This window comes from Amia ocellicauda, chromosome 14 (assembly GCF_036373705.1).
Source record: "Amia ocellicauda isolate fAmiCal2 chromosome 14, fAmiCal2.hap1, whole genome shotgun sequence".
In the NCBI taxonomy this organism is placed as follows: Eukaryota; Metazoa; Chordata; class Actinopteri; order Amiiformes; family Amiidae; genus Amia; species Amia ocellicauda.
The window spans coordinates 22,953,487-23,025,575 of NC_089863.1; the positions used below are offsets into that span (position 1 = coordinate 22,953,487).

The following is a 72,089-nucleotide window of genomic DNA, read 5'->3' on the forward strand; positions in this document are numbered from 1 at the left end:
GAGGGAGACTGACAGTTATTTTGTGTTTCTTCCATTTGCGAATAATCACACCAACTGTTGTCACCTTCTCACCAAGCTGCTTGGCGATGGTCTTGTAGCCCATTCCAGCCTTGTGTAGGTCTACAATCTTGTCCCTGACATCCTTGGACAGCTCTTTGGTCTTGGCCATGGTGGAGAGTTTGGAATCTGATTGATTGAGTGCTTCTGTGGACAGGTGTCTTTTATACAGGTAACGAGCTGAGATTAGGAGCACTGCCTTTAAGAGAGTGCTCCTAATCTCAGCTCGTTACCTGTATAAAAGACACCTGGGAGCCAGAAATCTTGCTGATTGATAGGGGATCAAATACTTATTACCCTCATTAACATGCAAATCAATGTATAACTTTTTTGAAATGCGTTTTTCTGGATTTTTTTGCTGTTATTCTGTCTCTCACTGTTAAAATACACCTACCATTAAAATTATAGACGGATCATTTCTTTGTCAGTGGGCAAACGTACAAAATCAGCAGGGGATCAAGTACTTTTTTCCTTCCCTGTAGATACGGTTTAACATTGTCTCATTTATAATCTTTTTAATTTGATAAATATCAGACACAGGTTTAAAAAGTCATGGCACAAGAAATCACACCTGAATAAATACACATAAGATACATGCAATCTCATATCAAACAAAAACCTGTTACACATAAGCAAGGGTTATTTTCTTGTACTTTTAAAGATTAATCATATTCCTAATAAAAATGATTATATACACACGTTTACAAATACTTTCCCTCACTAAAAAGGTTTTAAATCAAATTCTTCATTAGGTCCTTTGAGAGATATCATATTTAAATGTTCCTGTTATTTTTCTCTTGATTTATTTGTGTGTAGCTCCTTGATAGTTTACCTTACATCAAATCAAAGGCCAGAACATTTTCTTTCATATTATAAAGGGTTCATCAGCTCACCGAACCCCGTCTGTGCTTCTTTCTGGAAGTACCCAGAGGGTTGCACACTTCAAAGTCATCAATATACAGAGTCACACTTATTCTCAATTCCCCTGCAGATAGGAACTGATTTTGTTTGAAAAACTCTCCATCCTGAAATGACTTGTATTCTTGTTGTGCAGTTTAATTTGAGTGAGCACTATAGTTTTCAACTACATCGTCAGTTATACCATCTTTGCTAAGGAGCTGCTGCAATGACTGCAATAATGGTACATATGGTTGCACTCCTTATCCAAAACATATTCAACGGGTTCAACTACTTGGAACTTGTCTTTGAAGTACTTTCTCTGCTTAAAAGCAGTGCCAAGTGGGCCCTCATCTCCAATTGTTTTTGTCAAGGGGTTAGAGAGGCAGACTACAGAGGCCAATTCCTCAATTTGTCGCATTAAGACCAAGATGATGCTTTGTACAAAAATCTGAAACATAGGCATTTAATGTAGTCAGGGACGCAGAAGTCATCAGGAAGTGCAAGTCCTGTAAAAGCTGCACTGCTGGGAACATGGAGTATGTTTTCCAGCTTAAGCAACACTGCTGCAAATTTCTCTTCTATCAGCTTCTCAACATTTTCCGAGATGTCTGTCTGAAAACTAGACTGCACTTCTTGCTGGGCTTCTTCTAATACTCCACTGTCTCCATGTTCACCTGAAAGACTTGGGCTTTCAAACTATTCCAGGTTTAAAGTCACTGAAAGAATAAACAAGGTGCTTTCTATTTTTATGCAATTTAAATGTCCCCTGACTTAAATGTACATGGACAACTAATATATGGGCAAGGATATGGCTGCCTGCACCCATAATGTGGATGTTTTCACCTATAATGTTTAAGTAACTGGTTGAGGTCGGGGCTCTGTGCAGGTCACTCAAGTTCTTCCACACCAATCTCGACAAACTATTTCTGTCAGGACCTCACTTTGTGCACGGGTTGTCATGCTGAAACAGGAAAGGGCTTCCCCAAACTGTTGCCACAAATTTGGAGGTGCAAATTCACCCAGAATGTCACTGTAGGCTGTAGCGTTACGATTTCCCTTCAGTGGGACAAAGGGGCCGAGCCCTGAGACCATTATTCCTCCTCCAAACTTTACAGTTGGTCTATGCATTCGTGCAGGCAGCGTTCTCCTGGCATCCGCCAAACCCAGATTCCTCCGTCGGACTGCCAGACGGTGAAGCGTGATTCATCACTCCAGAGATCGCACTTCCACTGCTCCCGGGTCAAATGGTGGCGAGCTTAACACCACTCCAGCCGGCGCTTGGCATTGCGCATGGAGATCTTAGGCTTGTGCGGCTGCTCGGCCATGGAAACCAATTTCATGAAGCTCCTGACAAACAGTTCTGCTGATGTTGCTTCCAGAGGCAGTTTGGCACTCAGAAGTGATTGTTGCAACCAACGAAAGACTATTTTTATGCACTACGACAGTCCCGTTCTGTGAGCTTGTGTAGCCAAGCAATCGCGGCTGAGCTGTTGTTGCTCCTAGACGTTTCCTCTTAACAATAACAGCACTTGCAGCTCACCAGGGCAGCTCAGCAGGGCAGAAACTTGACAAACTGACTTGTTGGAAAGGTGGCATCCTATGACGGTGCCGTGTTGAAAGTCATCGAGCTCTCAGTAAAGTTCATTCTACTGCCAATGCTTGTCTAAGGAGATGCTGCGTGGCTTGATTTTACAGTGGCTCTCAAAAGTATTCACCCCTCTTGGTCTTTTCCACTTGTCATTGTGTTACAACATGAAATCAGAATGGATTGAATCAGGAGTTTTTGCCACTGAACACTAGTTAGAAGGGGTGCCCACATACTAGTGGCCATGTAGTGTACAGATACCGGACAGTCCGCTAAAATACTGGCCGGCTGGCAACCCTAATTGCCACAGACATCTTTACAATTTTGAATGGTTAAACAGATGTTTGTTATTAATATTTTGTTTTTGTTAAACAGTTATTTACATAAAATAAGTAAAAATGAATCATTATTTATAATGATGGCATCCTAGTTTGCACTGTTTTTTGTGGCTCCGGAGCTGGAGCTGGTTAAAAGTAGCCGGATCCGGAGTGTAGAGCTGCACCAGAGCCGCTCCGGAGCTGGAGCTGGAGCTGAACCTCTGGAGCCAGCAAACCCGGAGCACTGCCCAGCCTACCGTGGTGTACTCTGGTTTTCAGTCCAGCTGCAGCTCTTTCTCAATTTCCTATCATTTTTAAATCAGTGTTTTTATTCAAGATGGTTTAGTTATATTCTGTTTATTATCCAATTTATCTCCGTTGCTCCCCTGCATCCTCCTGACATTTCATTAAACAAAGACTGATGTAGTTCCCACTTTGCCTGCTCTCCCAGTGCCAATTAAGGAACCGAATGTGAAGCTGGTGCCATCAGTGGTGTAGTACGGCTACAAGAATAAATAACATAAAGCCAATGACTTGAGTCTGATGGAGACTTTTGTGTTTTAACTCGAGTCACGTATTTTGAACGTTGACTCGAGTCATTACAACTCTGCCCCAGAGCACAGTAACGCTAGGTTTTGCATCTGTTGTGCTGTGGCCCTGGGTCTGTGTGTATCAATCAGGACACTAAAGCTGTCTGATGAAGGCGTTTTAGACTGACCGAAAACCAAAGTAACAAAAGAAAGCAAATGAGAAAATTCAGTGAACAGATTTTATTGACACTGGTCTCTGTGGACTAAGATCTAATCAGGACAGACGTTGCAACACAATCAGGGAGGGGGTGGGGGATTGTTGATAGATTGATTGTTAGATTTAATTCATTAATTATCTTAAAGCTGTGCAAAACGCAGGGTAATCTGAAGTCAGAAGTTTCACAGCTGTGGTCACAGGGGCCCAGACACACAGGTCCCATTACCGCTCACTGGGAAAGTGTGAGGGAGACGATGAAGTCATGACTGTATAATCGGTGACAGGAAAGACGTGCGTCGGACTCACCGTAGGGTCTCTGGTCACCTGCAACACGCCAGGAACACACCAGAGAACACTGGGGGGAGAGGATCGGACTGTTTGAAAGAGTGAACAGGCGAGCGTTTGAGGGAGCGAGCGTGTCAGTGCGTCAGTGCGCAGTGTCTCAGTGTGCTGCAGTCAGCGCGTTGAGGAGTCAGTGCGTTGTATTCCAGTGCAATATGGCATTGATAACTATGGGAACACAGCCACAATGGAGACCAGTAACAATGTAATTGTGCCCAACAATGACTTTATGTTAGCTGAACTGAAATGGCACAACTATGAAGCAAACTGATCCCACAAGGATCCCACAGGTGGGGGCCGTTTGCAGAAGGGCAGTAGCTGGGCGCAGCTCTCGTTCAGACGGGTTTTGCCAGTGAAGCTCGCCTGTCTGCGCCAATAACAGAAGAACCCGGAAACACAAGCTGTGGGGCCACCTGCTCCGATAGGAATGGACAAGGTCAAAGGTCAAATGCATTAGTAGTGCGTTAATGTAGTGCATTTTGTAAACGCATCAGACAAATCAAACTACCAAACAATCAAAACAATAACACATCAAGTGCATTTAAAATCATCTTTTTATTTCAAAATACAACAGCTGAAAGAATAAATGCACTTGGCCCAAAGCATCACAAGATTAGTCGCGTCTTCTCTCGAGAACACACACCCGGCGCTGCTGTCTGCCATCGTACTGACTGAGCCGCGTTCAGCCCCCCAGACTCCAGCGCGCGCTCTTGCCCTTTCAGCAACGGCTGCTTTACCCCCAGACTGTGTGCCGGGCGTCAATAAAGGCTGTCACAGCCCCTCTATTGAAACAAGACAGTCAGCCCCACCTATTAACATCGGGACTTCCGTCTTACCCGAAGCAGTGCATTATGGGAGTCGCACAGAGTTCCTGTGGCGCTTTTCTCCCCATCTCTGTCATGGCAAACCTGCCTCATTTCATATTCAAAGCTTTCTTTTTAAAAAACAATTGCATTTTTAACAGGATGCACCTGGATTGTATTAGACACTTCTTAACACATACGAGTTATTATTTAACCAGCAGTGTTTTCACCCGGCCTGACGAGCGCTGTATCAGCGAAGTGCTCTCTCTAGTAGCCGGTCATGAATATCCATGAGCACATCAAGCCTGAGGCCTGGTTTGGTTGTTATAGACGGGTGACAGATCGGCGGCAATTCAAAACATACGAGAGCCTGTGGGTAATTATTATTATTCATATAAGAAAATCAGTAACACTAATGTCTCGGAAATGTTCGGTATTTTTTGTATTATATATGAAGTAAAATGTACAGAATATCATCCAGCGGAAAACGGAAAAGAGATTCTTATTGGTTGTGTTGCCACAATTAAATACCGAACACCTTCATGGCATCAGAATTACGACTTCTACTACTACTGACAGTAATAATAATGATCCACACGCTGACTATTCGTTTTGAATCGCCGCCAATCCGTCACTTGTCTCCGATAACAAACCCCGCCTCCTAGATCGAGGATCTGCCTCAGCAGTCTTGTGCTCATGAATATTCATGACCGGCGAATAGAGACAGCACTTCGGCCATAAAGCGCTCGTCAGGACAGGTGAACACACTGCTGGTTAGATAATAACTTGCATGTCTTCAGAAGGGGCGTCTCTAATACAAGCCAGGTGCATCATGTATAAAAATGCAAGTGTTTTATGAAAAGAAAGCTTTGAATATTAAAGAGGCTGGTTTTCCATTGCATAGAAGAAAAGCCTCACCGGAACTCTGTGTGACTCCCATAATGCATTGCAGCTCAAAGACAGAAGAAAAGGGGGAGCTGACCATCTCGTTTAAATAGAGGACCTTCAGCTGTGTTGTTGCCCACTCTGAGCCAGACCCCCCTGTTTGAATCCAGGTCTCCGTTTCCTGGTCTGTCTCTGTTTCTCTCCATGTCTGTCCGCGTGTGCCCGTGTGTCCACAGGTGTCTGGGCGTCTCCGGGACCTGATGCGGCTCTTCCACACAGCGGCCCGGCAGTTGAACCGAGCAACAGAGCAGCGGTCTGGACACCTGTGGACACACGAGCACACGCGGACAGACATGGAGAGAAACAGAGACAGACCAGGAACAGAGACACAGAGACCTATACTTGTCATTATATAGTGGATCTATATTGTGCGCCTCAGTATATGGTGCGTCTTAGTATATAGTCTGTATGTCTAAGTATATAGTGCATCTCAGTATATAGTGCGTCTCAGTATATACTGTGTCAATATAGTGCGTCTCACTATATACTGTGTCTATATAGGGCATCTCAGTATATACTGTGTCTATATAGTGCGTCTCACAGTATATACTGTGTCTATATAGTGCGTCTCAGCATATACTGTGTCTATATAGTGTGTCTATATAGCGTGTCTCAGAATATAGTGTGTCTATATAGTGCGTCTCAGTATATACTGCGTCGATATAGTGCGTCTCAGTATATACTGTCTATATAGTGCGTCTCGGTATATACTGTGTCTATATAGTACGTCTCAGTATATACTGTGTCTATATAGGGCATCTCAGTATATACTGTGTCTATATAGTGCGTCTCACAGTATATACTGTGTCTATATAGTGTGTCTATATAGCGTGTCTCAGAATATAGTGTGTCTATATAGTGCGTCTCAGTATATACTGCGTCGATATAGTGCGTCTCAGTATATACTGTCTATATAGTGCGTCTCGGTATATACTGTGTCTATATAGTACGTCTCAGTATATACTGTGTCTATATAGGGCATCTCAGTATATACTGTGTCTATATAGTGCGTCTCACAGTATATACTGTGTCTATATAGTGTGTCTATATAGCGTGTCTCAGAATATACTGTGTCTATATAGTGCGTCTCAGTATATACTGTGTCTATATAGTGCGTCTCAGTATATACTGCGTCGATATAGTGCGTCTCAGTATATACTGTGTCTATATAGTGCGTCTCAGTATTGTGTCCCTCATGGCACCTCATTAGCGAGCGGGGGCTCAGGCACACAGTCATTCAGCTCAGACGGCAGAGTGCGACCTCATCTCCTCCCGTCTCCTCGTGGGCCGAAGAACCTCTTCCACACGGGCTGCGTCGCTGCGCTCTGGCGCTGGGAGGCGGAGCAGTTCTCCAGGGCCCGGGCGGCGCAGCTCTTAGCCAGGGCGTCGCTCTCCACCTGCTCGGCCCGCATCAGAGCACGGACCACCTCCTGCCACCGTCGGCGTCCCAGATGGGCCTGCGGGGTGTTATTAATAAGGGACCCTGTGGACAAGAGAGAGCGACACCGAGTCACAACTCAACACAGAAACAGTGCCGTGCCAGATCCACAGAAACATTTCAGCTCCATGGGTTCTTCAGTGGCGTTATAGAATCGATACCAATCGCCTGTGCGCTCCATCATGGGCCACATCCTGCCCAGGCGTCTCATCTCCTCACCTGTGAATACGGCGGCGTTGGCTCTGACTGCAGGAGAGCGGCTGTTCAAACAGTCCAGGACGCAGCTGAAGGCCCCGTCCAGCGCCTCGGGGAAATCAGATGCCTGGAAAAGACAAGGAGTCAGATTCGGGGACTCTCAGCAGACCTGTAACTCAAGAGCCACAAACATCTCTGTGCATCTCTGTCCTTCATACACAACGTCACACGTGTGTGCCTCGGCACTGCGTGTTGCAGGAGCCAAACTCATGTGAGACAGTGGGATTGGCTGAACTGGTCCTCACCAAGACCGCGGCCAGGTCCTCCAGAAAGCCGTCTACGAACAGCGCCCCTCTGTCCTGGTTCCTGGAGATCAGCGTCCTGACGGTGTCCAGATCCAGCACCGAGCCACTGTTGTTCAGGGTCAGGAGGCAGGCCTGCACAGACACACGAGCTGAGACTCAACACTGGGCACTGATGCCAGGACTCACTCTACGTCTAACTCTTCTGATATTCTTAAAAGCCCCTGCAGCCCCTCCTGGGTTTGCCGCCCCGGTGGCGTCTGATCTGCTCTTACCTGGGTCACCTCAGGGCTGGGGTCTTGCAGGTGAAGCGCCAGCTGCACCAGGGCCACCTGCAGTTCATGTCTGATGTGGGCCGTCACGGCCGGGCACCTGCACAGGTTCCCCAGCACGGTGGCGCCGGCACAACGCAGCTCCGCTTCCTCCTGGAAACAAGCAGAGAGGGTCAGGCACAGAGTGGCGACCAGGGTTGGGGAGTAACGGAATACAATAGCGGCGGTACGTAATCAGATTACAGAATTACAGAAGTAACACGCAGCTCTACTGCGGCCGCTGTGACAGCACTGTGTGTCGCAGGGATTTCACTCGTGGAAGTACAGGCAATTGTTCGCTTCCAAAGAAAGAAAACTGAGCAAATATGCAAGTGCAATACAATATGTGACGACCACGGGTCAATGTCTGCTTCCAAGGACTAAACTTAAAATAATAATAATAAAAAAAAACATATAGAGTAAGATTTTAATTTTTAAATGTGTGCAACTGTAATACAATTGTGCTTGACATGCGAGTAGAAAATACGAATTTTAAATCACAATTATAATAAATATGATTTAATAATAACATTTTTATGAAAGCATAATAAGCAAAACGGCAGCACAGAAATAGTATAACCAAAAACGTCATTGATAGGATAACATAATTTGTATTTGCAGTAATATCTTAATTTAATATACATGCACATACATTACAAATAGTTCCTGTGCATCCTAGCTGGTTCTGTGACCTTAACAATGAAAGACTTAATATAATACCAAAACAACATCATACAACGTGTTTATAGTCTAAAACAAATCACACAGACTGAATAAACTAGTCCTGACCCGTGGCGTGCCGTGCTCTTGACAGAGTGTGCCGTCAGGATCCTCACATATCAAACCTTTAAACTTTTACAAACCGATAGATTTCACTTAAAAGAAGGTAAGACATCAATAATGTGTTAATTGCAGAAACAAGATGCATAACATTCCTCACTTGTTGATACTTAAAAATAACGCCCTAATTGCATTGATCTCAATCTGTTTTCGGTGCTGGTGAATTGAAACCGGTGATACAATAACGTAACATATCTTCACAGACAGAACAAAATAAACTGTAGTCTTTATAAGCATTAAGCGTACTTAAAATTTACAGACAAGGTACCTATTTAAGTTTGAAAGAAAATAGGTTTCACTATATTATTATTATTATTATTATTATTATTTCTTATCAGTGATTAGCAGAAAACTGAAACCAACTCCTGCATTAAAATGACTGAACGTGATGCAGCTTCTTTGACATTAACACATTATTGATATGTCTGATTTATGTCGGTTTGTAAAAAATGTAACGGTATGAAGATCAGGCCTGATGCCACGGGGGGCAAAAGGGGGAATATTGTGCCCCCTCACATTATATTTTGATCCGATTATTAATTGTCCAAATAGAAATGTCTTATGGTAATGTGTATTCTTGTTACAAAACTGACGTGCGTTGCCACAGATTGTCTGTAATTTCAGTTTCACTGGCTTAAAAAATCATACACTACTACAAAATGCAAGATAATTAAACTGACGCAAATCTTAATTCATTTTAATTGTTTGAGCTGTTGATACAAATAAACTATTTCAATCCGTCATCCATATTAGAATGTGTAGTGCATTTTGTTTCACGTCTAGAACTCGGCTGCTTTTGTTTTTTAATAAAGAAAAGTATTCCAAAAGTAATCTAAAAGTTTTCTGATTACGTTACTGAAATGGAGTAATGTATCGGATTAGCTTACAGATTATTTTCAAAACAAGGTAATCAGTATTCTGTAACGGAATACTTTTTAAAAGTAACCCTCCCAACCCTGGTGGCGACAGCACAGCCTGTGACACACTGAGCACGACAGCCTGCACGGACACCACAGCCTTAAACAGCGACTCACTCTTTCCCAGAGCGCAGTGATCCTCTCAAGGACGCCTGCAGCGACATCCCGGCTGACGCTGTCCCGTCTCAGGTGCGGCAGGACCTGTGAGAGGGCGGACAGAGCTCCCAGGACCGCCTGCCTGTCCGCCACGTCCGCGTCCTGTAGTCCCGAGCAGAGGATGGCGAGCAGCTCCCGGCCGTGTTCTGTCACCTGCACACAGAGTGGTGGCTTTGGAATTGAAACATGCATCTCTCTCTTCACTGTTTAACACACAGACAGAGCGGCTTCATCCCCACGTCCCCGTCCGCACTGGGCATCCAGCACAAGTCCTTACCTGGGCAGCTGTGGATCTCTCTATGCCTTGGAAAAGCAGCAGCCTGACGCGCACACAGGGGTCCTGGGCTCGGCGCTTCAAACTCTTCAGTAGTGGCTTCTCCGAGCCGCCCAGCAGCTGCAAGACAGCAGAGCGAGGCGCAGTGAGAGCAGCCCTCAGCCACATACTCACCTCGGAGAAGAAGGCAGTGGCCGTCACTCTGTGCTGCTCCCGGTCAGAGCTCAGGGAAGGGACGAGGACCTCCATGATGCCAGGGAGCTGCGGGCCGGCGTGCTCAACCATGGCCCTGGAGGATAAAGGGACAGCCGTAATGAGACAATAGATAACCGATCTCGGGAACGGAGTAGACAAAGGGAAGCCCCGAATGACAGGCTAGTTTGGAGACCCGTACCTGGCCAGGAGACGGACGCCCTCGGGGTGGCTGTCAGGGCTCCGCAGTTTCGCCCAGGCCGCCTCCTGCTTTAGCTGATCGGTCGCCTTCCTCAGCTTGGCCCGGGCCAGAAGGGCCTTCAGTGCCAGTACGATCTCTCTGTGGAGAGAGGAGAGGACAGTTCTCAGCCCTGTAGAACACCAACACTCAGCAGAATCAAGTGCGTCTCATACTGTGGCCCTCCTGGCCACTCAGGTCACTCACACACAGACCAGCGAGGTACTGACGGCTCCATCAGTGACCACACTGTGAACAGACACCCTGTGGGTCTGCCCAGCGAGACGGCACTCAGTACGACCTGCTCACCTGGATATACTTGGTTCTCTTGGCGTGTCCTGGCTGGGGGTGCCGGCCTCCTGTGGGATCTCCTCTCTGCAGTCCGTGTGGAGAAGCAGGGCCCCAAACAGCCGGGGAAAGACCCTCTGAAAGGGCCCCGTCCCCCCTGGGACGGCCAGCAGTTCTTGCATGGCAGTGGTCACCTGACACCGGGAGAGACACACAGGGTCACAGTCAGAGAAAAGGCACCCCATTCAGAGCCCCTCTGTACTGCTTTCTGGAGAGTCAGTAGATCACGGACAGGTCAGTGGAAACATCAGTGAATGAAAAGTCCTGCGATGTTCCCGGCCTGGTTTACACAGTGAGTAAGTGTCTGGGGACTCACAGCGAGGGTCCGGCGCGCAGCGGACACACAGTCCTCAGCCGGGTCCCTGGGCAGCTTCCTCATGAGGAAAGCCAGCAGCCTGCGGGACATCTTGCTTTCAGATCCCAAGGCCCTCCACAGCACACGGCTGGAGCTGTGGGAGACAGAGACACAGTGAGTCAGAGACACACGGGAGCTCCTTGACGTGACACACGAGCCAATCAGCACTGCAGACAGTCACTGTGAGAGAGGCGCTTCTGTGGGGCTCACCGGTCCAGCGGCAGGGCTTCGTTCAGCAGCGCCTTGGTGAGCTCCTCCGGGCACTGGGACACGATGTGGGCGACCACTCTCAGCTGCCGGTCAGTCAGGTGGGGCAGGCAGGGCTGCACAGCGTGCAGGATCTCAGGGACCTGGAGGACAGAGGAGACATGCACTCAGTCTGCCGCCCAGCGCAGCGAGAGGAAACACAGCGGGCGTGAGAGACTCCAAACTGGCCCTGACCTGCTCTTTCAGCTGGGCTCGTCTGCCCTCCAGGATCTTGCAGAAGATGGTGCTGGAGGGGCCGTAGAAGGAGGGCTCACCGGGCCCCCGTGGAGCTAAGGAATCGGCCTTCCCTGTAACGGATTCGGCAGGATCAGGTTTGGTAATCGGAAAAAACACCACATGGCAGGTTCTCTCGGTATCCGTGGCTGATGAAATCGGATTGCGCCGGTTCGGTAGACGTCACTTTGGGTTTTGTTTATATTTTACTTAAGCGGTTATGAAGGCCAATTCAATTTTAGAAGAATTAGATTGAAGTGCCGGAGCGTCAGAAATGTCCAAAGCACTTAGTCTGGGTGCCTTAGAACAAGACACAACGGGCTGCTCTGGTGACGGTGAAAGCAACGAGACAGTGACTCCCAATTCAGTGCAGGTTCATAAAGCTCCCAGTTAAGGTAGTATAATTATGAATTACTGCATTAGAAAACAAAATATTCATTATTATTATAACAACGGCAGGCAAAAGAGGCTCACTGATGAAAATAAATGCTTTGGAAAAGTTGTTTTGAATTTCTAACTGTTCTAAAATAAGTAAACGGAATTTATACTAAAATATTTATAGATTGAACAAATTGAACAAATTGAACAAGCCGTCTATAGTGTATTTGAAGTCTTCTGCTCATAATTATGGAAGTGTTTATTCTGTCTTCCCGATATTTCTAAAACTCTATTGCAACTATCAGATATTATTTATGTCTGACCAGAAGACCTTAGGGCAACTTACAACTGTAAACACAATATACACAAAGAATTACAAGACAATAAGAAGGTATGAAACAATACATCACAGTATACAATAAGTTTAGTGCTAGTCAGAGCAAGTATCAGAGACAATTACAACAACTACAGTACAAGCAACAGCAACACGACACCGTGGCATTCGATTTCCTCACAATAACACGCTATATTACAACGCATGCGTCGTTAAACCGCGTGACCGAGGCCTTGTCTATTAAAATGCTTGTCACGAGTTTCGATGACAGCAGGAGGTCAGACAGCAGAGAGCGCTGTAGCGCAGCGGGACAGGACGGGGGAGAGGACGGTACCTGCGGCGCGGAGGAGGTGGGCCAGCATTGCCGCGGACCCGGCCCGGCCCGGCTCACTGCTGCTCTTCAGCTGCCCAACGATGAATTTGGCCACCTTCTTTGGGAAGGCGTTGGCTGTAGGAAAAAGGCAGGCAGAGCAGTGAGGTCACAACACAGGCCAGCGCACTCTCTCCTGGGACCACAGAGAGAGACGCCCACGAAAGCCTTCATTGCATCAACAGTGGCTCCCAACCCACCCTGCTGAGCTCTCAATTACTTAATTGAACCCTTAACTGAACTAATCATTTCCTAAATCAGAGCCTTGTAATTATTTGAAACAGTAGGGGGTTTAAATGAAGTATAGAATTGGATAAAGAACTTATTAAAGACTGAGACGTACCCAGCAGCGTTAGTGATGACAGGACCGCGTTGTCCTCGTCCACGGGCGGCCGTGTCTCCTGACGGGCGCAGATCTGAAGGAGAAAGACACGGTCACTGCGTACCGAGGGGGAAGCGCCGCTCGGCTGCACGGGAGCCTTGTGTCGGTGCGTCTCGGCTGCTCCGCAGAGCGGGACCTACCTCTTGGTGCAGCGCGCGCAGCAGTCTGTCCACGGAGGAGTAGATGGCCACATGGTGCGAAGTGAAGCCCGGCTCCAAGGCTGCCAACAGAATCTGTCGCACGTTCTGAATAAGAAAAATAATAATAATAATAAAGAAACACAGCTGCTGACTCACACTGCACTGTGGGCCGGTTCACAGACCTGGAATCCGGCTGAGCTGTTAACATGGACTCCAAAACAATAAACCAAACCAACCCCAACCCTGATCCTGATGTTAAACATAAAACCAAGCCCTTAATCTGGAGCCGGTCTGATCTCGCCCACCCCTGTTACCCCAGACAGCAGAGAAAGTCCTACCTGGCCCAGGGCTTCACCGTTGGAGCTGTGCTTGTACACCTCCACTGAAGCGGCGACCAGCTGGGTCACATTGGCCTGCAGAGTCTCAGGGCTCAGCAGGGGCGACATGGCAGCCAAGGCACCGACGAGCGTCTCCTGAAGCCTCAGTGACTACACAGACAGAAGGACATAGGAGCACATACAGGACTCACAGCGCAGAACAAGTGACTAGATGACTCTAGACATTCTCATGTGTGGAGCTGGATATTTTGCCAGTCCATATTTAACAACCACCCCCTCCTCCGGACATTTCCCGCTGGCCCGTACCTGCAGGTTCCTGCCGTCCAGCACCAGCCAGCACTTCAAAATGGTTTCGAAGGCAGAGTCAATGACTGGAGCGAAGTCCTGCTTCTTCACTGTGGGGTCAGCGCTCCCTCCGGGGCCAGAAACATACTCCTGGAGGCTGGTGCAGGCGCTGGTGAGCACTGGGAGACAAAAAAACAGACACTGGGGTCACTCTCCACTCTCTCACAGCTCAGCTCCGCTGAACTAAACCGTAAACAAAAAGAAGAACAAGGGCGCCCTTTGGGGATCTGTCATTGCAGGATTCAGCTGCCACCCTCACTCACCTGAGCACAGCGCTACCTGCACCGGAGCCCTGGAGTGGGCTTCCACTGAGTGCACTGATAGGACATTGACCATCTGGGGCAGCAGCCTGGTGAGAACATTCAAAAGATGGGGCATCGTGCCGGACACTGCAAACACAGACAACAGATGGTTAGGGTCGAAAACAGGGCACATCTCAGTTCCCGTACAGCGCACAGATGCTGTCCCAGCATGGGGTGAAACCCCTTTGACAAAGTGGCTTCAGGAATGGAAGGAGCAGGCAGACTCACCGTTGGCTCGTAACAGATGGGCCAGAGTGTTCAGCCACATGATCTCTGGCTGTACATCTTCATCGATGACACACATGGTTTGCAGGACCTCCCCCGGAAACCCACATCCCACGGCCACCAGGACGTCACTGGCTGCCTGCTTCGTGTCGAGAGGCATGTTCTGGGTCAGGGGAAGACGAGAGGAGGGGCGTGAGTCTGAGAAGGCTTTCTGGGGACAGCAGTGTTCCTGGCACATCTCTGAGTGAGAAGAATCTTTATACAAAAAACAGGAAGAGCCTGACAGGAGCAAGTGGCTCACCGCATCGCTGCCCATCAGTCTAGCAGCCACAGCAATGACCTTCCTGGCTGTGGAGGAGCTGATGTCTTCGATCTGGCTGCGCAGAACTTTCTCCACGGCCTGCAGGACGAGGGTCGGATGGGCCAGCTGAGCAGAGGAACATAGGAGGAAGAGCTTAGGAGGGATGTGACACAGCACAACTCAGAAGAACTGTTACAATATTGACAAAAGGCCTCGCGCGGATCAATGTCTCTTCTCTGCATAACAGACACAATGTTATATCTTGAACCCTTTGTGCACAAGGACACTGAAAGCTCTATGGAAAAATGTGCATCACATCGTAACCTCAACAAACTACTCCTACAGACACTCAATTACCAGGGATGCAACGAAACCGATACCAGTTTCAGGTATCAGGCCGATACTGTGCCCATGTACTCGTACTTGGAAAAATTTCCTGATACCACTCACCAATACCACTTCATGGCAGCATTACGTGAAACTCCATGGCCAGCAGGAGGCATAAGAATAGACTACACAACTCAGATTGGTAGAGCAGGAAGACGGAGAAGACAGCAGCAGTTTGGAGATATTTTAAAATCAACGACAATGACACAAGTAAAGCAGAGTGCAAGCTCTGCTCTGCTAAATTGTCAAGAGGAGGAAAGGAAAAACACTCATTTAACACCAGCAAATTGATCAAACATCTCAAGACACAACACAGCGCAGAGTTCTGGGAGTTTGCTAATGCTAGCAGCACAGGACCGCAACAACAGCTAACTTTGCAGCAAACACTGGAGAAGCGAAATAAAATGTCCAGAGACAGCCCGCGGGCAGAAAAAATAAGAGGCTATTGGCGAGTTCATTGCACTTGATGACCAGCCATTGTCGGTTGTTGATAATGTAGGATTTTGTCGCCTTCTCAGCGTGCTGGAGCCGAGGTATGAGATTACCACTCGTCGCTACATCACAGATACTGCCCTACCAAAGGTGCATGACTTTGTGAAAAGGCACATTAGCAGCCTGTTGCAGGACATTTCCGCCTTCAGCTTCACAACTGATATTTGGATTCACGGTGTCTGCCCGATGTCACTCATCAGCTTAACCGCGCAGTGGATTGATGTGCATTTTACCTTAGCCTACTCCCGCCTCGAAGACATTCAGGTTCAGCTCAACCAGCCTATAAAAAGACTCCAGCAAGACGTGCAAACCCGCTGGAACAGCACGTTCTACATGGTACAGTGTCTGATCAAGCAAAAACGGCCTCTGGGAATATTCGGGTCCCAATATGAGCTCCCTGACAATCTCACCGCTCACCAGTGGACACTACTGGATAAGACGCTTAACTGTTCTGGCTCTGTTTGAGGAGTTAACCCGAAAAGTGAGCTCTTCTGATGCTATGGCAGCAGACGTGATTCCTGCGGTCACTGTGCTGAAAAGATTTTTTAACCAAAGAAACGGATGAGGACCATGCCATCAAAACCATGAAGGGAACCTTAGCTGCAGCTGTCAAGAGGCGCTTTTCTGACGTGGAAAAAACCCCGCTCTACTGAATCGCAACTCTACTCGATCCCAGGTAGCGTGTGTGTGTGTGTGAGAGAGAGAAAAAACTAAATATGTCATTATGGCCTGCTGAAAAGTTTATTTCACTTTGATTGAATTCATTTAGTTTAAGAAGTGATCATTTTAGCTTAGTAAGTGGCAACACATTTACTTTACAGTAATAAGTGGCAACACACTCAGGCAAATATACCTGTTGTCAGCTAAAATGTTTTTTTCCTCTTCTCTGTTGTAGATTTAAAAATCGTTTTTTCCCTCTAGCACTAACACTGCTAAAGAGGCCATAGAGATGGTGATGATGGAGCTGCAGAGGTTATCCGGAGGAGAGGCAGACAAGCAGGAGGATCAGGGGGAACCACCTGACAGAAAACCATGCAGGTCCAGGCCAGCAGCAGTCTATACAGTGCGTTTGATGAGATAGCAGATGAGCAAGCATCAGCTTCACTGAACAGTGCTCCAGTAGGTCCTGCCGCACAGGTAGACATACCTTGGAGAGACCACAATTTCCCGGGGAGACAAACCACTGCAGTACTGGGTAGTTAACAAAGTGCGGTTCCCCACTCTGGCCCAAATGTCGTGCAGATATCTCTCGGCACCATGCAGAAGTGTTGACAGCGAACGGCTGTGCAGCTCAGTGTCACATATTGTAGATGTAAACAGAAACGGGCTCACAGCTGATCATACCGAGACTATTCTATTCATCAAAAAGAGCCTGCCTCTCACCTTTCCAATAAAGGCTCAGTCCTTAGAGACGCACTAATGTATGATGGCTATTTCAGTCGCTCTGTTACAGCAGGCTTTGTGGTGTAGTACTGCTATTCAGTGAGTTCGATATTTAATTGAAATGTGGAGACAGTGCCGGTGTGGAGGCTGTGTCTGTTTACACAGAAAGTTTTATGTTCATTTTTGGATGTCAGAAATAGGCCCCTGTTATACATTTTATTTAATACTCAGATATTATTTATATGACAAATAAAAACCGTCTTCAAATGCATTGCACTTTGATGGTAATTGTCATTTTTATGGGAGAAACACTGCCTTATTAAGTACTCGGTATCGGCAAGTACCCAAATATAAGTACTCGTACTCGGTTTGAAAAAAGTGGTATCGGTGCATCCCTAAAATTACTATACATTCACACAATACACACACTTTATAAGCTTGACAAACAGACGCTCAAATCTCACCTCAAGATATTCCAGACACTTCAAGCAAAATAGGTCTGGCTCCATCGTGAGTGAGAGACACGCCAAGGTCTCCTGGCTGCTCTTCGCTTTCACCTCTCTGGGACTGTCCGTCTCTACAGAGGGGACAATATTAGCACAAATCACACTTAAAACAGTCCCGTCTTCCCACAGTGCACTCCTGCCCCGGCACAATGACTGACGAAAGATTGGCACAGGTTCGCAGATCAAATCAAAAGATCAGATATTTAAAGGGGGAACAACATTTGTAACTCCAGTCTAAATATGGTATCATTATGTCTTATTATATAGTCAGTAAAAAGTCCTCCAAACAGACACTCACCCAAACCCTCAGACTCGTCCACTGTGTCGTCACACTAAAAGACAACAGGAATTCTGGGTTACATTTCATTCCACTTTACTGATTGTATTATTTTGTGTGAATAAACGCTGACCATCAAGTCAAATCATTATGAAGTGTAGTTTTAAACAATAATGTCCGTATTAAAACTATAACAAGGCAGTGTAATATAGTTTAGTCCGGGCAATTCAAGTATGAATCCCAACCCCAAAGACATTTTCCATTGGCAGGTAAGATATGCATGCATATTCACCAGTTTAAACTTTAAACGTATTAAGCAAGCAGTTACAATAGGTATCCTTCTCGTATAGCACACGTGTTGGTTCACTTGATTCGCTATGTCTCCTGTGCAATTGTTTATCTAAAATATACACGATCATCATGTGTTATTATTGCAATGATTATGAGACGAGCCTCATGAGTAAAATACACACGGAATCAAACGCCTCCCAATCAAAGTATCTGCTTGTGTAGTAGCCTGTATTACATGAAACGGGTGTTTAATATGATTGCTGGGTGACTACTGCCGACTAGGACTAACATCTAGACAAGGCAGAGTCTTGCAGTGACAGTCAGACACTCACGTCTGTTTCGCCGCCATCTTCCACCGACGTCTGAATCTCTAATGGCGCCGAGCGGCGCGGACTGACGGCACAGCGCGCCTGCGCATTGTGACGCGTCACCGCGGCAACCGCGCCCGAGCGCCCTCAGCGCACGCGACGGGCGCAGCTGCGCAGGCGCGCTGTTCCGTGATGTCCCGGATGTGCGGCGCGGCGGGTGCAGGTTGGGATACTGTACTTGATTTCTAGCACCATAAATGGAAAAAAGTGATTTTCGCAATATATGAATTATGAATGTGGAAATGAAGAAACGTACTGTGTGGCTAACTACAGTATTCTACAGAATACTACAAACACTGCACTGTGCTAGACTTTGGGCCCCCACCATAGTTACCAGGGGCCCCGGCATCTTGTGTTACGCCACTGGATTGAGCTACATCATCTTTTGTTCTTCCTAATACTAAATTTACTTTCTAAACCACACCGTCTCGATGGAAGCAAATTTCAATCACCAATTTCAATTTGGTGTTCCTGTGAACTTGCAGTGTGTTCTTATAGAGTTCAGCATGCAGCGTTTCGATTGGGTGTTTGTCCCACCTAGTGCAGTCCTGTAGACTGAGTGGACCCCCTGCCTCACTACACAGCGCAATGGGCTGGATCACACTGTCAATTAGTTTGAGCCAGAGTTTGACTGGAATATCAGTGTCATAGAATCCGCTTCTGCTTGCGTAGAAAGCTCTTCTTGCGTTGCCTTTGAGTGCCTTCACTGCCAGGTTAAAGCCCCTGACGCACTGATAGTCAGGCCACGTGAGTGTAGTCTGAGGTGTGTTCTGGGGCGGTGCTGCCTAGAGTGCAGTGGTATTTGTTTCCCTGAGGTCTGGCCTTTTCTTGAGAGATCAATATTTTTGTCTTCTTCATGTTTACTGCCAGGGCCAAAATTGAAAAAAGGCTGTTCTCTGAATAAATAAAATAATACAATACCAATACAATACCAATACAATACATCTCCCTCATCCTCCTTCCTGCGATGGCCTGATCCAGGATAGAGGAGAGCTGCTACCCTGGGCTGTAGCTCCCTTTCTTTCCGTTTTCTCGGCCTGTCCTTTGTTGGCATTATGTTGCAATTGCTGCAGCCAGACTGTAACTGTCAGTGGCCCAACTTCAGGTACCCTGTCTCATAGCTACTTCTGACCAGCCCACTGCGTCATGTTATTTTACACTCGTTGGCTACTGATCTACTCTGCCGCTATGGACCAGCCTCCTCTGGCCTGTGTAATGGTTACGGTCTAACTGTGTTACCGTTTCATTCACAGATCCTCTGCGCTGTGACTTTTTGGTGCGCTATACTTACATTATAAATAAAGGATCACACTCCGCATGCTAGATTCTTTACAATTCATTTATGTAGAACAATGACAACATGTTTTTGGCCTCAAGCCTTCATCAGTGTCTGTGGCACTAGTTGTCCACTTTTGTTTTTAAGAAGTGTTTTTCAGGTGTTTCGTGTTACGTCAATGCATGTGCAAAATTAGATAAATGAATCAATAAACAACACAAATTGATAAATGTGCTTCACACACACAAAAGGAAGTAAACCCTGCATTCAGTTCTGTTTCAATTTCAATTAAATCACAAGTGTTTAAAATAACACCACACTAGGGTATATGTCTGAGGACATCAGGCTTCTTGCAGTTCATGAATCAGTACAATAGTTAATAGTTAACAGAAGTGGAAAGAGTACTGAAAAATCCTACTCAAGTAGAAGTATTGTTACTTTGATGAAATCTTGCTCAAGTAGAAGTAAAAGTACTGGTATAAAAACTACTCAAGTACAACTAAAAGGTAGCTAATTTAAAATGTACTTGGGGTACAAGTTACATAGTTACTTTTAACAAAGCCTTGTCACATGATCTCCAAGCAAATATATATATATATATATATATATATATATATATATATATATATATATAGTGACGGAACGGGGCTCCGTCCCTTTAAGGAATGTCCACCCAAGGTAGAAAACTACTTGTCCCAGGAGCCCCTGCAGTAGAGACAGGAAGGGGCGGGGGCTCCTGTGTATATAAGGGAGCAGGCAGAGCGAATCAGGGCAGTTGGTGGGAGGTTGCAGCCAGGGACAGACATGAGCTGGGAGAAAGCATAAGAGGAGCTACTAGAACCTGTTGCAAGCTTTACACTTCACAGAGGGATATGTACCACCAAACTGCCAATGTGTATAGTGTGGTAAGAGTGTATACTGGCGAGTGAGTATAATCGCCAACCCCTTGCTAATAGTTACTCGAATAATAATAAAATACCCTGTGGTTTGGGGAAAGACAAAAACCTGTTTAGGGAACCTGGGATTGTGGGGATAGTCCACCATTGCAGGACACGGACATTCTAACCTGGGAATTGTCATCCTGCCACCTGCTGGTGGTTGGGGTGAAATAGTTTTCCCAAAAGGACTTCCCCTGTGTTTGTTGGGTTCCTGGACAGATGTGGTCATAGAGAGGGAAGGAAGAAAGTCAGGTAGGACTGGACAAGGCTAGGCATTTTTTGTTTTGTTTTGTTCAATTGAGTGTGTATTACATTTTGGTTTGCATTAAACTTACCTTGGCAGAAGAGTCCTTTCCACAAAGCCCCTGTCTGGACGGCTCATTCTTAACTCACCCACTTACCGGTCTGTCACAATATACATATATATGTATATATGTATATGTGTATATATACACATATACATATATATGTGTGTATGTGTGTGTGTATATACAGTGAGGGAAAAAAGTATTTGATCCCCTGCTGATTTTGTACCTTTGCCCACTGACAAAGAAATGATCAGTCTATAATTTTAATGGTAGGTGTATTTTAACAGTGAGAGACAGAATAACAACAACAAAATCCAGAAAAACGCATTTCAAAAAAGTTATAAATTGATTTGCATGTTAATGAGGGTAATAAGTATTTGATCCCCTATTAATCAGCAAGATTTCTGGCTCCCAGGTGTCTTTTATACAGGTAACGATCTGAGATTAGGAGCACTCTCTTAAAGGCAGTGCTCCTAATCTCAGCTCGTTACCTGTATAAAAGACACCTGTCCACAGAAGCAATCAATCAATCAGATTCCAAAGTCTCCACCATGGCCAAGACCAAAGAGCTGTCCAAGGATGTCAGGGACAAGATTGTAGACCTACACAAGGCTGGAATGGGCTACAAGACCATCGCCAAGCAGCTTGGTGAGAAGGTGACAACAGTTGGTGCGATTATTCGCAAATTAAAGAAACACAAAATAACTGTCAGTCTCCCTCGGTCTGGGGCTCCATGCAAGATCTAACCTCGTGGAGTTTCAATGATCATGAGAACGGTGAGGAATCAGCCCAGAACTACACGGGAGGATCTTGTTAACGATCTCAAGGCAGCTGGGACCATAGTCACAAAGAAAACAATTGGTGACACACTACGCCGTGAAGGACTGAAATCCTGCAGCGCCTGCAAGGTCCCCCTGCTCAAGAAAGCACATGTACAGGCCCGTCTGAAGTTTGCCAATGAACATCTGAATGATTCAGAGGAGAACTGGGTGAAAGTGTTGTGGTCAGATGAGACCAAAATCGAGCTCTTTGGCATCAACTCAACTCGCCGTGTTTGGAGGAGGAGGAATGACCCCAAGAACACCATCCCCACCGTCAAACATGGAGGTGGAAACATTATGCTTTGGGGGTGTTTTTCTGCTAAGGGGACAGGACAACTGCACCGCATCAAAGGGACGATGGACAGGGCCATGTACCGTCAAATCTTGGGTGAGAACCTCCTTCCCTCAGCCAGGGCATTGAAAATGGGTCGTGGATGGGTATTCCAGCATGACAATGACCCAAAACACACAGCCAAGGCAACAAAGGAGCGGCTCAAGAAGAAGCACATTAAGGTGCTGGAGTGGCCTAGCCAGTCTCCAGACCTTAATCCCATAGAAAATCTGTGGAGGGAGCTGAAGGTTCGAGTTGCCAAACGTCAGCCTCGAAACCTTAATGACTTGGAGAGGATCTGCAAAGAGGAGTGGGACAAAATCCCTCCTGAGATGTGTGCAAACCTGGTGGCCAACTACAAGAAACGTCTGACCTCTGTGATTGCCAACAAGGGTTTTGCCACCAAGTACTAAGTCGAAGGGGTCAAATACTTATTTCCCTCATTAACATGCAAATCAATTTATAACTTTTTTGAAATGCGTTTTTCTGGATTTTTTTCTCTCACTGTTAAAATACACCTAGCATTAAAATCATTTCTTTGTCAGTGGGCAAACGTACAAAATCAGCAGGGGATCAAATACTTTTTTCCCTCACTGTAGGTACAGGTGACAAGAAATGTCCTCTGACCTCGTCCAACTCAGGAAACGAAGAGCAACAGCAGCTTCCCCGCCACAATGAACGCAGGGAAGATTTGAACTAGAAGCAGTCAAGTGACCTCAAGTGGTCAAAAGAGAGGCGCGGGCGCGGGGTGGCTGGCATGGGGCTTACTGTCAAAAGTAACATTTCTTTTTAAGAGCCTATAGATACAAACTCCTGGCCTAACGTCTGCAGCACAAGAAACTGGAATACATTGCTCAGTTTACGAGGACAATGATAATTATTGTGTTCGGATAACCCCCCCAACACACACACACACACACACACACACACACACACACCATTTGTGCTTGAATTCTTTTACAGTGATTTTACTTTGGTGTCAAGAATCCACTGTCCACTGATGACATTTTTAATGACATATTGAATAGATTACAGTACTTTAAATAACTGGACATCTTCCAAAAAGGGGGTCAAAAGTACATACACTACATGGCCAAAAGTATGTGGACATGCTCATCAGACATCTCATTCCAAAATCATGGGCATGAATATGGAGTTGGTCCCCCCTTTGATGCAATAACTGCCTCCACTCTTCTGGGAAGACTTTCCACTAGATGCTGGAACATTGTTGAGGGGATTTCAGACACAAGAGCATTAGTGAGTTCGGGCGCCGATGTTGGGCGATCAGGCCTGGCTCACAGTCGGCTTTTCCATTCATCCCAAAGGTGGGATGGGGTTGAGGTCGGGGCTCTGTGCAGGTCACTCAAGTTCTTCCACACCAATCTCGACAAACTATTTCTGTCAGGACCTCACTTTGTGCACGGGTTGTCATGCTGAAACAGGAAAGGGCTTCCCCAAACTGTTGCCACAAATTTGGAGGTGCAAATTCACCCAGAATGTCACCGTAGGCTGTAGCGTTACGATTTCCCTTCAGTGGGACAAAGGGGCCGAGCCCTGAGACCATTATTCCTCCTCCAAACTTTACAGTTGGTCTATGCATTCGTGCAGGCAGCGTTCTCCTGGCATCCGCCAAACCCAGATTCCTCCGTCGGACTGCCAGACGGTGAAGCGTGATTCATCACTCCAGAGATCGCACTTCCACTGCTCCCGGGTCAAATGGTGGCGAGCTTAACACCACTCCAGCCGGCGCTTGGCATTGCGCATGGAGATCTTAGGCTTGTGCGGCTGCTCGGCCATGGAAACCAATTTCATGAAGCTCCTGACAAACAGTTCTGCTGATGTTGCTTCCAGAGGCAGTTTGGCACTCAGAAGTGATTGTTGCAACCAACGAAAGACTATTTTTATGCACTACGACAGTCCCGTTCTGTGAGCTTGTGTAGCCAAGCAATCGCGGCTGAGCTGTTGTTGCTCCTAGACGTTTCCTCTTAACAATAACAGCACTTGCAACTCACCAGGGCAGCTCAGCAGGGCAGAAACTTGACAAACTGACTTGTTGGAAAGGTGGCATCCTATGACGGTGCCGTGTTGAAAGTCATCGAGCTCTCAGTAAAGTTCATTCTACTGCCAATGCTTGTCTAAGGAGATGCTGCGTGGCTTGATTTTACAGTGGCTCTCAAAAGTATTCACCCCTCTTGGTCTTTTCCACTTGTCATTGTGTTACAACATGAAATCAGAATGGATTGAAACGGGAGTTTTTGCCACTGAACACTAGTTAGAAGGGGTGCCCACATACTAGTGGCCATGTAGTGTACAGATACCGGACAGTCCGCTAAAATACTGGCCGGCTGGCAACCCTAATTGCCACAGACATCTTTACAATTTTGAATGGTTAAACAGATGTTTGTTATTAATATTTTGTTTTTGTTAAACAGTTATTTACATAAAATAAGTAAAAATGAATCATTATTTATAATGATGGCATCCTAGTTTGCACTGTTTTTTGTGGCTCCGGAGCTGGAGCTGGTTAAAAGTAGCCGGATCCGGAGTGTAGAGCTGCACCAGAGCCGCTCCGGAGCTGGAGCTGGAGCTGAACCTCTGGAGCCAGCAAACCCGGAGCACTGCCCAGCCTACCGTGGTGTACTCTGGTTTTCAGTCCAGCTGCAGCTCTTTCTCAATTTCCTATCATTTTTAAATCAGTTTTATTCAAGATGGTTTAGTTATATTCTGTTTATTATCCAATTTATCTCCGTTGCTCCCCTGCATCCTCCTGACATTTCATTAAACAAAGACTGATGTAGTTCCCACTTTGCCTGCTCTCCCAGTGCCAATTAAGGAACCGAATGTGAAGCTGGTGCCATCAGTGGTGTAGTACGGCTACAAGAATAAATAACATAAAGCCAATGACTTGAGTCTGATGGAGACTTTTGTGTTTTAACTCGAGTCACGTATTTTGAACGTTGACTCGAGTCATTACAACTCTGCCCCAGAGCACAGTAACGCTAGGTTTTGCATCTGTTGTGCTGTGGCCCTGGGTCTGTGTGTATCAATCAGGACACTAAAGCTGTCTGATGAAGGTGTTTTAGACTGACCGAAAACCAAAGTAACAAAAGAAAGCAAATGAGAAAATTCAGTGAACAGATTTTATTGACACTGGTCTCTGTGGACTAAGATCTAATCAGGACAGACGTTGCAACACAATCAGGGAGGGGGTGGGGGATTGTTGATAGATTGATTGTTAGATTTAATTCATTAATTATCTTAAAGCTGTGCAAAACGCAGGGTAATCTGAAGTCAGAAGTTTCACAGCTGTGGTCACAGGGGCCCAGACACACAGGTCCCATTACCGCTCACTGGGAAAGTGTGAGGGAGACGATGAAGTCATGACTGTATAATCGGTGACAGGAAAGACGTGCGTCGGACTCACCGTAGGGTCTCTGGTCACCTGCAACACGCCAGGAACACACCAGAGAACACGGGGGGAGAGGATCGGACTGTTTGAAAGAGTGAACAGGCGAGCGTTTGAGGGAGCGAGCGTGTCAGTGCGTCAGTGCGCAGTGTCTCAGTGTGCTGCAGTCAGCGCGTTGAGGAGTCAGTGCGTTGTATTCCAGTGCAATATGGCATTGATAACTATGGGAACACAGCCACAATGGAGACCAGTAACAATGTAATTGTGCCCAACAATGACTTTATGTTAGCTGAACTGAAATGGCACAACTATGAAGCAAACTGATCCCACAAGGATCCCACAGGTGGGGGCCGTTTGCAGAAGGGCAGTAGCTGGGCGCAGCTCTCGTTCAGACGGGTTTTGCCAGTGAAGCTCGCCTGTCTGCGCCAATAACAGAAGAACCCGGAAACACAAGCTGTGCGGCCTCCTGCTCCGACAGGAATGGACAAGGTCAAAGGTCAAATGCATTAGTAGTGCGTTAATGTAGTGCATTTTGTAAACGCATCAGACAAATCAAACTACCAAACAATCAAAACAATAACACATCAAGTGCATTTAAAATCATCTTTTTATTTCAAAATACAACAGCTGAAAGAATAAACGCACTTGGCCCAAAGCATCACAAGATTAGTCGCGTCTTCTCTCGAGAACACACACCCGGCGCTGCTGTCTGCCATCGTACTGACTGAGCCGCGTTCAGCCCCCCAGACTCCAGCGCGCGCTCTTGCCCTTTCAGCAACGGCTGCTTTACCCCCAGACTGTGTGCCGGGCGTCAATAAAGGCTGTCACAGACCCTCTATTGAAACAAGACAGTCAGCCCCACCTATTAACATCGGGACTTCCGTCTTACCCGAAGCAGTGCATTATGGGAGTCGCACAGAGTTCCTGTGGCGCTTTTCTCCCCATCTCTGTCATGGCAAACCTGCCTCATTTCATATTCAAAGCTTTCTTTTTAAAAAACAATTGCATTTTTAACAGGATGCACCTGGATTGTATTAGACACTTCTTAACACATACGAGTTATTATTTAACCAGCAGTGTTTTCACCCGGCCTGACGAGCGCTGTATCAGCGAAGTGCTCTCTCTAGTAGCCGGTCATGAATATCCATGAGCACATCAAGCCTGAGGCCTGGTTTGGTTGTTATAGACGGGTGACAGATCGGCGGCAATTCAAAACATACGAGAGCCTGTGGGTAATTATTATTATTCATATAAGAAAATCAGTAACACTAATGTCTCGGAAATGTTCGGTATTTTTTGTATTATATATGAAGTAAAATGTACAGAATATCATCCAGCGGAAAACGGAGAAGAGATTCTTATTGGTTGTGTTGCCACAATTAAATACCGAACACCTTCATGGCATCAGAATTACGACTTCTACTACTACTGACAGTAATAATAATGATCCACACGCTGACTATTCGTTTTGAATCGCCGCCAATCCGTCACTTGTCTCCGATAACAAACCCCGCCTCCTAGATCGAGGATCTGCCTCAGCAGTCTTGTGCTCATGAATATTCATGACGGGCGAATAGAGACAGCACTTCGGCCATAAAGCGCTCGTCAGGACAGGTGAACACACTGCTGGTTAGATAATAACTTGCATGTCTTCAGAAGGGGCGTCTCTAATACAAGCCAGGTGCATCATGTATAAAAATGCAAGTGTTTTATAAAAAGAAAGCGTTGAATATTAAAGAGGCTGGTTTTCCATTGCATAGAAGAAAAGCCTCACCGGAACTCTGTGTGACTCCCATAATGCATTGCAGCTCAAAGACAGAAGAAAAGGGGGAGCTGACCATCTCGTTTAAATAGAGGACCTTCAGCTGTGTTGTTGCCCACTCTGAGCCAGACCCCCCTGTTTGAATCCAGGTCTCCGTTTCCTGGTCTGTCTCTGTTTCTCTCCATGTCTGTCCGCGTGTGCCCGTGTGTCCACAGGTGTCTGGGCGTCTCCGGGACCTGATGCGGCTCTTCCACACAGCGGCCCGGCAGTTGAGCCGAGCAACAGAGCAGCGGTCTGGACACCTGTGGACACACGAGCACACGCGGACAGACATGGAGAGAAACAGAGACAGACCAGGAACAGAGACACAGAGACCTATACTTGTCATTATATAGTGGATCTATATTGTGCGCCTCAGTATATGGTGCGTCTTAGTATATAGTCTGTATGTCTTAGTATATAGTGCATCTCAGTATATAGTGCGTTTCAGTATATACTATGTCCATATAGTGCGTCTCAGTATATACTGTGTCAATATAGTGCGTCTCAGTATATACTGTGTCTATATAGTACGTCTCAGTATATACTGCGTCGATATAGTGCGTCTCGGTATATAGTGTGTCTATATAGTGCGTCTCAGTATATACTGCGTCTATATAGTGCGTCTCAGTATATACTGCGTCTCAGTATATAGTGTGTCTATATAGTGCGTCTCAGTATATACTGCGTCTATATAGTGCGTCTCAGTATATACTGCGTCTATATAGTGCGTCTCAGTATATACTGCGTCTCAGTATATAGTGTGTCTATATAGTGCGTCTCAGTATATACTGCGTCTATATAGTGCGTCTCAGTATATACTGCGTCTCAGTATATAGTGTCTATATAGTGCGTCTCAGTATATACTGCGTCTATATAGTGCGTCTCAGTATATAGTGTGTCTATATAGTGCGTCTCAGTATATACTGCGTCTATATAGTGCGTCTCAGTATATACTGCGTCGATATAGTGCGTCTCAGTATATACTGTCTATATAGTGCGTCTCGGTATATACTGTGTCTATATAGTGCGTCTCAGTATATACTGTATCTATATAGTGCGTCTCACAGTATATACTGTGTCTATATAGTGCGTCTCAGTATATACTGTGTCTATATAGTGCGTCTCACAGTATATACTGTGTCTATATAGTGCGTCTCAGTATATACTGTGTCTATATAGTGCGTCTATATAGTGCGTCTATATAGTGCGTCTCAGTATATAGCGTGTCTCAGTATATAGTGCGTCTCAGTATTGTGTCCCTCATGGCACCTCATTAGCGAGCGGGGGCTCAGGCACACAGTCATTCATCTCAGACGGCAGAGTGCGACCTAATCTCCTCCCGTCTCCTTGTGGGCTGAAGAGCCTCTTCCACACGGGCTGCGTCGCTGCGCTCTGGCACTGGGAGGCGGAGCAGTTCTCCAGGGCCTGGGCAGTGCAGCTCTTAGCCAGGGCGTCGCTCTCCTCCTGCTTGGCCCGCGTCAGAGCACGGACCACCTCCTGCCACTGTCGGCGTCCCAGGAGGTTCTTCTTAATCAGGGACTCTGTGGACAAGAGAGAGCAACACCGAGTCACAACTCAACACAGAGGTCTAGAGCAGCAAGACAATGTCACCCTGGCTGCCATCAGATCCACAGAAACATTTCAGTGGCGTTACAGAATCGATACCAATCGCCTGTGCGCTCCATCATGGGCCCACATCCTCCCCCGGCGTCTCATCTCCTCACCTGTGAATACGGCGGCGTTGGCTCTGACTGCAGGAGAGCGGCTGTTCAAACAGTCCAGGACGCAGCTGAAGGCCCCGTCCAGCGCCTCGGGGAAATCAGATGCCTGGAAAAGACAAGGAGTCAGATTCGGGGACTCTCAGCAGACCTGTAACTCAAGAGCCACAAACATCTCTGTGCATCTCTGTCCTTCATTCACAACGTCACACGTGTGTGCCTCGGCCCTGCGTGTTGCAGGAGCCAAACTCATGTGAGACAATGGGATTGGCTGAACTGGTCCTCACCAAGAACGCGGCCAGGTCCTCCAGAAAGCCGTCTACGAACAGCGCCCCTCTGTCCTGGTTCGTGGAGATCAGCGTCCTGACAATGTTCAGATCTAGAACCCAGATGCTGTTGTTCAGGGTCCAGAGGCAGGCCTGCACAAACACACGAGCTGAGACTCAACACTGGGCACTGATGCCAGGACACAGCGGCACAATCCGACAGCAGGACGTCTGTAACTCTTCTGATATTCTTAAAAGCCCCTGCAGCCCCTCCTGGGTTTGCTGCCCGGGTGGTGTCTGATCTGCTCTTACCTGGGTCACCTCAGGGTTGGGGTCTCGCAGGTGAAGCGCCAGCTGCACCAGGGCCACCTGCAGTTCACGTTTGAGGTGGGCTGTCACTGCCGGGCACCTGCACAGGTTCCCCAGCACGGTGGCGCAGGCACAGTGCAGCTCTGCATCATCCTGAAAACAAGCAGAGAAGGTCAGGCACAGAGTGGCGACAGCACAGCCTGTGAAACACTGAGCACGACAGCCTGCACGGACACCGCAGCCTTAAACAGCGACTCACTTTTTCCCAGAGCGCAGTGATCCTTCGCAGGACATCTGCAGCGACATCCCGGCTGACGCTGTGCCGTCTCAGGTGGGGCAGAACGTGTGAGAGGGCGGACAGAGCTGCCAGGACCGCCTGCCTGTCCGCCACGTCCGTGTCCTGCAGGCCAGAGCGGAGGATGGCGAGCAGCTCCCGGCCGTGTTCTGTCACCTGCACACAGAGTGGTGGCTTTGGAATTGAAACATGCATCTCTCTCTTCACTGTTTAACACACAGACAGAGCGGCTTCATCCCCACGTCCCCGTCCGCACTGGGCATCCAGCACAAGTCCTTACCTGGGCAGCTGTGGATCTCTCTATGCCTTGGAAAAGCAGCAGCCTGACGCGCACACAGGGGTCCTGGGCTCGGCGCTTCAAACTCTTCAGTAGTGGCTTCTCCGAGCCGCCCAGCAGCTGCAAGACAGCAGAGCGAGGCGCAGTGAGAGCAGCCCTCAGCCACATACTCACCTCGGAGAAGAAGGCAGTGGCCGTCACTCTGTGCTGCTCCCGGTCAGAGCTCAGGGAAGGGACGAGGACCTCCATGATGCCAGGGAGCTGCGGGCCGGCGTGCTCAACCATGGCCCTGGAGGATAAAGGGACAGCCGTAATGAGACAATAGATAACCGATCTCGGGAACGGAGTAGACAAAGGGAAGCCCCGAATGACAGGCTGGTTTGGAGACCCGTACCTGGCCAGGAGACGGACGCCCTCGGGGTGGCTGTCAGGGCTCTGCAGTTTCGCCCAGGCCGCCTCCTGCTTTAGCTGATCGGTCGCCTTCCTCAGCTTGGCCCGGGCCAGAAGGGCCTTCAGTGCCAGTACGATCTCTCTGTGGAGAGAGGAGAGGACAGTGCTGTAGACAGGGAATAAAATTAACACCCGCCAAATGTGGGTAGATTTAGCCCGTGGCGGGTAAATGTCAATTTTACCAGCCACTTTGGCGGGCTGCCAACAAGTGTACGGGGACTCAACTTTTAGTCGGCATGTTTCACATGCCAGGAGAACGCTGCCTGCACGAATGCATAGACCAACTGTAAAGTTTGGAGGAGGAATAATGGTCTCAGGGCTCGGCCCCTTTGTCCCACTGAAGGGAAATCGTAACGCTACAGCCTACAGTGACATTCTGGGTGAATTTGCACCTCCAAATTTGTGGCAACAGTTTGGGGAAGCCCTTTCCTGTTTCAGCATGACAAGCCGTGCACAAAGTGAGGTCCTGACAGAAATAGTTTGTCGAGATTGGTGTGGAAGAACTTGAGTGACCTGCACAGAGCCCCGACCTCAACCCCATCCCACCTTTGGGATGAATGGAAAAGCCGACTGTGAGCCAGGCCTGATCGCCCAACATCGGCGCCCGACCTCACTAATGCTCTTGTGTCTGAAATCCCCTCAACAATGTTCCAGCATCTAGTGGAAAGTCTTCCCAGAAGAGTGGAGGCAGTTATTGCATCAAAGGGGGGACCAACTCCATATTCATGCCCATGATTTTGGAATGAGATGTCTGAGGAGCAGGTGTCCACATACTTTTGTGGTTGACATTTCGCATCCCCCCCCCCCCCCCACCAGGGGTCCAGTATTTTCGTATCTTAAAAGTGGCAAACAAGGTGCAGGGGGCATGACTCTGCATGTGACCTTAACTCCCTGGCAACCAACTTCTGGACAAACTAGTCAGGACATTTCAGATAACAGACGGCTATAAAATGAGGTTAATTTAGGCAGATGAAGAATTTGCTTGGAATAAAATAATTTGGAAATACTTAAAACTTTACAGTTAAAATGGACTTTACTTCTTTTGCATGAGGTTTATGAGAGATGCCCTGAGATTATAGCATCACTTCTAGAAAGTGACAGGTGTGAGAAAGTGAAGGTGTCATATAATTACAATTAATAAAAAATGTATTATGTACAAATAGCTGGAGTGAGAACTGATCTTATTTTATAACCCCCAATACAAAACAATACCTATGAAGTTATACATGTTGTTAATTTAAGAAAAGTGGACTTAATATCTGGGTAATGGAAGGGGGAAGAGTGGAGCAGCTCCGTGACCTCAGCTCCGGCTCCAGAGCGCTCCGATGAGCTCCACACCGGAGCCGGCACACGGCCAACCCTAGTGTATGTATTAATTCTGTATTCGCTGGAACTCAAACGCACAGTTATGTTTCTGAGCGCAGAGCAGCAGTCTGAGTGTGTGCTTTGGAGAGTGAAAGTCAATCGTTTAGTCAAGTACATTGTATAAATTAGCTGGATAGGTCTTATACATTTTGTATTTCGCTGTTGTGACCGGAACACATTGCCACAAGGACGCTAACGTTAAGGCATTTTCATCGCAGCTCACATTGCTAAACTGAATGCAACTGAATGAAAATGTATAAAAAATGAAAAAGAAAAACATATTGGTCGGTTAATTACAGCTGTAATTGCAAAATATTCCCTTATAAAACAAATAGTCACAACCTTTATAGTTAATTTGAATTTGTGACAAATGAACTAAAAGTTGTGCTAATGTCGGGACAACACGAGTCTGACACGAGGTGTGTGAGAGTTGACAGGTCTGCTGTCTTATGCCATTTCCATACGTCTTCTAATAATGTATTTTTACGTAGATATTTATTTAACAAAATTGTTGTTAGAAAAGTATTCATCAATTGCATCAATTACACCATATACATTTCTGCTGAAATGATTTGCGATAGAGACATGCATTTTTTCCTGCGTAGTGGAGATTCTGCTGAAGAGAAACGTGCGGTTTGTTTACATCGCGTCTCTGCTGGCGTGCATCGTATTGACCAATGGAAAGGACGTCACTGTCTGTCTTCATTCCTATATATATATATATATATATATATATATATACCACAGACCGTGACTCTATGAATATCTAGCCAATCCAATGAAATCCTTTTAATGACGTGCAGAAACCCAGAGAAGGGAGAAGCACTGAAGAAGAAGAGGAGTATGAAGAGCAATAATGTGTCATTAACACCCCTTCTCATGTGTTGGTGTGTTTATACAGATCCCCAGCAGCTGCCGTGTTATTGCATGTGATTGATTCATTTGAAAACGATGCTCCCGCACAGTCTCTACTAGCAAGTGTTATCACTCAACAGAAGGCAATCAAGACCTTATAACACTTGCAAGTAGAAACTGTGTGGGAGCATGTTTTCTATCCAGATCCTTTTCCTCATACACACCTGTCTAGTCTATACAGGTGTGCAGTTAGCTTCTGTTATGGTGATTGATGAATTACCTGAATAAATGCCACGTTTTAACATGTTCACCACACATTTACGCACCCTCATGCATTTCTGGTGATGTTTGCCTTTGGCTGGTAAAAATACCAAGTGGCTGGTAAGTGTTTTCCTTCTACCAGACACAGTGGCTAGTGGCCAAAAAAGTTAATTTTATCCAGTGTCTGCAGAGCACCAACACTCAGCAGAATCAAGTGCGTCTCTCACTGTGGCCCTCCTGGCCGCTCAGGTCACTCACACACAGACCAGCGAGGTACTGACGGCTCCATCAGGGACCACACTGTGAACAGACACCCTGTGGGTCTGCACAGCGAGACGGCACTCAGTACGACCTGCTCACCTGGATATACTTGGTTCTCTTGGCGTGTCCTGGCTGGGGGTGCCGGCCTCCTGTGGGATCTCCTCTCTGCAGTCCGTGTGGAGAAGCAGGGCCCCAAACAGCCGGGGAAAGACCCTCTGAAAGGCCCCCGTCCTCCCTGCGACGGCCAGCAGTTCTTGCACGGCAGTGGTCACCTGACACCGGGAGAGACACACAGGGTCACAGTCAGAGAAAAGGCACCCCATTCAGAGCCCCTCTGTACTGCTTTCTGGAGAGTCAGTAGATCACGGACAGGTCAGTGGAAACATCAGTGAATGAAAAGTCCTGCGATGTTCCCGGCCTGGTTTACACAGTGAGTAAGTGTCTGGGGACTCACAGCGAGGGTCCGGCGCGCAGCGGACACACAGTCCTCAGCCGGGTCCCTGGGCAGCTTCCTCATGAGGAAAGCCAGCAGCCTGCGGGACATCTTGCTTTCAGATCCCAAGGCCCTCCACAGCACACGGCTGGAGCTGTGGGAGACAGAGACACAGTGAGTCAGAGACACACGGGAGCTCCTTGACGTGACACACGAGCCAATCAGCACTGCAGACAGTCACTGTGAGAGAGGCGCTTCAGTGGGGCTCACCGGTCCAGCGGCAGGGCTTCGTTCAGCAGCGCCTTGGTGAGCTCCTCCGGGCACTGGGACACGATGTGGGCGACCACTCTCAGCTGCCGGTCAGTCAGGTGGGGCAGGCAGGGCTGCACAGCGTGCAGGATCTCAGGGACCTGGAGGACAGAGGAGACATGCACTCAGTCTGCCGCCCAGCGCAGCGAGAGGAAACACAGCGGGCGTGAGAGACTCCAAACTGGCCCTGACCTGCTCTTTCAGCTGGGCTCGTCTGCCCTCCAGGATCTTGCAGAAGATGGTGCTGGAGGGGCCGTAGAAGGAGGGCTCACCGGGCCCCCGTGGCGCCAAGGAATCGGCCTTCCCTGTAACGGATTCGGCAGGATCAGGTTTGGTAATCGGAAAACAACACCACATGGCAGGTTCTCTCGGTATCCGTGGCTGATGTAATCGGATTGCGCCGGGTCGGTAGACGTCACTTTGGGTTTTGTTTATATTTTACTTAAGCGGTTATGAAGGCCAATTCAATTTAAAAAGTATTAGATTTAATTTAAAAAGTGCCAGAGCGTCAGAAATGTCCAAAGCAAATGTCCAAAGAATTACTGCATTAGAAAACAAAATATTCATTATTATTATAACAACGGCAGCCAAAAGAGGCTCACTGATGAAAATAAATGCTTTGGAAAAGTTGTTTTGATATTCTACCCTAAAAGGAATATATACTAAAATATTTATAGATTGAACAAATTGAACAAGCCGTCTATAGTGTATTTGAAGTCTTCTGCTCATAATTATGCAAGTCTGTTTATTCCGTCTTCCTGATTATAATTGATATTTCTAATCCGATAGTTGCCATAGAGTTTATTATTTATGTCTGAGCAGATGACCTTACAACGATTTACAACTGTAAACACAATATACACAAAGAATTACAAGACAATAAGAAGGTATGAAACAATACATCACAGTATACAATAAGTTTAGTGCTAGTCAGAGCAAGTATCAGAGACAATTACAACAACTACAGTACAAGCAACAGCAACACGACACCGTGGCATTCGATTTCCTCACAATAACACGCTATATTACAACGCATGCGTCGTTAAACCGCGTGACCGAGGCCTTGTCTATTAAAATGCTTGTCACGAGTTTCGATGACAGCAGGAGGTCAGACAGCAGAGAGCGCTGTAGCGCAGCGGGACAGGACGGGGGAGAGGACGGTACCTGCGGCGCGGAGGAGGTGGGCCAGCATTGCCGCGGACCCGGCCCGGCCCGGCTCACTGCTGCTCTTCAGCTGCCCAACGATGAATTTGGCCACCTTCTTTGGGAAGGCGTTGGCTGTAGGAAAAAGGCAGGCAGAGCAGTGAGGTCACAACACAGGCCAGCGCACTCTCTCCTGGGACCACAGAGAGAGACGCCCACGAAAGCCTTCATTGCATCAACAGTGGCTCCCAACCCACCCTGCTGAGCTCTCAATTACTTAATTGAACCCTTAACTGAACTAATCATTTCCTAAATCAGAGCCTTGTAATTATTTGAAACAGTAGGGGGTTTAAATGAAGTATAGAATTGGATAAAGAACTTATTAAAGACTGAGACGTACCCAGCAGCGTTAGTGATGACAGGACCGCGTTGTCCTCGTCCACGGGCGGCCGTGTCTCCTGACGGGCGCAGATCTGAAGGAGAAAGACACGGTCACTGCGTACCGAGGGGGAAGCGCCGCTCGGCTGCACGGGAGCCTTGTGTCGGTGCGTCTCGGCTGCTCCGCAGAGCGGGACCTACCTCTTGGTGCAGCGCGCGCAGCAGGCTGTCCACGGAGGAGTAGATGGCCACATGGTGCGAAGTGAAGCCCGGCTCCAAGGCTGCCAACAGAATCTGTCGCACGTTCTGAATAAGAAAAATAATAATAATAATAAAGAAACACAGCTGCTGACTCACACTGCACTGTGGGCCGGTTCACAGACCTGGAATCCGGCTGAGCTGTTAACATGGACTCCAAAACAATAAACCAAACCAACCCCAACCCTGATCCTGATGTTAAACATAAAACCAAGCCCTTAATCTGGAGCCGGTCTGATCTCGCCCACCCCTGTTACCCCAGACAGCAGAGAAAGTCCTACCTGGCCCAGGGCTTCACCGTTGGAGCTGTGCTTGTACACCTCCACTGAAGCGGCGACCAGCTGGGTCACATTGGCCTGCAGAGTCTCAGGGCTCAGCAGGGGCGACATGGCAGCCAAGGCACCGACGAGCGTCTCCTGAAGCCTCAGCGACTACACAGACAGAAGGACATAAGATCACATACAGGAGTCACAGCGCAGAACAAGTGACTAGATGACTCTAGACATTCTCATGTGTGGAGCTGGATATTTTGCCAGTCCATATTTAACAACCACCCCCTCCTCCGGACATTTCCCGCTGGCCCGTACCTGCAGGTTCCTGCCCTCCAGCACCAGCCAGCCCTTCAAAATGGTTTTGAAGGCGGAGTCAATGACTGGAGCGAAGTCCTGCTTCTTCACTGTGGGGTCAGCGCTCCCTCCGGGTCCAGAAACATACTCCTGGAGGCTGGTGCAGGCGCTGGTGAGCACTGGGAGACAAAAAACAGACGCTGGGGTCACTCTCCACTAGACACACGATTCACAGCTCAGCTCCGCTGAACTAAACCTTAAACAAAAAGAAGAACAAGGGCGCCCTTTGGGGATCTGTCATTGCAGGAGTCAGCCACCCTCACTCACCTGAGCACAGAGCCATCTGCAGCTGAGCCCTGGAGTGGGCTTCCACTGAGTGCATCTCCACTCTTTTGGCAGCGTCCAGCTTGGGCAGCAGACCGGTGAGGGTCTTCTCAAGATGGGGCATCGTGCCGGACCCTGCAAACACAGACAACAGATGGTTAGGGTCGAAAACAGGGCACATCTCAGTTCCCTTACAGCGCACAGATGCTGTCCCAGCATGGGGTGAAACCCCTTTGACAAAGTGGCTTCAGGAATGGAAGGAGCAGGCAGACTCACCGTTGGCTCGTAACAGACGGGCCAGAGTGTTCAGCCACATGATCTCTGGCTGTACATCTTCACTGATGACACACATGGTTTGCAGGACCTCCCCCGGAAACCCACATCCCACGGCCACCAGGACGTCACTGGCTGCCTGCTTCGTGTCGAGAGGCATGTTCTGGGTCAGGGGAAGACGAGAGGAGGGGCGTGAGTCTGAGAAGGCTTTCTGGGGACAGCAGTGTTCCTGGCACATCTCTGAGTGAGAAGAATCTTTATACAAAAAACAGGAAGAGCCTGACAGGAGCAAGTGGCTCACCGCATCGCTGCCCATCAGTCTAGCAGCCACAGCAATGACCTTCCTGGCTGTGGAGGAGCTGATGTCTTCGATCTGGCTGCGCAGAACTTTCTCCACGGCCTGCAGGACGAGGGTCGGATGGGCCAGCTGAGCAGAGGAAGACAGGAGGAAGAGCTTAGGAGGGATGTGACACAGCACAACTCAGAAGAACTGTTACAATATTGACAAATCAATGTCAATGTCTCTTCTCTGCATAACAGACACCATGTTATATCTTGAACCCTTTGTACACAAGGACACTGAAAGCTGTACAGATTTCCAAAAATCTGGATTTTGTCAAACAGACAAATGTGCATCACATAGTAACCTCAACAACAAACTACTCATATAGACACTCATACTTCAGCTGGTTCTTAAAAGGAACTGAATAAAGAAAGAAGATAATTACTATACATTCAAATATACAATCACACAATACACACATTTTAGAAGCAATTCCAGAACAAAACCTGGAAGAAACAACTCCGAAGAAAAGCCACACAGTTAAGCACTCTGTCGGGAGACGAAACGGACGGTCTTGGCATCAACAGACGCTCAATTCTCACCTTGAGGTATTCCAGACACTTCAGGCAAAAGGTGTTTGGGGCCATCATTTGAGAGAGAGACGCTAAGGTTTCCTGGATGTCCTCCATTATCACCTGCCAGGGATCAACCGTCTCTACAATATCAACACAAATCACAGTTAAATCAGCCAGGATCAAGTCCAGCTCATCCTTACAGCAGTGGTTCCCAACGGATTGTATGATTAATTGTTATTACATATAGTCAGTAAAAAGTCCTCCAAACAGACACTCACCCAAACCCTCAGACTCGTCCACTGTGTCGTCACACTAAAAGACAACAGGAATTCTGGGTTACATTTCATTCCACTTTACTGATTGTATTATTTTGTGTGAATAAACGCTGACCATCAAGTCAAATCATTATGAAGTGTAGTTTTAAACAATAATGTCCGTATTAAAACTATAACAAGGCAGTGTAATATAGTTTAGTCCGGGCAATTCAAGTATGAATCCCAACCCCAAAGACATTTTCCATTGGCAGGTAAGATATGCATGCATATTCACCAGTTTAAACTTTAAACGTATTAAGCAAGCAGTTACAATAGGTATCCTTCTCCTATAGCACACGTGTTGGTTCACTTGATTCGCTATGTCTCCTGTGCAATTGTTTATCTAAAATAATCATCATGTGTTATTATTGCAATGATTATGAGACGAGCCTCATGAGTAAAATACACACGGAATCAAACGCCTCCCAATCAAAGTATCTGCTTGTGTAGTAGCCTGTATTACATGAAACGGGTGTTTAATATGATTGCTGGGTGACTACTGCCGACTAGGACTAACATCTAGACAAGGCAGAGTCTTGCAGTGACAGTCAGACACTCACGTCTGTTTCGCCGCCATCTTCCACCGACGTCTGAATCTCTAATGGCGCCGAGCGGCGCGGACTGACGGCACAGCGCGCCTGCGCATTGTGACGCGTCACCGCGGCAACCGCGCCCGAGCGCCCTCAGCGCACGCGACGGGCGCAGCTGCGCAGGCGCGCTGTTCCGTGATGTCCCGGATGTGCGGCGCGGCGGGTGCAGGTTGGGATACTGTACTTGATTTCTAGCACCATAAATGGAAAAAAGTGATTTTCGCAATATATGAATTATGAATGTGGAAATGAAGAAACGTACTGTGTGGCTAACTACAGTATTCTACAGAATACTACAAACACTGCACTGTGCTAGACTTTGGGCCCCCACCATAGTTACCAGGGGCCCCGGCATCTTGTGTTACGCCACTGGATTGAGCTACATCATCTTTTGTTCTTCCTAATACTAAATTTACTTTCTAAACCACACCGTCTCGATGGAAGCAAATGTAGCAGTTTGTCCAAACAAATGTAATGTGAAAAGATTGTCTTGAAAAAGAATACAAATGCTGAGTTTGATTGACGTGTCATCTGTCCGGTCTGTAGTCTAGCTGGCGTGCGTGTCTGCTGCATGCATGTCACAGTTAGCTGTGTAGCTTAGCCAAAACTGTAGGAAATGTAAGTCTGCTGCCCACAAATGCAAGGAAGGCGACAAGAAAAAGTGTCATTTCCTTGTGTGTCCCACTGACAAACTACTTCTCACAGCAAGGTCTGCTTCCATATGCAGCGCTCAAATAGTCTTGTTGAAACGGTGGCTATAATGGCAAATTGTAGCCCATATTGCTCCCTGTCCATCGTTGTATCGGGGTGTCTGGCGTTGTCTGCTCTATTTTAAGCTTTTATTTGATCAGTCCTGCTCTCCAGTGCTTAGGGTCGGTGTCACAGCAACATTGCCTGTTCTTGCTGCTAAATAAACTGCATCACATATGGCATGTTTTCTTATTTCTTATCTGTTTTGCACATATAGTCCTGCTTGATTCAATACACAGCGACAGTGATGCTTATTTTTTGTAGAGTCTATAGGCTATTGATCGGTTCTATATTTTCTTTGAAAGTAATCTTGACCCTTTGCAGCCGAAGCTTTCTAATATAATTAAAACGTGCTGATTCAATGGGGAATTGAATGTATACATTTCCCTTTTCAAATGGTTGTCTTCGGTTCTGCAAGTCTGAAAGTGCCGTTACAATTCACCCGAGAGCGAAGCACATTTAGTAGGACATCTGCACTAATCACAAGGAATCGTATGCATTAGTTATCGATAGCCTATTGAGATGAATAATCTGAAAATGTGTATCACACACACAGCACATATAATAGATTACAGTAGCAGTACTTCAGGTGTCCGTCTCTTCGGTGCTGTTTCTGCAGGTCGCTGTCCCGCAATCCTGCTGCTGCTCAGTGTTTGTGCTGAGATCCTCGGAAAAGCGTGCAGCCTTTTCTCTGGACCCCACCGCGTTTGTCGTCATGTACATTTTGAATGCATGAACACACTCCCATACACTAACACACACACAATCACGCAATACACTCACATAATTACACACACAATGCATTCATTCTCTCTCTCTCAGTTCAATTTCAATTTCAATTTGGTGTTCCTGTGAACTTGCAGTGTGTTCTTATAGAGTTCAGCATGCAGCGTTTCGATTGGGTGTTTGTCCCACCTAGTGCAGTCCTGTAGACTGAGTGGACCCCCTGCCTCACTACACAGCGCAATGGGCTGGATCACACTGTCAATTAGTTTGAGCCAGAGTTTGACTGGAATATCAGTGTCATAGAATCCGCTTCTGCTTGCGTAGAAAGCTCTTCTTGCGTTGCCTTTGAGTGCCTTCACTGCCAGGTTAAAGCCCCTGACGCACTGATAGTCAGGCCACGTGAGTGTAGTCTGAGGTGTGTTCTGGGGCGGTGCTGCCTAGAGTGCAGTGGTATTTGTTTCCCTGAGGTCTGGCCTTTTCTTGAGAGATCAATATTTTTGTCTTCATGTTTACTGCCAGGGCCAAAATTGAAAAAAGGCTGTTCTCTGAATAAATAAAATAATAAACTAACCAATACAATACATCTCCCTCATCCTCCTTACTGCGATGGCCTGATCCAGGATAGAGGAGAGCTGCTACCCTGGGCTGTAGCTCCCTTTCTTTCCGTTTTCTCGGCCTGTCCTTTGTTGGCATTATGTTGCAATTGCTGCAGCCAGACTGTAACTGTCAGTGGCCCAACTTCAGGTACCCTGTCCCATAGCTACTTCTGACCAGCCCACTGCGTCATGTTATTTTACACTCGTTGGCTACTGATCTACTCTGCCGCTATGGACCAGCCTCCTCTGGCCTGTGTAATGGTTACGGTCTAACTGTGTTACCGTTTCATTCACAGATCCTCTGCGCTGTGACTTTTTGGTGCGCTATACTTACATTATAAATAAAGGATCACACTCCGCATGCTAGATTCTTTACAATTCATTTATGTAGAACAATGACAACATGTTTTTGGCCTCAAGCCTTCATCAGTGTCTGTGGCACTAGTTGTCCACTTTTGTTTTTAAGAAGTGTTTTTCAGGTGTTTCGTGTTAAGTCAATGCATGTGCAAAATTAGATAAATGAATCAATAAACAACACAAATTGATAAATGTGCTTCACACACACAAAAGGAAGTAAACCCTGCATTCAGTTCTGTTACAATTTCAATTAAATCACAAGTGGTTAAAATAACACCACACTAGGGTATATGTCTGAGGACATCAGGCTTCTTGCAGTTCATGAATCAGTACAATAGTTAATAGTTAACAGAAGTGGAAAGAGTACTGAAAAATCCTACTCAAGTAGAAGTATTGTTACTTTGATGAAATCTTGCTCAAGTAGAAGTAAAAGTACTGGTATAAAAACTACTCAAGTACAACTAAAAGGTAGCTAATTTAAAATGTACTTGGGGTACAAGTTACATAGTTACTTTTAACAAAGCCTTGTCACATGATCTCCAAGCAAATATATATATATATATATATATATATAGTGACGGAACGGGGCTCCGTCCCTTTAAGGAATGTCCACCCAAGGTAGAAAACTACTTGTCCCAGGAGCCCCTGCAGTAGAGACAGGAAGGGGCGGGGGCTCCTGTGTATATAAGGGAGCAGGCAGAGCCAATCAGGGCAGTTGGTGGGAGGTTGCAGCCAGGGACAGACATGAGCTGGGAGAAAGCATAAGAGGAGCTACTAGAACCTGTTGCAAGCTTTACACTTCACAGAGGGATATGTACCACCAAACTGCCAATGTGTATAGTGTGGTAAGAGTGTATACTGGCGAGTGAGTATAATCGCCAACCCCTTGCTAATAGTTACTCGAATAATAATAAAATACCCTGTGGTTTGGGGAAAGACAAAAACCTGTTTAGGGAACCTGGGATTGTGGGGATAGTCCACCATTGCAGGACACGGACATTCTAACCTGGGAATTGTCATCCTGCCACCTGCTGGTGGTTGGGGTGAAATAGTTTTCCCAAAAGGACTTCCCCTGTGTTTGTTGGGTTCCTGGACAGATGCGGTCATAGAGAGGGAAGGAAGAAAGTCAGGTAGGACTGGACAAGGCTAGGCATTTTTTGTTTTGTTTTGTTCAATTGAGTGTGTATTACATTTTGGTTTGCATTAAACTTACCTTGGCAGAAGAGTCCTTTCCACAAAGCCCCTGTCTGGACGGCTCATTCTTAACTCACCCACTTACCGGTCTGTCACAATATACATATATATGTATATGTGTATATATACACATATACATATATATGTATGTATGTGTGTGTGTATATACAGTGAGGGAAAAAAGTATTTGATCCCCTGCTGATTTTGTACCTTTGCCCACTGACAAAGAAATGATCAGTCTATAATTTTAATGGTAGGTGTATTTTAACAGTGAGAGACAGAATAACAACAACAAAATCCAGAAAAACGCATTTCAAAAAAGTTATAAATTGATTTGCATGTTAATGAGGGTAATAAGTATTTGATCCCCTATTAATCAGCAAGATTTCTGGCTCCCAGGTGTCTTTTATACAGGTAACGATCTGAGATTAGGAGCACTCTCTTAAAGGCAGTGCTCCTAATCTCAGCTCGTTACCTGTATAAAAGACACCTGTCCACAGAAGCAATCAATCAATCAGATTCCAAACTCTCCACCATGGCCAAGACCAAAGAGCTGTCCAAGGATGTCAGGGACAAGATTGTAGACCTACACAAGGCTGGAATGGGCTACAAGACCACCGCCAAGCAGCTTGGTGAGAAGGTGACAACAGTTGGTGCGATTATTCGCAAATTAAAGAAACACAAAATAACTGGCAGTCTCCCTCGGTCTGGGGCTCCATGCAAGATCTCACCTCGTGGAGTTTCAATGATCATGAGAACGGTGAGGAATCAGCCCAGAACTCTATCTTGGTCATTTGAAAAGATCAAGTCAATGCATGCGCTCTCCCTGGTTGGTTCCCTGACAAATTGAGTTAGAAAGCAGTCATTTACCATCTCAACCAATTCTATTTCTGCTTCTGTAGTCCCCACTGGGCTTTCCCAGTCTATGTTTGGGAAATTGATATCCCCCATTATAACAGCCACATCCTTGCTACATGCAGTCCTGATTACACTGTACAATGCAGCATCTTTCTGAATATCTGAGTTGGCTGGTCTGTAACACTCCTACCGCTAAGCCTCCAGATCTCTTGTTCAAAAGTTTCACCCACAAAGATTCTGTTCCATTACTGGGATCTAAATGCAGAGAAAACAAAGCAACATCAAATTTGTAAAGGAACAGTACACCCAAAATGAAAATAATTAAATACACCAATGAGCCATAACATTATGACCACTGACAGGTGAAGTGAATGACACTGATAATCTCGTTATCATGGCACCTGTCAGTGGGTGGGATATATTAGGCAGCAAGTGAACATTTTGTCCTCAAAGTTGATGTGTTAGAAGCAGGAAAAATGGGCAAGTGTAAGGATCTGAGCGACTTTGACAAGGGCCACATTGTGATGGCTAGACGACTGGGTCAGAGCATCTCCAAAACTGCAGCTCTTGTGGGGTGTTCCCGGTCTGCAGTGGTCAGTACCTATCAAAAGTGTCCAAGGAAGGAAAAGCGGTGAACCGGCGACAGGGTCATGGGCGGCCAAGGCTCATTGATGCACGTGGGGAGCGAAGGCTGGCCCGTGTGGTCCGATCCAACAGACGAGCTACTGTAAATTCTGTAAATACTGTAAACTCAAATTGCTGAAAAAGTGAATGCTGGTTCTGATAGAAAGGTGTCAGAACTCACAGTGCATCGCAGTTTGTTGCGTATGGGGCTGCGTAGCCGCGGACCAGTCAGGTGCCCATACTGACCCCTGTCCACTGCCGAAAATGCCTACAATGGGCACGTGAGCATCAGAACTGGACCACGGAGCAATGGAAGAAGGTGGCCTGGTCTGATGAATCACGAGTTCAAGGTGTTGACTGGCCTCCAAATTCCCCAGATCTCAATCCAATCGAGCATCTGTGGGATGTGCTGGACAAACAAGTCCGATCCATGGTGGCCCCACCTCGCAACTTACAGGACTTAAAGGATCTGCTGCTAACGTCTTGGTGCCAGATACCACAGCACACCTTCAGAGGTCTAGTGGAGTCCATGCCTCGACGGGTCAGGGCTGTTTTGGTGGCAAAAGGGGGACCTACACAATATTAGGCAGGTGGTCATACTGTTATGGCTCATCAGTGTACCTGCCATATACAATTACTAAGCTGCATACTTGTACATACTATTCATGATGCTCCTATTCCAAATTATTATACTTCTGCTGTGTGGCTACAATCATATTAACCTGCATAGTATTACATATTTTTGTCATACTTACAAAGGCCAACATCAGAAGAAGAAGAAGAAGAAGAAGAAGAAAATCATGAGTGGCACGGTGGATAGCATTGCTGCCTTACAGCTCCAGGGGTCCTGGGTTTGAGTCGGGGGGCCTGTCTGTGTGGAGTTTGCATGTTCTCCCCGTGTCCGCATGGGTTTCCGCCAGGCAGTCTGGTTTCCTCCCACCATCCAAAGACATGTGGGTTAGGTTGATTGGTCACTCTAAATTGCCCTGTGTGTGTTGCCAAGCGATGGACTGGCGTCCCGTTCTGGGTGTATTCCTGCCTTGCGCTTAACTGAGCTTTGTATTATGTCAGATTGTATTTGATTGACAAAAATCTTTTTCCATATTCTTTTAAGTTATTATCATGCAACAGATTTGTCAGTTTTTTCCCTTGAGGGAGAAATCCACACTGACTGGTACTTCTAGCCTATATTCTGTTCTGTTCATCTGAAGGCTACCTTCGCTGAATTAGGTAGCTGTACAATCATGTTTCTGTTATTTTCCATGTGGTAAATTAGGTTTTCTTTTTGTTCTTCTTTTCCATCTTTTATTCTTGCTTACATGCTGAAGTTTGGTCAGCTCTGCTGCTCTCTCAACAGACTGACATTAAACATTTACAATTTTTTATTTAGTTTACTGCATATTGTTTGCCCTACCTTTGGTCATCTCGCTGCTTCAGTTTTAAACAGCACTGATTGTTTTTGCATTTTGATTCAAATGTGTTATGCCTTGGCTCATTAAACAGCAGCTACACTGAATTTATTATATGTCATTAACCACAGAGATAGGCTGTAGACAGACCATTATTAGTGTGTGTTTATGTTTCAATACGTTTTCCCAGAGCACAGCAATGGGAACAGAGGTTTGTATTTTTCCAGGTCTTGGAAATTAATACATTCACTTTAAAAAATATGTAAATAGTGCCGCCCCCCCCCCCATGTAGTGTAAATGAAGGCATGTGATGTTAAGAAGATTTACAATTGTATTTGAGGGATGAATTGCCATCACTGCATTTTTTGCCGTACCAAATTACATATTCCACCTATTCACTCTGGGGTTAAGTTAATACTATATTGTGTAGCTCAGAATGCCTTTATTAACTAAATTGGATAATACATAATAATTACAAGTTTTATGCTTTCCATTTGCATGAAGCGTTTAGCTTTCATTCCCCAATGTTATTTATTTGTGCATCTCTACACCTGTGTCTCTGTCTATGTAGACTCCATATATGCTTGTCTGTGTTCTCAGCTGTTTATATAACTAATTGTATTGATGACAAGGCTTTAAAAAAATATCTTTCTTGGACAAGATTCCTGTGACCTCCTAGGGACATTGTCTGTGCACTGTTCTGGAAGTCATGACAATTGTGCAGCATTTTGAATATGTGGAAAACCAAAGGTCCCTCTGATTTTGCACTCATATAAGGGAGGGATGAAAATGAAAATCTGTGCAGCCATACTGCACCTCAAAATCTAATTTGTGTAGCAAAAGGTAGGATTGGTATAGCAATGTCTAAATGTGTTAGACTGAGGGAGCTGACACTGTACATAGGCTAATTGTACTACATCAATAGATGATCTACTCCATTTTAAGCCCTAACAATAGCCTGAACCCCAACCCTCTCAGCATTATAGTTGAAGCTCATAGAAAGCAACACGCTGTACTGAATATTTTCAGCATAATCAAGTCTTTCCTATGCAAATGGAAATGTTTTTTCTGATTGTTTACCTTCTTTCTATGATGAAGATTCAATATTGTTGCCTACTATAGTCTATTAACTCTTAATTGAAGTAATTTGATTACATTTGACTATTTACATTGTGTAGGCCTAAATTATAGAAATGTTGGTTCCTTAATAAGGTCATAATTTCCTTATACAATTTTATACTCAACTTCAAACCCCTACTGTTAATAAAAGACTCTGATTTAGGAAATTATGAGTTAATTTAAGCGTTCAATTAAGTAATTGAGAGCTTGGTTGGAACAAAAACCAGCAGGGTAGGTGGTACTCCAGGACACTTGGGCGCTGTCATTCATTTTCTCCAATCGCTGAAGGAACCCAGTATCTGAACAGTATATTGATCCCTGGTAGGTTTTAAAATGAGCAGTGATCAGTTTACAAGACGTATCAGCTCATACCCACTTGTCCTAAAACTACACACATGACTGCATGACGAGCACTGCTTTCCCTGCAAATCAGAATGAAGTGAGCAAATTGCTTAGGTCACTGTGTGTGGCAGGGATGAAGCAAAAACAAGCACAACATGTGCACTATAAGGACATCTTCCTGCATCACATAATTTATTTACAGAACATAGTGATATTGAGTACAACATATCACACTTCTTATTACATCCTGTTTGGTTCTGCAGGAATAATTATGCACATGGAACACAAAAGATGATATTAAAATGAACTGTCATTACACAGGCTGTAAAACAGTAAACCAAAAAATGTATTGGCTAATTATTGTCATTTCAAATTTGGCTTCAGAGGTTTGGCATTTCTTCTCGCATTCTATTTATAAGTTCCACAGAGCTTAGTAAATAACCATCCTTATGACAGGAACTGTACAGAGGTTTAAAATGAGGAAAATCGCAGCTGCAAAGGTGTCTAGACACATTTGAGATAGTTGATGATAAACGTATTTCAGCACCATGGTTAATGAGCAGTAGCTTGAAAACACTGAGCATCACTATTTAACGTTTTTAGTTTCAGAACGACTGTACACATTTTGGTTTACAACATCGTTTGTAAAGACAACAAAAATGTCACAGTTCAGAAGACATTGTAACTTAAAGAAAGTGACTGATTTAGTTTAGAGTTGACACGCAAAGTCATTTCCTTGTGTTTAATGACATGCTAAACCAAGATTACCTCATTTTCTTTTCTATTTTATAACAGGTTCAACCCATTGTAGGTTTTGTGAAATTGCTTAACCCTAGTGTAGTGTTAACATTCTGTATACTCCCCTTGTCCTAAGGGTCAAAAATGACCCGACTTCACTAAACTCCTAAAATAAATCAGCTTTTTTTAAACCCCAAATCTATTTGGAATGAAGAAACAATCTGTCATTCATCACAAACTTTGTAAATATCTGGGTTTTCCCTCTTCACAGTGCAGAAAGACTGCATTTAATCAGTGGACACCACTCGTTTTTATTACAACACACCTGTCATAATTGTTTTCTTTGCAAAAGTAGCGGTTTATTATTATTATTATTATTATTGCTAAAGGTACTGTATAGGTGTAGACATAATTTTTTTATCAAGAGATAGCACTTGTATAGCCAAAGAATGTAGCAGAACTGTGCAGAAAGTCGTTTTTTGGCAACATAGTGATATATTCTTATATTCTGTACAATGAGGAATTCAACTACAAAATACTAGTCTGCTCCCATTTTTTTAACCATTGCCGCTGCCCACAAGGTGTATAAACAACAACAATAAATAAGAATAAATTAAGGTAATAGATACAAACCAAAAATGTGAAGAACATAAATCAATCAACTCTAATTAGCACATGTAGGACAGTATGCAAGTGTGTGTGCATGGACTTTGCAGATGTATTTCTCATAGTATTTGTTTTAGTCCATCTTTGGGGGGCAGAATTGGCATCTCCTCGTCTTGCCTGCCCCAGCTGTAGCCTCAGGTGGATCAGGACAAGATTCAGCCCCCTGAACAGCTTTCACAAGCGCTGCAGAGGCTGCTGTGTAGGGCACGCACTCCCTTCTTTGAATGTGTGGCGTTACAAGTGCCTTTCCCAGCTGTTCCAGGAACACCCTCCTCTTGTTCCGCTTATCAGGCATCCAGGTAGGGTTGATCTTGTTCCATATCACGAAGGCATTGTATGAGGACACATCAATGATGTTATGGAAGATGACCAGGGGCCAGCGGGCCGTCATTCTCCTGCAGCTGTAGTTCCAATCACCTTGTCCAGGTTGTCCACACCTCCTTTGTTGTGGTTGTAGCCCAGGTTGGCTGGCTTCCTGTCCTCACAATCACTGATCTCAGCCGTTTTGTGCAGTGTGCTCAGGAGGACCACCTTCTAGTTCCTCTTTGGGAGATAAGAAACTAGAGTGGTGGTGGGGGTGAAGGCAAGCTGTGATGAGAAGGCCTCATGTTGGGGTCACTCTAGGAAAAGTAATCAAATTTCAAGTTCAAAAAATATCATTTAGGGGGTTTTCTCTGCTGTTAAACATAGTGTTGGGTCATTTTTACCCTTAAGAAAACACAAGGGTTAAAAGACAAAAGGACCACACTGAGATCAATTATAGGATTCCCTACAAAGCGACGATTACTCCAGCCAGGGTAGGCTACCATTCCAGAAGAAAAAAGCACAATACAGTAAAATCCCTACCTTCTCTCCAGAGAGAAATTATCAACTCTGATAAAAGCAGGTGGGATTTTACTGCAAGTCTACAATGACCATTTGCTCTCCAGGAAAGCCCACCATGTGCCAACGCCTGCCTGATTCTGCTAGGGTCAGGGTCAGATCTAGCCTGGGTGAAATCTGACCTTGAGGATGACTGTGTCAAATGCACCACAAATTGTAAAAATGCAATCAGATGGATGCAGTGTGAACACAGAGACACAGTACTGCACGTACAACAGACTAAACAGTACCTGCAGTCAATTACAGGGAGTTTTAAACCCCCAAATCTACAGTATCACCTTATGAAGAAGTCAAAAGGAGTGGCACAGATTGTCTCATGACTCCCACCTCAGGTTGTTTTGATTTTCCTGGGACATGATTGAAATTAAATTTAATGATTAACATATGCATGCCAATAATTATTTCTCAAATACATTTTGCACAATCCACATAACACTCTGCTCAGATTCAGCTGATAAAATCTGATTTCTAGAGGTTTCTCATACACCTCAATTGCAACTCTGTTCTGTAATGGAAAGAAACCAAAAGGTACCTGTGTCAGATGTTATGAACTTGCAAAAATATTCCTGTTAAATTAACCAAAGGCATGCCAAGTGCCAGAGTTACACAGACCCTTTGTCTAACTAAAGTCTCTTTGTTTCATTATGACAATATAGCCCTTCTCTGTGGGGAATAACTTTCGGGAAAGGGCATGCATGAATCCAAATCCATCGGGGGATTCTTTAACACTCCATGTGATGTCAAAGCTGGAACATTTTGGCATTGAGATCATGAACCCTGAGGTTTGAAATCATGAACCTTCAGCTCTAACAAATGGCTGGTCATATTATTATGACTAGCCAGAACAACCAGGGTTCATACAGGGACAAGGCAGAGTGTTTTACTATGATAAGGCAAATATTTAAATGCTTATTTTTTTCCCCTCTTTTTTTTTTATTCGAAGCAGCACCCTGAAAAGAGATTTAAAAAAAAAACACTCAATCGTGAATAATTGATTTAGAAGGATGATGCTACTAGTAGTATGGCAACACTGCCATCTGCTGACATGTGAGTGAACTGCAAGGTCAAGTATGAAACCTGAAGGATGATGGTTCTGCAGTTTTCCTCTTTTTATCTTAAATCTGTCCCCCCCACCAATAAATGAAAACTTTAAAACAATCATAATGTCATATTTCCAGCACAAAAGCTGTGGGAGGAGTGATTGATCGAATGGAATAATAATTCAGAGAACAAGATTCTGCATGATCTCACATGCTGACAGATAATCACCATAATAATGTAGGATCTAGCCACTCTGTGAGCATCACATGCAGACACACGGACACTGACACACACTGCCTGGCCTTCACCACACATCGCTGAATGCCTCGCGAGACGCAGTACACAGACGTCCTCCCCAGGACAGTCAGCCGAGCGGCAGGATCACAGTCTCTTTACACTCACTGTGCTTACAACGGTACACCAGACCCAACGTCACCATGTTTTTAAGACAAACAAGCACAGTGGATAGTATAGAACACACTTTTATTAGGGTCTGTTAACATTGAATATTTTAAAATAAACAAACAATTATGAGAAGGGCTCAGAAGTCCACCTGCAGGCCTAAGACGGTGGCTGCGCTGCTGCTGTGATGTAGGGTGGCTTGCACTCATCCAACAGCCTGAGCCCTTCTCACAGCCTCCCAGGCAAACACGTACACGCGTACACACACACACACAGACACACTAAACAACTAAACAAACACTACTCACACACCCTGTCTAAACACAAATAAACATGTTCACTGTGTGTTTTCTACAAATCCATTTTGTGATCCGAAGCCTTTGTCAAACTGCTAGTCCAAGGTCACACTGAGGCCCGTCCGCCTTCCCACCACAGGACGTCCGCCTGTTGAGAGAGGAGGGGAGACGGTCACTGAGGAAACAGGGTCGGCTTCAGAGGGTCTTTACTCTCATACACTGTTTCTGTCACTTTCACTAAGCAATCGAGGCAGGCACTGTGGCAGAGGAAATCTGCCCCTCACTTGCCTGGAACAAAAAATACCTATTGTGTGTGATATACATCTTACCATTGGATGAACGGACAGTTCCCTGTGCATGATCACGCTCCGGGGATTGGTGGCTACCCCGATGTCATCTGCGCTCATGATCGGATGGGACATGCTTTGAAGGAGCTGCTCTGCTGTGCGTCTGAGCGCCGCGTGATCCGTGAAAACCAATGCCTCTCGAATTATAATTTCTTAGTTATGCAGCATTACCTTGGAAAAACAGATGGCACGAGATTGGAAGGAAGCAGCAATGTACATCAATATGAACTCAAATATAATAGGCATTTCCAGATTGTTTTAAACTTATGCCAAGTTAAAATATAAAATGAAAAACATTATTCTCTCTCAAAGGTGAAATGGTTACCCTGGGCTGCAGGACAACAACACTGTAAGTGTGTGAGTGTGTGTGTGTGTGTGTGTGTGTGTATATATATATATATATATATATATATATATATATGATTCTTAGAGGACAAACTAAATAAGCACTCCCTACATTAAACGACACCCACCTTGTGGAAAATGCGCAAACTCCATGCCAAGGTCTTTGAGCTCCAGCACACAGGCCTCACACACGGTCTCAGCAACAATTGTGACATTTCATGAAATCTCCTCATATAGCAGGTGGCTGGGGGTGATTGACCTTAATTGATCAAATCAGCCCAACCACCTGCAGTCCATGAGCCACACGCTCTGAGGAGATTTCTGAGTGCAGATTAAAGGGGACGTCGAGTGCTCTGTGAAAATAAACCGCTCTCGTCCACACCAAGCCGCTGAGGTGTGTGCATTTCTCTGCTAGCTATCAATCCAAACAAAATAAAGTAAGTGACGCCATCTACTCACTCAATTGTAGAAAAGGTGACTGTTGACCAGTAAAGAGAGGTAACAGGTAACTGGTGAGGTGACAGGATTATCTGTGGAACAGAATCAATAATTATACTATTACTCAAATATCACCCTTTATAGATGCTCTAGTTTTTATCAATGTGTTAAATGTCCTAGAAATAACAGGACTAGGAAGACAAAGCAACAACCTAGTAAGGTAAGCCAGGATTGCAGTTTGGTGCAGTTGTGTTCTGCGGCTCTTTCTCAGCCCTGCACACCAATGCATACCTTTCAGCAAAAGGAAGACACACATTTCACAAAGACAATCTCAACACATGTTTAAAACACATATGATTGAAATTCCCAATTCGTTAGATTAACAGACCTGCCAGAGTTTCCCCAATAGTGTCTCTAAGCATTCAAAGGTGCAACATTAATCTTGGGAACAAAAGTGAAAAGATGCAGCGGCTCCAACAAGCACAAGGTTCAAACGCAGCACTGGTATAACATCATGAGGCACAACACACGGGCAGGCGGGGGGAATGAATGTCTTACCAGCCGCACGCTGCAAACTGGATACACAGGAGGAGAACCCAGGCATATCTGAAGGCCGCCAGGTACACCTTATTGACATCCCGATGTTTCTCCAGGGATACTAGAAGAGACAGGGACCAATACGATAATTAGCTTCATTTAGTTGTTATTATGTCTAGATACGTAAAAAGTAGAGAGAGAGAGAGAGAGATACGTACCCATATAGTGACAATCTGACAATCTTCAGAGTACGGTTCAGGTACAAATAGGAGTATCCATACTGCAACATCAGCAGCTCAAGCACGAACCAGCCTTTGAGGTACTGGACTCGTACCCAACTGGTGACAGTGCGCCATTCAGACTCAGTCGATGTAAAAATGAGAGGCGATGTTTAAGATGAAGACAGCATCCAGGATGTACACAAGCGCTGTCAGATAGGGGTATCCTGTGTAATAAAACACCTGAGCAGGAAACAACAAGGTTAGAATGAATACAATTCTAGGTGTTTTTTTTTTTGTTTTGTTTTTTTAATACATGTAAATTACTTAATTTAATAATTATACTTTTGTAATGCTTTAGTTGTGTGTGTGTGTGTGGGGGGGGGGGGGGGGCAGCATTACCTTCACGACTGTTAGCCACACAGACATCAGGGATGTTATGAAAATGAACCTCTCCCAGTACTCCCAGATTACTGATGCCATTGTGGGTTGGTGTTGGAACTTCTTAAACTGGAAATTAAATGCACAGATAGATAGATAGATCAATATAAATAGGGTGACCATTTGCCATGAAACCAACTTAAGAACAGTATGATCCCTTTTGAGGCACACTGCAGAATAACACATACATAAGAATAGCAATAGAGGTGTGAAATGAAAGTCCAAAATTCTGAGGAAGAAAATTTAGCCGGGGTCTGGAGCCCGCATGGCCCCGTACACCAAGCGCTGCTTTCTGACTATTTCCTTCATCAGCCTGTCTGATCATTCGCATTGCTGTCTGCATCTCTTCATTTGGTCGAGTCCTTGTGTGAATAATGACTGCACTGATATGGGTCTTGTGGTTTTTAAAGCAGCTACAAGACTGGAAGTTAAAAAAATAACATTGACTTTCAAACTGCTTTGACAGTTGAAGTTTGAACAAGTTTCATATGATCATAAGTCAAAACTCTTATACTTTACATCGTTAATATACACCCAGACTCTAGTCCTGCCGGTGGGGGAGGGTTGAATAAAGATGGACTAAATTATAGGTTTCATCCTTCCCCAATATGGCCGCAGTTGCGGTACGGTGTGGACGTAATGACGCAATCGAAATCGCTCTATCAAATACAGTTACTCCAGTGACAGTTTCATCATTTCAAAGCTATTAACGCTCACACTCGGCACATAACGCCCACAAAATAACACCTTCCCGGTTGGTTGTCGAAGTCTTTACAGACGTCAGTCATTTATTATCGATCAATAGTTGCTCACATAGCTTCAAATAGGCACCATGATCACCATACCGGCCATCGATCATGATTATATCCGGCCGGACTCCAGCGCTGCGGAGCGGACGGGTTAAACTCACACACCGCGGTCTGGTAAAGACTACACCTTTGTCTTGGTCCAATTAATACGTCATTAACGATAGACACAGTTAAAACCGTTGCGCATATTTCCTTAGACTGGTCTTACTTAGTCTCATTAGCCTAATTTAGCCGGGAGCTGAGCAGCCTAACTTTCCGGGATGAATCTTAGTCGGTCCCAGACAAATCCGGACACTTTTAGAGAATGAAGCTGTCATCTAATACATGTTTCTAAAAAATAAGAATACTGACAACCCGATTCGCAGTAATTGAAGGGAAATTGTGATGCATTTGACATCAAATGACGGTGCTGGTGGCCGGAAGAACATCGGCAACAACTGCAGCCGTTTTTCACACTATATCCCTAACTTGGATAGATAGGGATCAGGTTGAAAATCAGCAAGGTTTGCCTTTAAGTAGCTAGTTGTGATCATACCTGTTATGGGTACAGCACCTTGGCCAGACAGGATGGAGCACGAATTATCAATGAACCATCATTCAGGACCTGAAATATTGCACAACATGATGATTACAAAAAGAGATAATAAAACAAAATAAATGTATAAAGATGTTAGATGTTTATTATTGGTGCACTTTTTACAGGGTCCTTTAGAGCTACAATAGATACATTTCCTTTAAGCCTGCTGTTATATCATTCCTTACCAGGACTTCCATGCATTCAACCTAATTCAAAAATAATAAATACAAAAATTAAAAGTGTACTGATTGGGCTGGGGAGCACCCCAAGATATTTCATAGTCTAAATAAATGTGCAAAGTAAACCACAAATAAGTGGATGGGTCCTGCACTACTGCTTTGAAATAGTGATGAGTGCCATGCAGTGTCACAGCTAACCATGCCTCAGGTCCACAAATGGGTACCTTTCCCAGTGTTTATCTGTGTTGAATGCAGAAAGATGGATTCCATTAGTTTATTCTACTTTGAAAGAAAATATGATATGAACAACCTTCTTTTTGGGTAAAGTTACATTGACTTTATCCATATAGAGCAAGTATAGTAAAATATCACAGCAAGTCTGATACAGTATATCATAGCCAGGCCCCTAAACACATTCTTTTGAACTGCAAACCATAAACTCACTACAAATGCAACTCAGCGAAGTGAAAAACTTCACTTACTGGCTAAATGAACTGTAGATTTTGTTGTGGTCACTTCAATTGCCCAACATTTATTTAGGCACTTGATTTCTGCAGATGTAACTAAAAAACAAAGTTCATAACAATGGTGAACTGTGGCAATACCTATTGCTAATCTTCACTGACAGCACCACACTGCAGGACCACAATACTCAGCTTCTCATTAGGCCTATGCATTAAGAGAAGTGCTGCTATACTGTTTGATTTCAGAGTTAACACTGTTTTTCTTGGACTTGATGTTATTTGACTTTGTATATTTATTTTGTTTGAGATCACTGGAGTTTTATATGTATGGATTGTTAGTTTCCACATAAGTGTATATGTATATATATCTTGCTATTTGCACATTATATGCTGCTAGTTTGCCAGTTTTGCACATTGTCTGTTACCCTCTTTCATCATATTGTATTGTATCGCATGGCTGACACATTTAGTGCCCGTCTGTTTTAAGTCTTTTAATTGATGGAATAAAAGTTGTAATCTCTTTTAACCTGGTCTCCGCCTGTCATATATTTGTGATTTCGTAATTTGTAGCATTAAATTGACCTAAAACCCATGTCTGCTGTGTGACGCACTCTTTTTCCATTTATGTTAGAATCTAGCTTACACAACTTTAGGCTAATATAACATTAGCGGTTCATTCAAGTTCATAAACACTACAAACGTAAGGTATTGGCCGAATACAGGACAACCATAATTATAAGACGAGCGGAATGTGAGGTGGCAACGTTACCTCAAGCCTACAGCTTTATTTCAGTACGTTACGTCCGCTAACCGAATAGCCCAAAATATCTGGTTGTTTAAAAGTACCTGTGTTTACTTGCATGCCAACACGTAGCATCTCCTGTACCTGCTTCACAATAAAAGCAAATTTGATTGACAGTATACCACCCAATCACAACATAAATCCCGCCGACTCCACTAAAAACCCACCCAAATTCAATTGTTGATAGAAAACCATATCTGTAACGCAATAAAAACAGTACAACAAACGATATGAAAATACTACAAGAAATAGGTACAGCTGACAAGAAATGTCCTCTGACCTCGTCCAACTCAGAAAACGAAGAGCAACAGCAGCTTCCCCGCCACAATGAACGCAGGGAAGATTTGAACTAGAAGCAGTCAAGTGACCTCAAGTGGTCAAAAGAGAGGCGCGGGCGCGGGGTGGCTGGCATGGGGCTTACTGTCAAAAGTAACATTTCTTTTTAAGAGCCTATAGATACAAACTCCTGGCCTAACGTCTGCAGCACAAGAAACTGGAATACATTGCTCAGTTTACGAGGACAATGATAATTATTGTGTTCGGATAACCCCCCCAACACACACACACACACACACACACACACACACACACACACACACACACACACACACACCATTTGTGCTTGAATTATTTTACAGTGATTTTACTTTGGTGTCAAGAATCCACTGTCCACTGATAACATTTTTAACGACAAATTGAATAGATTACAGTACTTAAAATAACTGGACATCTTCCAAAAATACTGGACGGGGTCAAAAGTACATACACTACATGGCCAAAAGTATGTGGACATGCTCATCAGACATCTCATTCCAAAATCATGGGCATGAATATGGAGTTGGTCCCCCCTTTGATGCAATAACTGCCTCCACTCTTCTGGGAAGACTTTCCACTAGATGCTGGAACATTGTTGAGGGGATTTCAGACACAAGAGCATTAGTGAGGTCGGGCGCCGATGTTGGGCGATCAGGCCTGGCTCACAGTCGGCTTTTCCATTCATCCCAAAGGTGGGATTGGGTTGAGGTCGGGTCTCTGTGCAGGTCACTCAAGTTCTGAGATAATGAGACACACACACTATATACTGTGATAATGAGACACACGCACTATATACTGAGACACTGAGACACACACACTATATACTGAGACACTGAGACACACGCACTATATACTAAGACACTGAGACACACACACTATATACTGAGACACTGAGACACACACACTATATACTGAGACACTGAGACACACACACTATATACTGAGACACTGAGACACACACACTATATACTGAGAAACTGAGACACACGCACTATATACTGAGACACTGAGACACACACACTATATATTGAGACACTGAGACACACGCACTATATACTGAGATACTGAGACACGCACTATATACTTAGACACTGAGACACACACACTATATACTGAGGTAGTGAGACACACGCACTATATACTGAGACACTGAGACACACACAATATATATTGAGACACTGAGACACACGCACTATATACTGAGACACTGAGACACACACACTATATACTCAGACACTGAGACACATGCACTGTATTCTGAGATACTGAGACACACGCACTATATACTGAGACAAAGAGACAAACACTATATACTGAGATACTGAGACACACACGCTATATACTGAGATACTGAGACACACGCACTATATACTGAGACACAGAGACACACACTATATACTGAGATACTGAGACACACACACTATATACTGAGACACTGAGACACATGCACTATATACTGAGATACTGAGACACACGCACTGTATACTGAGACAAAGAGACACACACTATATACTGAGATACTGAGACACACGCACTATATACTGAGACAAAGAGACACACACTATATACTGAGATACTGAGACACACGCGCTATATACTGAGACACAGAGACACACACTATATACTGAGACACTGAGACACACGCGCTATATACTGAGATACTGAGACACACGCACTATATACTGAGATACTGAGACACACGCACTATATACTGAGATACTGAGACACACGCACTATATACTGAGACACAGAGACACACACACTATATACTGAGACACTGAGACACACGTACTATATATTGAGATACTGAGACACACACACACTGTATACTGAGACACTGAGACACACACACTATATACTCAGACACTGAGACACACGCACTATATACTGAGACACTGAGACACACACACTATATACTGAGACACACGCACTATATACTGAGACACTGAGACACACGCACTATATGCTGAGACACTGAGACACACACACTATATACAGAGACACAGAGACACACACACTGTATACTGAGATACTAAGACACTGAGACACACACACTATATACTGAGACACTGAGACACACACACTATATACTGAGACACTGAGACACACGCACTATATGCTGAGACACTGAGACACACACACTGTATACTGAGATACTAAGACACTGAGACACACACACTATATACTGACATACTGAGACACACGCAATATATACTGAGACACTGAGACACACACACAGTATACTGAGACACTGAGACACATGCACTATATACTGAGACACTGAGACACACGCACTATATTCTGAGATACTGAGACACACACACTATATACTGAGACACTGAGACACACACACTATATACTGAGACACACGCACTATATGCTGAGACACTGAGACACAAACACTATATACTGACATACTGAGACACACGCAATATATACTGAGATACTGAGACACATGCACTGTATACTGAGATACTAAGACACTGAGACACACACACTATATGCTGAGACACTGAGACACACGCACTATATGCTGAGACACTGAGACACACACACTGTATACTGAGATACTAAGACACTGAGACACACACACTATATACTGACATACTGAGACACACGCAATATATACTGAGATACTGAGACACATGCACTGTATACTGAGATACTGAGACACACGCACTATACACTGAGACACAGAGACACACACACTATATGCTGAGACACTGAGACACACACACTATATACTGAGACACTGAGACACACGCACTATATACTGAGATACTGAGACACACGCACTATATTCTGAGATACTGAGACACACGCACTATATTCTGAGACACTGAGACACACACACTATATACTGAGAAACTGAGACACACGCACTATATACTGAGACACAGAGACACACACTATATACTGAGACACTGAGACACACACACTATATACTGAGACACACGCACTATATAATGAGACACTGAGACACACACACTATATACTGAGATACTGAGACACACACACACTATATACTGAGACACTGAGACACACACACTATATACTGAGACACACGCACTATATACTGAGATACTGAGACATGCACTATATACTGAGACACTGAGACACACGCACTATATACTGAGACACTGAGACACACGCACTATATGCTGAGACACTGAGACACACACACTGTATACTGAGACACTGAGACACACGCACTATATACTGAGATACTGAGACACATGCACTATATTCTGAGATACTGAGACACACACACTATATACTGAGAAACTGAGACACACGCACTATATACTGAGATACTGAGACACGCACTATATACTTAGACACTGAGACACACACACTATATACTGAGACACTGAGACACACACACTGTATACTGAGATACTAAGTATATACTGTATACTGTATACTGTATATTAGGGCTGTCAGTAGATTAAAATATTTGATCGGTTAATCAATGGGCGTTAGTTGATTTATCGGTAGATTAATCGGGCACTTACTAAAATAAGTGTAACAGGCTTGAAGTGGTTGTGCCACACAGCAATGCTTTAATAAATAGTAGGCATTGATATTACGGTATAACAACACTGAACAGGAATGGTAAAAATAATATGAATTAATATTTAAAACAAACACTAAGGGCAGGTTTCACTGACAGGGTATAATTTAAGCCATGAAAAGGCCTTAATCTAGAATAGTTAGTATTAATAGTTAATCGTTTAAAAAGTGGCTTTCTGAAACACAGCTACATTGTGGATTAGTTACTTCTAGACTATGGAGTCCTTGACTATGCTAGTCCTGATTAAAATGTGCCCACAAGGGTCAAGCCTACAGCTGCTCATAAAACCAGGAATGGATTACAAAACATATTCCATTGTGTGGAATCGGAGCAGGAGGCAGACAAAACAATGCAACAAGAGAAGAGAACGCACTCTAAACATTTCAGGGGGTATGAAAGTAGTAGAAAACCACTTTTATTGCACTGACAGGTGTACGTCCCGCCCCCTGTGCCCATAGACCAGGGCTGCGTCCCAAATCGCACGCTTGCTCCCTACACCCTTCGACAAGTGTACACTTTGCGTGACGTCACAGAGTGTGCACTTGAGTGAGGAGGGTGAAGGGTGTAGGGTGAAACTAAAAGCGCTCAATGGGACACTTAGGTTATATGTTGTATGATACTGTGTGAGTAAAATCAAATAAATTAAAAATTAAAAGAATAACAAAACAAAATTTTAAATATTCTTTTAGGTTGTATGTTTTATGATACTGTGTTAGTAAAATAAATTAAAAATAAAAAGAGACTAACAAAAAGTTTTAAGTATATTTTTATATATAAGTTATATATATTTATAGCTTTGTGTTTTCTGAATAGACTTAGAATTGTAACGTTGGTAAAATAAAATAAATAAAAAATAAAAAAGACAATAACAAAACAACAACTGTCTAGCTAACATTAAGTGTATATGCACCCGCCGCTGCTTTTTTCCCCCCACTTGGCTTGTCTCCGCCTTTAACGCAAAGAGTTGTGGGACTTCCGCATAAGTGCTCTTTTGGTAGCCATTTTGTTAGGATGACAGCCATCTTGGTAAGGGCACAAGGTCGTCTTGACAACAGGTCACCGCTACTTCACGCTGTGATGTTTAAGCTTAAACTGTGTTTTTTAGGTTATATGTGTTATGATACTGTGTTACTAAAGTAAAATGAATTTGAGAATAACAAAATAAAGTTTTAAAAACGTATATATTTTTTAGGTTATATGTTTTATGATACTGTTAGTAAAACAAATTTAAAATAAAAAAATAATAACGAAATAAAGTTTTAAATACATATATATTTATGTTTTAATGTTGTATGTTTTATGAATAGACTTAAATGGTAATGTGTTAGCAAAAAATAATACATAAAAAAGACAATAACAAAATACATTTTTAAATACACGTATTTTAGGTTATATGTTGTATGGTACTGTGTGAGTAAAATCAAATAAAAAAATTAAAGAATAACAAAATACAATTTTAAATACTTATATTTTTTAGGTTATATGTTTTATGATACTGTGTTAGTAAAATACTATAAATTAAATATAAAAAGAATAACAAAATAAATGTTTAAATACTTATATATATTTAGGTTATACGTTTTATGATACTATGTTAGTAAAATAAATTAAAAGAGACTAACAAAATAAAGTTTTAAGTACTTATATTTTTTCTTTTTTTAGCTTTGTGTTTTATGAATAGACTTAGAATGGTAACATGTTAGCAAAATAAATTAAAAATAAAAAGACCAGAAAATATTTTTTTAAATACACATTAGGTTATATGTTGCATGATACTGTGTCAGTAAAATGTAATAAATGTAAGAATAACAAAATAAAATTTAAAATACTTATATATTTTTTAGGTTATATGTTTTATGATACTGTGTTAGTAATATAAATTTAAAAATAATAAAAAATACAGTTTTAAATACATATATATATTTATTTTTAATGTTATATATTTTATGAATAGACTTAGAATGGTGACATGTTAGCAAAATAAAATAAATTAAAAATAAAAACACAATAAGAAAATAAAGTTTTAAATACACATATAGGTTATATGTTGCATGATACTGTGCGAGTAAAATCAAATAAATAAAAAAATTAAAGAATAACAAAATACAATTTTAAATACTTATATATATTAGGTTATATGTTTTATGATACTGTGTTAGTAAAATACTATAAATTAAAAATGAAAAGAATAACAATAAATGTTTAAATATATATTTAGGTTATACGTTTTATGATACTATGTTAGTAAAATAAATTAAAAGAAACTAACAATAAAGTTTTAAGTACTTATATTTTTTCTTTTTTTAACTTTGTGTTTTATGAATAGACTTAGAATTGTAATGTCAGAAAAATAAAATGAATTAAAAATAAAAAAGACAACGAAATAAAGTTTTAAATACATATATTAGGTTATATGGTGCATGATACTGTGAGTAAAATAAATGTAAAAATAACAAAAAAAAGTTTAAAATACTTATATATTTTTTAGGTTATATGTTTTATGATACTGTGTTAGTAATACAAATAAAAAATAATAAAAAATAAAGTTTTAAATACATATATATTTATTTTTTAATGTTATATATTTCATAAATAGACTTATAATGGTAACATGTTAGCAAAATAAATTAAAAATAAAAAGACAAGAAAATGTTTTTTTAAATACACATTAGGTTATACACTCACCTAAAGGATTATTAGGAACACCTGTTCAATTTCTCATTAATGCAATTATCTAACCAACCAATCACATGGCAGTTGCTTCAGTGCATTTAGGGGTGTGGTCCTGGTCAAGACAATCTCCTGAACTCCAAACTGAATGTCTGAATGGGAAAGAAAGGTGATTTAAGCAATTTTGAGCGTGGCATGGTTGTTGGTGCCAGACGGGCCGCTCTGAGTATTTCACAATCTGCTCAGTTACTGGGATTTTCACGCACAACCATTTCTAGGGTTTACAAAGAATGGTGTGAAAAGGGAAAAACATCCAGTATGCGGCAGTCCTGTGGGCGAAAATGCCTTGTTGATGCTAGAGGTCAGAGGAGAATGGGCCGACTGATTCAAGCTGATAGAAGAGCAACTTTGACTGAAATAACCACTCGTTACAACCGAGGTATGCAGCAAAGCATTTGTGAAGCCACAACACGTACAACCTTGAGGCGGATGGGCTACAACAGCAGAAGACCCCACCGGGTACCACTCATCTCCACTACAAATAGGAAAAAGAGGCTACAATTTGCACAAGCTCACCAAAATTGGACAGTTGAAGACTGGAAAAATGTTGCCTGGTCTGATGAGTCTCGATTTCTGTTGAGACATTCAGATGGTAGAGTCAGAATTTGGCGTAAACAGAATGAGAACATGGATCCATCATGCCTTGTTACCACTGTGCAGGCTGGTGGTGGTGGTGTAATGGTGTGGGGGATGTTTTCTTGGCACACTTTAGGCCCCTTAGTGCCAATTGGGCATCGTTGAAATGCCACGGCCTACCTGAGCATTGTTTCTGACCATGTCCATCCCTTTATGACCACCATGTACCCATCCTCTGATGGCTACTTCCAGCAGGATAATGCACCAAGTCACAAAGGTCGAATCATTTCAAATTGGTTTCTTGAACATGACAATGAGTTCACTGTACTAAACTGGCCCCCACAGTCACCAGATCTCAACCCAATAGAGCGTCTTTGGGATGTGGTGGAACGGGAGCTTCGTGCCCTGGATGTGCATCCCACAAATCTCCATCAACTGCAAGATGCTATCCTATCAATAGGGGCCAACATTTCTAAAGAATGCTTTCAGCACCTTGTTGAATCAATGCCACGTAGAATTAAGGCAGTTCTGAAGGCGAAAGGGGGTCAAACACAGTATTAGTATGGTGTTCCTAATAATCCTTTAGGTGAGTGTATACTGAGACACAGAGACACACGCACTATATACTGAGATACTGAGACACACGCACTATATACTGAGACACTGAGACACACACACTATATACTGAGATACTGAGACACACACAATTTATACTGAGATACTGAGACACACGCACAATATACATAGACACTGCGACACACACACTGTATTCTGAGATACTGAGACACACGCACTGTATACTGAGATACTGAGACACACGCACTATATACTGAGACACAGAGACACACACTATATACTGAGATACTGAGACACACGTGCTATATACTGAGACACACACACTACATTGAGGGAAATAAGTATTTGAGCCCTTCGACTTAGTACTTGGTGGCAAAACCCTTGTTGGCAATCACAGAGGTCAGACGTTTCTTGTAGTTGGCCACCAGGTTTGCACACATCTCAGGAGGGATTTTGTCCCACTCCTCTTTGCAGATCCTCTCCAAGTCATGAAGGTTTCGAGGCTGACGTTTGGCAACTCGAACCTTCAGCTCCCTCCACAGATTTTCTATGGGATTAAGGTCTGGAGACTGGCTAGGCCACTCCAGCACCTTAATGTGCTTCTTCTTGAGCCACTCCTTTGTTGCCTTGGCTGTGTGTTTTGGGTCATTGTCATGCTGGAATACCCATCCACGACCCATTTTCAATGCCCTGGCTGAGGGAAGGAGGTTCTCACCCAAGATTTGACGGTACATGGCCCCGTCCATCGTCCCTTTGATGCGGTGCAGTTGTCCTGTCCCCTTAGCAGAAAAACACCCCCAAAGCATAATGTTTCCACCTCCATGTTTGACGGTGGGGATGGTGTTCTTGGGGTCATTCCTCCTCCTCCAAACACGGCGAGTTGAGTTGATGCCAAAGAGCTCGATTTTGGTCTCATCTGACCACAACACTTTCACCCAGTTCTCCTCTGAATCATTCAGATGTTCATTGGCAAACTTCACACGGGCCTGTACATGTGCTTTCTTGAGCAGGGGGACCTTGCGGGCGCTGCAGGATTTCAGTCCTTCACGGCGTAGTGTGTTACCAATTGTTTTCTTGGTGACTATGGTCCCAGCTGCCTTGAGATCATTAACAAGATCCTCCCGTGTAGTTCTGGGCTGATTCCTCACCGTTCTCATGATCATTGAAACTCCACGAGGTGAGATCTTGCATGGAGCCCCAGACCGAGGGAGACTGACAGTTATTTTGTGTTTCTTCCATTTGCGAATAATCACACCAACTGTTGTCACCTTCTCACCAAGCTGCTTGGCGATGGTCTTGTAGCCCATTCCAGCCTTGTGTAGGTCTACAATCTTGTCCCTGACATCCTTGGACAGCTCTTTGGTCTTGGCCATGGTGGAGAGTTTGGAATCTGATTGATTGATTGCTTCTGTGGACAGGTGTCTTTTATACAGGTAACGAGCTGAGATTAGGAGCACTGCCTTTAAGAGAGTGCTCCTAATCTCAGATCGTTACCTGTATAAAAGACACCTGGGAGCCAGAAATCTTGCTGATTGATAGGGGATCAAATACTTATTTCACTCATTAACATGCAAATCAATTTATAACTTTTTTGAAATGCGTTTTTCTGGATTTTTTTGCTGTTATTCTGTCTCTCACTGTTAAAATACACCTACCATTAAAATTATAGACGGATCATTTCTTTGTCAGTGGGCAAACGTACAAAATCAGCAGGGGATCAAGTACTTTTTTCCTTCCCTGTAGATACGGTTTAACATCGTCTCATTTATAATCTTTTTAATTTGATAAATATCAGACACAGGTTTAAAAAGTCATGGCACAAGAAATCACACCTGAATAAATACACATAAGATACATGCAATCTCATATCAAACAAAAACCTGTTACACATAAGCAAGGGTTATTTTCTTGTACTTTTAAAGATTAATCATATTCCTAATAAAAATGATTATATACACACGTTTACAAATACTTTCCCTCACTAAAAAGGTTTTAAATCAAATTCTTCATTAGGTCCTTTGAGAGATATCATATTTAAATGTTCCTGTTATTTTTCTCTTGATTTATTTGTGTGTAGCTCCTTGATAGTTTACCTTACATCAAATCAAAGGCCAGAACATTTTCTTTCATATTATAAAGGGTTCATCAGCTCACCGAACCCCGTCTGTGCTTCTTTCTGGAAGTACCCAGAGGGTTGCACACTTCAAAGTCATCAATATACAGAGTCACACTTATTCTCAATTCCCCTGCAGATAGGAACTGATTTTGTTTGAAAAACTCTCCATCCTGAAATGACTTGTATTCTTGTTGTGCAGTTTAATTTGAGTGAGCACTATAGTTTTCAACTACATCGTCAGTTATACCATCTTTGCTAAGGAGCTGCTGCAATGACTGCAATAATGGTACATATGGTTGCACTCCTTATCCAAAACATATTCAACGGGTTCAACTACTTGGAACTTGTCTTTGAAGTACTTTCTCTGCTTAAAAGCAGTGCCAAGTGGGCCCTCATCTCCAATTGTTTTTGTCAAGGGGTTAGAGAGGCAGACTACAGAGGCCAATTCCTCAATTTGTCGCATTAAGACCAAGATGATGCTTTGTACAAAAATCTGAAACATAGGCATTTAATGTAGTCAGGGACGCAGAAGTCATCAGGAAGTGCAAGTCCTGTAAAAGCTGCACTGCTGGGAACATGGAGTATGTTTTCCAGCTTAAGCAACACTGCTGCAAATTTCTCTTCTATCAGCTTCTCAACATTTTCCGAGATGTCTGTCTGAAAACTAGACTGCACTTCTTGCTGGGCTTCTTCTAATACTCCACTGTCTCCATGTTCACCTGAAAGACTTGGGCTTTCAAACTATTCCAGGTTTAAAGTCACTGAAAGAATAAACAAGGTGCTTTCTATTTTTATGCAATTTAAATGTCCCCTGACTTAAATGTACATGGACAACTAATATATGGGCAAGGATATGGCTGCCTGCACCCATAATGTGGATGTTTTCACCTATAATGTTTAAGTAACTGGTTGAGGTCGGGGCTCTGTGCAGGTCACTCAAGTTCTTCCACACCAATCTCGACAAACTATTTCTGTCAGGACCTCACTTTGTGCACGGCTTGTCATGCTGAAACAGGAAAGGGCTTCCCCAAACTGTTGCCACAAATTTGGAGGTGCAAATTCACCCAGAATGTCACTGTAGGCTGTAGCGTTACGATTTCCCTTCAGTGGGACAAAGGGGCCGAGCCCTGAGACCATTATTCCTCCTCCAAACTTTACAGTTGGTCTATGCATTCGTGCAGGCAGCGTTCTCCTGGCATCCGCCAAACCCAGATTCCTCCGTCGGACTGCCAGACGGTGAAGCGTGATTCATCACTCCAGAGATCGCACTTCCACTGCTCCCGGGTCAAATGGTGGCGAGCTTAACACCACTCCAGTCGGCGCTTGGCATTGCGCATGGAGATCTTAGGCTTGTGCGGCTGCTCGGCCATGGAAACCAATTTCATGAAGCTCCTGACAAACAGTTCTGCTGATGTTGCTTCCAGAGGCAGTTTGGCACTCAGAAGTGATTGTTGCAACCAACGAAAGACTATTTTTATGCACTACGACAGTCCCGTTCTGTGAGCTTGTGTAGCCAAGCAATCGCGGCTGAGCTGTTGTTGCTCCTAGACGTTTCCTCTTAACAATAACAGCACTTGCAGCTCACCAGGGCAGCTCAGCAGGGCAGAAACTTGACAAACTGACTTGTTGGAAAGGTGGCATCCTATGACGGTGCCGTGTTGAAAGTCATCGAGCTCTCAGTAAAGTTCATTCTACTGCCAATGCTTGTCTAAGGAGATGCTGCGTGGCTTGATTTTACAGTGGCTCTCAAAAGTATTCACCCCTCTTGGTCTTTTCCACTTGTCATTGTGTTACAACATGAAATCAGAATGGATTGAAACGGGAGTTTTTGCCACTGAACACTAGTTAGAAGGGGTGCCCACATACTGCTGGCCATGTAGTGTACAGATACCGGACAGTCCGCTAAAATACTGGCCGGCTGGCAACCCTAATTGCCACAGACATCTTTACAATTTTGAATGGTTAAACAGATGTTTGTTATTAATATTTTGTTTTTGTTAAACAGTTATTTACATAAAATAAGTAAAAATGAATCATTATTTATAATGATGGCATCCTAGTTTGCACTGTTTTTTGTGGCTCCGGAGCTGGAGCTGGTTAAAAGTAGCCGGATCCGGAGTGTAGAGCTGCACCAGAGCCGCTCCGGAGCTGGAGCTGGAGCTGAACCTCTGGAGCCAGCAAACCCGGAGCACTGCCCAGCCTACCGTGGTGTACTCTGGTTTTCAGTCCAGCTGCAGCTCTTTCTCAATTTCCTATCATTTTTAAATCAGTGTTTTTATTCAAGATGGTTTAGTTATATTCTGTTTATTATCCAATTTATCTCCGTTGCTCCCCTGCATCCTCCTGACATTTCATTAAACAAAGACTGATGTAGTTCCCACTTTGCCTGCTCTCCCAGTGCCAATTAAGGAACCGAATGTGAAGCTGGTGCCATCAGTGGTGTAGTACGGCTACAAGAATAAATAACATAAAGCCAATGACTTGAGTCTGATGGAGACTTTTGTGTTTTAACTCGAGTCACGTATTTTGAACGTTGACTCGAGTCATTACAACTCTGCCCCAGAGCACAGTAACGCTAGGTTTTGCATCTGTTGTGCTGTGGCCCTGGGTCTGTGTGTATCAATCAGGACACTAAAGCTGTCTGATGAAGGCGTTTTAGACTGACCGAAAACCAAAGTAACAAAAGAAAGCAAATGAGAAAATTCAGTGAACAGATTTTATTGACACTGGTCTCTGTGGACTAAGATCTAATCAGGACAGACGTTGCAACACAATCAGGGAGGGGGTGGGGGATTGTTGATAGATTGATTGTTAGATTTAATTCATTAATTATCTTAAAGCTGTGCAAAACGCAGGGTAATCTGAAGTCAGAAGTTTCACAGCTGTGGTCACAGGGGCCCAGACACACAGGTCCCATTACCGCTCACTGGGAAAGTGTGAGGGAGACGATGAAGTCATGACTGTATAATCGGTGACAGGAAAGACGTGCGTCGGACTCACCGTAGGGTCTCTGGTCACCTGCAACACGCCAGGAACACACCAGAGAACACGGGGGGAGAGGATCGGACTGTTTGAAAGAGTGAACAGGCGAGCGTTTGAGGGAGCGAGCGTGTCAGTGCGTCAGTGCGCAGTGTCTCAGTGTGCTGCGGTCAGCGCGTTGAGGAGTCAGTGCGTTGTATTCCAGTGCAATATGGCATTGATAACTATGGGAACACAGCCACAATGGAGACCAGTAACAATGTAATTGTGCCCAACAATGACTTTATGTTAGCTGAACTGAAATGGCACAACTATGAAGCAAACTGATCCCACAAGGATCCCACGGGTGGGGGCCGTTTGCAGAAGGGCAGTAGCTGGGCGCAGCTCTCGTTCAGACGGGTTTTGCCAGTGAAGCTCGCCTGTCTGCGCCAATAACAGAAGAACCCGGAAACACAAGCTGTGCGGCCACCTGCTCCGATAGGAATGGACAAGGTCAAAGGTCAAATGCATTAGTAGTGCGTTAATGTAGTGCATTTTGTAAACGCATCAGACAAATCAAACTACCAAACAATCAAAACAATAACACATCAAGTGCATTTAAAATCATCTTTTTATTTCAAAATACAACAGCTGAAAGAATAAACGCACTTGGCCCAAAGCATCACAAGATTAGTCGCGTCTTCTCTCGAGAACACACACCCGGCGCTGCTGTCTGCCATCGTACTGACTGAGCCGCGTTCAGCCCCCCAGACTCCAGCGCGCGCTCTTGCCCTTTCAGCAACGGCTGCTTTACCCCCAGACTGTGTGCCGGGCGTCAATAAAGGCTGTCACAGCCCCTCTATTGAAACAAGACAGTCAGCCCCACCTATTAACATCGGGACTTCCGTCTTACCCGAAGCAGTGCATTATGGGAGTCGCACAGAGTTCCTGTGGCGCTTTTCTCCCCATCTCTGTCATGGCAAACCTGCCTCATTTCATATTCAAAGCTTTCTTTTTAAAAAACAATTGCATTTTTAACAGGATGCACCTGGATTGTATTAGACACTTCTTAACACATACGAGTTATTATTTAACCAGCAGTGTTTTCACCCGGCCTGACGAGCGCTGTATCAGCGAAGTGCTCTCTCTAGTAGCCGGTCATGAATATCCATGAGCACATCAAGCCTGAGGCCTGGTTTGGTTGTTATAGACGGGTGACAGATCGGCGGCAATTCAAAACATACGAGAGCCTGTGGGTAATTATTATTATTTATATAAGAAAATCAGTAACACTAATGTCTCGGAAATGTTCGGTATTTTTTGTATTATATATGAAGTAAAATGTACAGAATATCATCCAGCGGAAAACGGAAAAGAGATTCTTATTGGTTGTGTTGCCACAATTAAATACCGAACACCTTCATGGCATCAGAATTACGACTTCTACTACTACTGACAGTAATAATAATGATCCACACGCTGACTATTCGTTTTGAATCGCCGCCAATCCGTCACTTGTCTCCGATAACAAACCCCGCCTCCTAGATCGAGGATCTGCCTCAGCAGTCTTGTGCTCATGAATATTCATGACCGGCGAATAGAGACAGCACTTCGGCCATAAAGCGCTCGTCAGGACAGGTGAACACACTGCTGGTTAGATAATAACTTGCATGTCTTCAGAAGGGGCGTCTCTAATACAAGCCAGGTGCATCATGTATAAAAATGCAAGTGTTTTATGAAAAGAAAGCTTTGAATATTAAAGAGGCTGGTTTTCCATTGCATAGAAGAAAAGCCTCACCGGAACTCTGTGTGACTCCCATAATGCATTGCAGCTCAAAGACAGAAGAAAAGGGGGAGCTGACCATCTCGTTTAAATAGAGGACCTTCAGCTGTGTTGTTGCCCACTCTGAGCCAGACCCCCCTGTTTGAATCCAGGTCTCCGTTTCCTGGTCTGTCTCTGTTTCTCTCCATGTCTGTCCGCGTGTGCCCGTGTGTCCACAGGTGTCTGGGCGTCTCCGGGACCTGATGCGGCTCTTCCACACAGCGGCCCGGCAGTTGAGCCGAGCAACAGAGCAGCGGTCTGGACACCTGTGGACACACGAGCACACGCGGACAGACATGGAGAGAAACAGAGACAGACCAGGAACAGAGACACAGAGACCTATACTTGTCATTATATAGTGGATCTATATTGTGCGCCTCAGTATATGGTGCGTCTTAGTATATAGTCTGTATGTCTTAGTATATAGTGCATCTCAGTATATAGTGCGTCTCAGTATATACTGTGTCAATATAGTGCGTCTCACTATATACTGTGTCTATATAGGGCATCTCAGTATATACTGTGTCTATATAGTGCGTCTCACAGTATATACTGTGTCTATATAGTGCGTCTCAGCATATACTGTGTCTATATAGTGTGTCTATATAGCGTGTCTCAGAATATAGTGTGTCTATATAGTGCGTCTCAGTATATACTGCGTCGATATAGTGCGTCTCAGTATATACTGTGTCTATATAGTACGTCTCAGTATATACTGTGTCTATATAGGGCATCTCAGTATATACTGTGTCTATATAGTGCGTCTCACAGTATATACTGTGTCTATATAGTGTGTCTATATAGCGTGTCTCAGAATATAGTGTGTCTATATAGTGCGTCTCAGTATATACTGTGTCTATATAGTGCGTCTCAGTATATACTGTGTCTATATAGTGCGTCTCAGTATATACTGCGTCGATATAGTGCGTCTCAGTATATACTGTGTCTATACAGTGCGTCTCAGTATTGTGTCCCTCATGGCACCTCATTAGCGAGCGGGGGCTCAGGCACACAGTCATTCAGCTCAGACGGCAGAGTGCGACCTCATCTCCTCCCGTCTCCTCGTGGGCCGAAGAACCTCTTCCACACGGGCTGCGTCGCTGCGCTCTGGCGCTGGGAGGCGGAGCAGTTCTCCAGGGCCCGGGCGGCGCAGCTCTTAGCCAGGGCGTCGCTCTCCACCTGCTCGGCCCGCATCAGAGCACGGACCACCTCCTGCCACCGTCGGCGTCCCAGATGGGCCTGCGGGGTGTTATTAATAAGGGACCCTGTGGACAAGAGAGAGCGACACCGAGTCACAACTCAACACAGAAACAGTGC

General features: G+C 44.6%; 3 protein-coding genes across 3 annotated transcripts in view; all 3 read right to left on the bottom strand.

Moving 5' to 3' along the window:
• Nucleotides 1-4,484: 4,484 nt before the first annotated feature.
• On the bottom strand, nucleotides 4,485-24,032 carry LOC136767348 (maestro heat-like repeat-containing protein family member 1). Its single transcript, XM_066721117.1, has 23 exons — nucleotides 23,969-24,032; nucleotides 18,526-18,647; nucleotides 17,924-17,957; nucleotides 17,584-17,696; nucleotides 14,858-14,983; nucleotides 14,560-14,719; nucleotides 14,293-14,418; nucleotides 13,991-14,148; nucleotides 13,685-13,834; nucleotides 13,347-13,451; nucleotides 13,168-13,240; nucleotides 12,789-12,902; nucleotides 11,704-11,816; nucleotides 11,473-11,612; nucleotides 11,224-11,356; nucleotides 10,869-11,041; nucleotides 10,524-10,661; nucleotides 10,133-10,418; nucleotides 9,817-10,008; nucleotides 7,907-8,056; nucleotides 7,635-7,766; nucleotides 7,354-7,456; nucleotides 4,485-7,179 (listed from the first exon to the last, which is right to left on the bottom strand). The coding sequence occupies exons 1-23, from the start codon at nucleotides 24,030-24,032 to the stop codon at nucleotides 6,959-6,961; spliced, it is 3,126 nt and encodes a 1,041-aa protein (XP_066577214.1). The 3' UTR covers nucleotides 4,485-6,958.
• A 2,198-nt stretch (nucleotides 24,033-26,230) lies between these two features.
• LOC136767415 (maestro heat-like repeat-containing protein family member 1) lies at nucleotides 26,231-39,006 on the bottom strand. Its single transcript, XM_066721179.1, has 22 exons — nucleotides 38,919-39,006; nucleotides 38,323-38,356; nucleotides 38,072-38,184; nucleotides 37,488-37,613; nucleotides 37,190-37,349; nucleotides 36,917-37,048; nucleotides 36,611-36,768; nucleotides 36,305-36,454; nucleotides 35,967-36,071; nucleotides 35,788-35,860; nucleotides 35,409-35,522; nucleotides 34,437-34,549; nucleotides 34,206-34,345; nucleotides 33,957-34,089; nucleotides 33,602-33,774; nucleotides 30,705-30,842; nucleotides 30,314-30,599; nucleotides 29,998-30,189; nucleotides 29,742-29,891; nucleotides 29,451-29,582; nucleotides 29,170-29,272; nucleotides 26,231-28,986 (listed from the first exon to the last, which is right to left on the bottom strand). The coding sequence occupies exons 3-22, from the start codon at nucleotides 38,156-38,158 to the stop codon at nucleotides 28,706-28,708; spliced, it is 2,946 nt and encodes a 981-aa protein (XP_066577276.1). The 5' UTR covers nucleotides 38,159-38,184; nucleotides 38,323-38,356; nucleotides 38,919-39,006; the 3' UTR covers nucleotides 26,231-28,705.
• A 30,557-nt stretch (nucleotides 39,007-69,563) lies between these two features.
• Nucleotides 69,564-72,089, bottom strand: part of LOC136767416 (maestro heat-like repeat-containing protein family member 1) — a 13,894-nt gene continuing 11,368 nt past the window's right edge. Inside the window, exon 22 of the mRNA XM_066721180.1 lies at nucleotides 69,564-72,037. Coding sequence (XP_066577277.1) covers nucleotides 71,817-72,037 — 221 coding nt within the window. The 3' untranslated portion in view covers nucleotides 69,564-71,816. The remainder of the gene's footprint in view (nucleotides 72,038-72,089) is intronic.

Bases quoted from the DNA above. Each gene is read 5' to 3' on its own strand.
- LOC136767348 (XM_066721117.1), bottom strand. From the start codon at position 24,032: ATGGCCGAGCAGCCGCACAAGCCTAAGATCTCCATGCGCAATGCCAAG. The intron at 10,419-10,523 runs GTACGGGTCTCC...TTTATCCTCCAG, and splicing joins GGCGTCCGTCTCCTGGCCAG to GGCCATGGTTGAGCACGCCG. The intron at 10,009-10,132 runs GTAAGGACTTGT...CTCTGTGTGCAG, and splicing joins AGAGATCCACAGCTGCCCAG to GTGACAGAACACGGCCGGGA.
- LOC136767415 (XM_066721179.1), bottom strand. From the start codon at position 38,158: ATGGAGGACATCCAGGAAACCTTAGCGTCTCTCTCTCAAATGATGGCC. The intron at 30,600-30,704 runs GTACGGGTCTCC...TTTATCCTCCAG, and splicing joins GGCGTCCGTCTCCTGGCCAG to GGCCATGGTTGAGCACGCCG. The intron at 29,583-29,741 runs GTAAGAGCAGAT...GTGTTTGTGCAG, and splicing joins CCAACCCTGAGGTGACCCAG to GCCTGCCTCTGGACCCTGAA.